Source organism: Schistocerca piceifrons, chromosome 2, assembly GCF_021461385.2.
Source record: "Schistocerca piceifrons isolate TAMUIC-IGC-003096 chromosome 2, iqSchPice1.1, whole genome shotgun sequence".
In the NCBI taxonomy this organism is placed as follows: Eukaryota; Metazoa; Arthropoda; class Insecta; order Orthoptera; family Acrididae; genus Schistocerca; species Schistocerca piceifrons.
The window spans coordinates 430,809,104-430,881,192 of NC_060139.1; the positions used below are offsets into that span (position 1 = coordinate 430,809,104).

Below are 72,089 nucleotides of genomic sequence, written 5' to 3' on the forward strand. Positions count from 1 at the left end.
GTGAGATAGGAGAGAGCATTTCCAAAGCTTTGTGAAAGGTAACTGTGTATATGTTTCACTCCATAATGTTTTAATATTAGGACCGTTATCGCGGGCATGAAATAACCTTGGAACTGTGGATTTATCTTGTTTCGAAAGCTGCCCCGAAAAATCTGTTCCTTGTGGCCATTTGTCATTGAAATAACACTAACAGCGCTGTCTTTTAGCCTCTTGCCTTTTACAATCACACTTAATACGGTATTATACGCTTACACATATTACTCTCTCACGACAATGCCGTTCTTAAACACTTCATTTTTAAACTAAACGCTTGCTGTGTGCGATTCACGTAACAGAGCCACGAAAATATACTTCGATCATCTGCGTGCAGCAATGGGTATACTTGGCGCGTTCATTTGTTCAACAGCGGTGTTCGTTTTAAAATCAGTGGGTCTTTATTCCAAGCACCGGTGAAAAATTACAAAGCCACTTTGACATGGGTTGTCGAGCAAATGAACGAGCCATCCTATATTAAAATGCAATGGAATTCGTTGTGACGAATCAACAATGCTCCCAGCTTGTAACACAATCTGATATAGAATTCTGAAACCAAAGAATAATCAAACTGAAAAGCTTAACTGACTCTGTTTTCATTATTTTCCATTATTTGACTACTGTAAAAAAATTTAAAAAATAAAATTAGTAAGGGGCCCGAAAACCAAACTTTTCACGTCCGGTCGGGACGTTCGATCGGACAGCATAGTTTTTATTTAAAAACTGGACTGTCCGGTCTAAAACCAGATAGTTGACAATCCTACCCATAACAAATTTTTGTTGTGCCCCGTCTAGAGCTTTTTGTCAAAGAAATTTGACGAATATTTTATCATAGTTCTTTGCCAAATTAATATGATAGTGTACAAACCGTAGATTTCTAAATTAAACAAATTTGTCTTTACTGTAAAATAAATGCTTCATCGCTCTGTGGCAATGCATTCGACTGTTCTTCGTGTTCGAAAGCAATTATTGTGACGTAATAAAGAACGTATTTTCATCTTAAGGTCAGTTTAATTATTGTAGTTGCGTTCAAGTGTCTATCCATAACGGACGATTAGCTACCAGTTCAAAATGGCTCTGAGCACTATGGGACTTAACAGCTATAGTCATCAGTCCCCTAGAACTTATAACTACTTAAACCTAACTAACCTAACGACATCACACAACACCCAGTCATCACAAGGCAGAGAAAATTCCTGACCCCGCCGGGAATAGCTACCAGTATCGCCAAATCAGCTGTCTTAGAGGTAAATCCAGCTTTTTAACATCATTTAGGTGGCAAATGAATGAATTACGTAGGGTCCGGAAGTATGTCTCATTTGGCTTCTTTTCCATCTTCGTTTTCTTGAATAAAGGAACATGAAAATATACGCTGATTAAATGAAAATTATTTGTAGTGAACTATGGTCCTGTAAACGCTGTTGGAGTGTAGCCGACATCAGCCAAATACTACAACTTAACAATAATGAAGACACTTGCTCTAAACAAAGTGTACGGTATCTTGGGTTATGCAGGAAGAAACAGAAGTAATCCACTTCGCAGTTGCTATAAATGTGTCAGCAACTGAACTGATTTCGGTAGTTTGGTAAGTGTAAGAAATAATGCAATGTTACAGTGCATATATTGTGAAGTTTGTCCTGTATGTACCTAACAGAAACATTATTTATATTTTTATTGCAAGGGAAAGAAAGTTATGGGAGAGGAACTGATATATAGATGTTTATGTAAATACATTTTTGCGTTAAAACATTATATATTTTAAAAATGGGCAGATATTTTGCATGCATATCGTATAAATCGAATGTCAAACTGTTGTACGTGCATTCGAAGTACAAGTGCATCAAGAAATCGTTTCCTAATGAGCTGCACATGGCACACCTCTAAGTTGTTATTCTTTTATGCTTTTCATAAGTTTTATACTTTTGAATATCAGTACATTTTTTCTCAGGCTACTAAAGCCTTTAAAATGAAATGTTGAACACACATTTAAGATATGATAGAATGTTCCGTGAATCACTAGCTCCTTAAGCTGTTTTATATTGCATTGTATACCTGAAATGAGTAAATCTGAGTAAATTCTTTTACAAGAACTTGATTCTGAAGTAAAGAAAAGAATTCTTTCAGTATAATATCTGCATTAATTACGTTTTTTGGCTTGTGTGTGTAAAATTTGATCGAATTATTATACATACATTTGGAGTTCTCTCTGATAATATCTGCCGTACTACATTTTCCTGCATATCCCCCCCCCCCCCCCCCACACACACAGTATAATTACTGCATAAATAAAGCTGCACAATAATGCATCTAGTTTTATTTCAGTTTTCTCCTGGCTTGCCTTGTAGGCACATTTGGCCTATTTCGCTTTTAAGAGTTGGCAGCACACGTAGCGACTATTTGAATGAAAAAAATAAGTGTAAAAAACTGTACTAGTGTGAAATAAAACGTCAGTATATATCCTGTAATCAGGCTAATGCGAAAAACTTTGCCTATTTTCATACCGAATATTTATTCTGTGAAAGGGAAGAAGGCGCTATCTCTCTGAAAACTGGCATTGGAGTCCAGTACTGGCAGTGGAAACAGCATGTGGAAGATATCAACCTCAAAGAATCTAAAATAAGCCCTATTTTATCAGTTAAGTGAGTCAGTAAATAATTATACAATTGGCTCAGAGCCAAAGGGCATTATATATTTCAGACTTGCAGATGTAAATATCAAATGAAAATCTGATTCTACAGTTCTAGCATTTGAGGCATTATTACATCAGGTAACAAAATATAAACAATACTTTCTAGAAACTGTACAGAGGCTGCCTCTTTCTTAATTGAGCATGACAACCTGTAAATTTGACAAAATAGTATGACCTGTAGAACAGGAATCATCAGGTCCGTCTCCTCATAGTGTGCAGTGTTGCATGTATGGCTTTATGGGGGTGTTGACTGGCACAAATCTCATTGTTAGTACTGTAAATGGCCTAAATTTGGGTAAGAGCTTTACGAAAATTTGTGTCAAACAGTTCTATCAAACTCTTTCAGTGTTTAACTCCTCTTAATTTTAGATTGGCATGGCCATGGGCATGTGCTTTTGAGTGTCTGTGTTGTGTGTGTGGATATGTTTACTTCTACTAGAGAAAGATCAAGAGCTCGGAAAGTAGTATAAAATACTGTTTTCTAATGTGGATTCCTATGCACCCCACATCCATCAGCTATAGGTGAGTGGTTGCCTTTCCTTTTATGAGTTTCTGTGCACCCCACATCCATCAGCAATAGGTGAGTGGTAGCCTTTCCTTTATTTCATGTATATCCCTTTTCATTACTGTAGCTGCAATGTTTAATTCTTGTAAGTGGGAAAGTAAAAAACGAGCAGTCATCAATCATGTTCCGTGATTTATTGTTCATCAATTTTATTATAAAATGAAAGCATGAGAAAATGTCACCATACAAGCTATAAAATATGGGTTCATGTTATGGAGACTTACAGTCCTGAAAGGAAGTTAATATCACATACTTATTAATACCACTGGTAAATTACATCAGCAGGTTTTTTAAATTTAAATCACATTTCGGCATTTTATCTCCTGTGAGACTATTGAGAAAGTAACAGAACATGTGATCATAATACAAACATTTACAATAGTGTATTATCAATAATATGGTATAAAATGTCAGAGTCACATATAAAATATAACCTTTTGTTAGTAGACACAAGTTTACAGTGGTACCAAGACAAGTCAATGCTTAGAGGAAACTTGACATCAAGTATTTGACACATTATAATTCTTAAAATGTGTGCAAATGTCATATGTCACACAGTAACAATGATTCAAAAATATTTATTCTTTAAAATGTATAGTGTGTTATTTTTGATACAATATAAAAATCTTTTCTCCTCTTCTGCTTCTGTTGTCTCTGAAGGCACTTGAATATTTTACGGTTACTATTTGTACTTATATTCTCTTCCATGGTCACAAACACTAAACACTGTTGTCAGCAGATGAAAATCTGGAGCCAACAAGGCACAAGCTACTCCAGACTCAGTACCTGTTAGACTGATGTAGGCTGTGGAGTGGGATCCAGTCAACAACTTCGTTTTCAGATCTTGTTCTACTAGGTATTTTCATCTGAACTGACTGAATGCTGCTACTACTCTGTAAAACCCCAGCGAAATTTTTTGAATACTGGACACTGTGTAGTACCTTTGTGAGATTTAATTATAAATTATAAATAAAAATAACTATAATAATAACAATTATTATTATTATTGTTATTGCTGTTTATTTGTAGAGTATGTCAAAGGTCATGATACAGGTTTCTGAGAGCTACTTAAAAGCCTCCTCAAATTACGTGGTAATACTGATTTTCTTCATTATCGTCAAGTAATTGTAGGGAGCTCTCCCAGTTATATTAAACCATAACTGCACACATAATTACAAGTTCTAGTGTCAAAACATAAGCATTATTCCAAAAACAGTGACTTGTACACAAAATATAAGTATTGCCTGGAGATATATCCTAAAAAAACATCCTGTAGAATGATCACAAGGAACTTATTTGATATACTTTCATTATTAAAGATCTGTTCCTCATGTCCTTGGTTGATTTTTCTATAGTCTGACTGTATCACACATTATGTAAATTGAATGTATAGGGGGGAGAAAGGAAAGGAAAAGGAAGGAATTCATTATTTATCCATGCTGCAGATTCTGTATGGTGTTCTGTTCTTTTTGACATGCTCGAAAGAACAGACACCACACATTCATATATGTCACACATGTTGCAATCTTTTGTCTGTGAAACTACTAGATATTTCATTTCTTGTAGCCACCACAGCTTACTCCACACTTGGCTGGAGCAGGCCACAGGTGGGCTGCCAGTTAAGAAAATCCAGTGGCAGGCACTGTCATACTGCTAGCTTAAGTCCTGCACGTCACAAGATGCCTTACGACAGTCCAGCTTGCTCTACATGTACACCACCTGGAACAGCTCATCTCATTGTAAGCGACAACAAGCAGAGCTTTTTGTCACAACAGTATTGTCTGAACAGCTATACTTAGGCCTCCAAGCCCTGCAGAAGATCATTTGCACTGGGGACATGTCCCTCACCATACAACATTAGACTTGTCATGCCCTGACATCAGGCTGGGCTTCTGACATGATGCATAGTGCTACGCTTTGCTTTCAGTTGTGCTTTGACTACAGTCTCAGCACTGATGCAGTCTCCATGCCAACCAGCTGCCTTCTCAGTCCACACCAGATGTTAGAGACAGTCATGGGCCTGCTAGCATCAGGTAGCATAATACTGCCACGTAACAGACTGGGCAGACTCCAGTGCAGTCATTCAGCACACACCAGCACATAGCACTCCACCGTCTCTGGGGATCCCAGGTTCAAACCAGGTCATGCTAAATCTGGCTTTCTCTGGAGTTTGCTGTGTTGACCCTGCCAACTCAGCAAGGCTGCCACCAGCACTACTGATGATACATTCTATCACTTCAGTTGCTCTTGACTAGGGGTACAACACCCTTCCTAGCTGCTAACACTTGTGGCTTAGTCTCTCCTTTTTCTGGTAAAGCTGGGGAGGATATATTGACATTTGTGGATAACATGTTAACAATCACTATGTTGCAACTTTTATATCTTAAATATGGATAAATTACATTTTGATTGGGGACACTAAGTGATTTTTTTTTTTTTTTTTTTGTCATCAGTCTACTGACTCGTTTGATGCGGCCTGCCACGAATTCCTTTCCTGTGCTAACCTCTTCATCTCAGAGTAGCACTTGCAACCCACGTCCTCAATTATTTGCTTGACGTATTCCAATCTCTGTCTTCCTCTACAGTTTTTGCCCTCTACAGCTCCCTCTAGTACCATGGAAGTCATTCCCTCATGTCTTAGCAGATGTCCTATCATCCTGTCCCTTCTCCTTATCAGTGTTTTCCACATATTCCTTTCCTCTCCGATTCTGCGTAGAACCTCCTCATTCCTTACCTTATCAGTCCACCTAATTTTCAACATTCGTCTATAGCACCACATCTCAAATGCTTCGATTCTCTTCTGTTCTGGTTTTCCCACAGTCCATGTTTCACTATCATACAATCCTGTACTCCAGACGTACATCCTCAGAAATTTCTTCCTCAAATTAAGGCCGGTTTTTGATATTAGTAGACTTCTCTTGGCCAGAAATGCCTTTTTTGCCATAGCGAGTCTGCTTTTGATGTCCTCCTTGCTCCGGTCGTCATTGGTTATTTTACTGCCTAGGTAGCAGAATTCCTTAACTTCATTGACTTCGTGACCATCACTCCTGATGTTAAGTTTCTCGCTGTTCTCATTTCTACTACTTCTCATTACCTTTGTCTTTCTCCGATTTACTCTCAATCCATACTGTGTACTCATTAGACTGTTCATTCCGTTCAGCAGATCATTTAATTCTTCTTCACTTTCACTCAGGATAGCAATGTCATCAGCGAATCGTATCATTGATATCTTTCACCTTGTATTTTTATTCCACTCCTGAACCTTTCTTTTATTTCCATCATTGCTTCCTCGATGTACAGATTGAAGAGTAGGGGTGAAAGGCTACAGCCTTGTCTTACACCCTTCTTAATACGAGCACTTCGTTCTTAATCGTCCACTCTTATTATTCCCTCTTGGTTGTTGTACATATTGTATATGACCCGTCTCTCCCTATAGCTTACCCCTACTTTTTTCAGAATCTCGAACAGCTTGCACCATTTTATATTGTCGAACGCTTTTACCAGGTCGACAAATCCTATGAAAGTGTCTTGGTTTTTCTTTAGCCTTGCTTCCATTATTAGCCGTAACGTCAGATTTGCCTCTCTCGTCCCTTTACTTTTCCTAAAGCCAAACTGATCGTCACCTAGCGCATTCTCAATTTTCTTTTCCATTCTTCTGTATATTATTCTTGTAAGCAGCTTCGATGCATGAGCTCTTAAGCTGATTATGCAATAATTCTCACACTTGTCAGCTCTTGCCGTCTTCGGAATTGTGTGGATGATGCTTTTTCGAAAGTCAGATGGTATGTCGCCAGACTCATATATTCTACACACCAACGTGAATAGTCGTTTTGTTGCCACTTCCCCCAATGATTTTAGAAATTCTGATGGAATGTTATCTATCCCTTCTGCCTTATTTGACCGTTAGTTCTCCAAAGCTCTTTTAAATTCCGATTCTAATACTGGATCCCCTATCTCTTCTAAATCGACTCCTGTTTCTTCTTCTATCACATCAGACAAATCTTCACCCTCATAAAGGCTTTCAATGTATTCTTTCCACCTATCTGCTCTCTCCTCTGCATTTAACAGTGGAATTCCCGTTGCACTCTTATTGTTACCACCGTTGCTTTTAATGTCACCAAAGGTTGTTTTGACTTTCCTGTATGCTGAGTCTGTCCTTCCGACAATCATATCTTTTTCCATGTCTTCACATTTCTCCTGCAGCCATTTCGTCTTAGCTTCCCTGCACTTCCTATTTATTTCATTTCTCAGCAACTTGTATTTCTGTATTCCTGATTTTCCCGGAACATGTTTGTACTTACTCCTTTCATCAAACAACTGAAGTATTTCTTCTGTTACCCATGGTTTCTTCGCAGCTACCTTCTTTGTACCTATGTTTTCCTTCCCAACTTCTGTGATGGCCCTTTTTAGAAATGTCCATTCCTCTTCAACTGTACTGCCTACTGCGCTATTCCTTATTGCTGTATTTATAGCATTAGAGAACTTCAAACGTATCTCGTCATTCCTTAGTACTTCCGTATCCCACTTCTTTGCGTATTGATTCTTCCTGACTAATGTCTTGAACTTCAGTCTACTCTTCATCAATACTATATTGTGATCTGAGTCTATATCTGCTCCTGGGTGCGCCTTACAATCCAGTATCTGATTTCGGAATCTCTGTCTGACCATGATGTAATCTAATTGAAATCTTCCCGTATCTCCCGGTCTTTTCCAAGTATACCTCCTCCTCTTGTGATTCTTGAACAGGGTATTAGCTATTACTAGCTGAAACTTGTTACAGAACTCAATTAGTCTTTCTCCTCTTTCATTCCTTGTCCCAAGTCCATATTCTCCTGTAACCTTTTCTTCTGCTCCTTCCCCTACAACTGCATTCCAGTTGCCCATGACTATTAGATTTTCGTCCCCCTTTACATACTGTATTACCCTTTCAATATCCTCATACCCTTTCTCTATCTGTTCATCTTCAGCTGGCGACGTCGGCATGTGTACCTGAACTATCGTTGTTGGTGTTGGTCTGCTGTCGATTCTGATTAGAACAACCCGGTAACTGTACTGTTCACAGTAACACACCCTCTGCCCTACCTTCCTATTCATAACGAATCCTACACCTGTTATACCATTTTCTGCTGCTGTTGATATTACCCGATACTCATCTGACCAGAAATCCTTGTCTTCCTTCCACTTCACTTCACTGACCCCTACTATATCTAGATTGAGCCTTTGCATTTCCCTTTTCAGATTTTCTAGTTTCCCTACCACGTTCAAGCTTCTGACATTCCACACCCCGACTCATAGAACGTTATCCTTTCGTTGATTATTCAATCTTTTTCTCATGGTAACCTCCCCCTTGGCAGTCCTCTCCGGGAGATCCGAATGGGGGACTATTCCGGAATCTTTTGCCAATGGAGAGATCATCATGACACTTCTTCAATTACAGGCCACATGTCCTGTGGATACACGTTACGTGTCTTTAATGCAGTGGTTTCCATTGCCTTCTGCATCCTCATGTCGTTGATCATTGCTGATTCTTCCACCTTTAGGGGCAATTTCCCACCCCTAGGACAAGAGAGTGCCCTGAACCTCTATCCGCTCCTCCGCCCTCTTTGACAAGGCCGTTGGCAGAATGAGGCTGACTTCTTATGCCGGAAGTCTTCGGCCACCAATGCTGATTATTTATCAAAATTTAGGCAGTGGCGGGGATCGAACCCGGGACCGAAGACATTTTGATTATGAATCAAAGACGCTACCCCTAGACCACGGGGCTTATACTAAGGGATATGTAATGTTTAATGAGGAGTTAATGGAATGCAATGACATGAGAGAGTCCTGAGTGCTGGGTTGTTACAATAGAAGAATGGCTGTAGGTATTATAGAGAAAAGGATTAAAACATTATTTGTCAACACATATGTGTTAACAGACAGCAATGATACAAACAGGAGCAATGACACAAACATGGTCCTTCTGCAAGAGGCAGAGCAGAGCACATTAAATGCATTTTTGTGGTGCCACCTTCTGATGTGTCAAGGAAAGTAAGGGCTGTGTTCCCTAAGAATTTTACTGAAGCCATGGGAATTGCAGCAGCATTGGAAGAAGCTGATGCAGTGATGCAAGTTCACGATAGAAGTAGAGTATATTCTGCAGCAGTCAAGTGTTACTATTGTGGGTGGTCAGGCCACATATGGTGAGAGTGCCTTTAGCCACAGTGTAAGAAATGTGGGCAAGTAGGGCATTGGGAATTGCAGGCAGAAAACTAATAAGAGGTGTGATTGAGGGTCAAAGGAGGGGAATAGTAATCCACCATTAAACAGCAGTGGGGGCTCCAGGCCTGCCTGCCTGGCACTCCCAGTAAGTACAAGGTGTCCATGTTAAACATATAATTATATAAAATATAGCAACTTGAGAAGTAATTGAGATATTTATTGATGGTATATTTCTACAAGTTTGGTAACTCAAAATGTTTTGTTACACATCTAATACTTTCAATATGCAGACTATTAGTGGTGTGATACACATCTAATCTGTATTCATTCTCTCCAAGCTCTCTGCAGCGTTGCAAGCATCACATTTGCAATAGCTGCACAACTGTGATGATGCAGATCTGGTAGTCATGAACTGGTACCTGGTATGCTTGATTCTTGATAAAGCCCCACAGAAAAAAATCAAGTGGCAAAATGTCTGGGCTTCTAGGGGCCCAATCCAGCAATCTGGGACCTCATGATCGAAGATATCCCTCACAGTGTCTGCTAAATGTCATGGTGCACCATCTTGTTGAAAGGTAACATCACGAGGAAGTTGTGGCATGGCATACAGCTTCAACATGTCTACGCTTTTGCGATAACTGTAGGCTCTGTGAAGAAGAATGGGCCTATGACGTAGTCCAGTCTTTCAACAATCCATGCCACACATTCACTTTCAGAGAAGGTGATTCACGCTCTTATCACCACGTGGGCATTCACTTCCCCATATGCGGCAGTTGTGCATGTTTACTGTGTCAGAAATATGGAATGTGGCCTTGTCCGAGAAACAGGCAAAACTGGGGAATGCATCGTTGTCACCCATTTTTTCCAGAATTGTCTACAGAAGTGCCTTCCATCATAGCCTGTCTTCTAACTTGATTTTGTGATGAAGCTACAGTTTGTGCACCCATTGTCTCAATCTTTTACGAACAACATTGTGTACTGTCCCCCCAAAGGGGGAGAAATGGTTGCAACATTGTCTTAGCTGGTGCACAAGTGTGCTACCTGCTACAGAAGTCGTTGGAAGACACTGACATACTGCTAAAGCAGCATTCGTATCCTGTCTTAAGACAGGCCAGCTTATCCCACATGCACTGTCTGAGTCAGCACTTTTCAGGCATACAAGACAACAAGCAGTGCTTTTTTGCACAACACTGATCATACAAATATATTTAGGCCTTCAAGTCCTGCCAAACATCACTTGCACTGGAGAAAAATAGGCTGTGCTTCAGCTCTGGAGCTGTGGTCCTGATTTCTACACCAGCCTCAGCACTGATGCATCTCCACCCCAACCGGCTGTCTCCGCTGTCAGTGCTGGCTGCTAGGCACAGTGTTTGGCCTGCTAACACCCATTAGCCTGAGGCTCTCAGGCACTGAACTTAGTCCAGCCCAGTGGGACCATTCACCACATACCAGTGCTGTGCAGTCCACTGTCTCCGGGGATCCTGGGTTCAACCTATGCACATAGAATCTCGCCTGCCATCTCCCAGACTGCTGGCACACTTCTCTGCTGCTGTCCAATTCTCTGTGTCAGGCTATGCTGATTCCACTATCTCAGCAAGGCTGTTCCAGACGGCTGCCACCAACATTTCCGAAATCGCATTTTACACCTCAGCTTTTCCTGACTACAGATGCCAGCTGACTTTGCTGTAAATAACAAGCTGCCTATAAAGGCTGTCACCCGAAGTCATTCTCTGGATTCCCATTGCCACAGGTCTGGCATTACCCATTCTCCGAGGTCGCCTATACTAAACATCCTGATGGTCAGGTGCTATCCTTGGGTGACTGTAGCAGTCACTAACCTGGCTGCTACATTATATAAACAAACAAACACACACACACACACACACACACACACACACACACACACACACACACACAGAGAGAGAGAGAGAGAGAGAGAGAGAGAGAGAGAGAGAGAGATGATTTCACTGGTTTACCACAGAAATCTGCCTGTCATTGTATTTTTAACTGTGGACTTAGAAATGAAAGTTAGGAAGTAAGGAAACTGTGGTAACCATTGAAATGATACCCCACAAAATATAAAATTTGTACCAAGCAGACACTTGTACTGTCAGGTATTTCCTCACCAGTCAAGAGACTTCAAGGTAGATTAATGATTTATAGTAAAATGACCTGTGACTCTTGGCTTGGCCGTCTCCAGTTTTATTGGAATTTGTACAGAATGTACCTAATGGAAGTGTGTAAAATGCAAGTGAAACATGATCATTTGTCAGCGCATTGTCTGTCTGCTGCCTGTCAGAAGACCAGTGATTCATGAACTTTAGTGCAAAGGTATTCACAATCAGCTTTCAAGGTTACAAAAAATACTGCATGTACCAAACTGTCCCCATTTGTGACACTACATATCTTAAAACTGACAAACCTGATTTTTTATTGTGTACACCACTGAAAACAAAACATTTAAATCTATCAGAAACTTCTGTTTCTATTTTGATGTCATCTCAGTTAAGGTGCAGAAATTAGGCTTAAATTTTGGTGTTTCATCAGTGAATTTAAATACTGTTTTTAGTTTAGTGAAGAATAAAATTTTTGTTCCCTCTTTCAAATTATGATTGGAAGATTAATGCATTGTGTGCTCCTTGTTGAATTACATTGAACTACACTGCCTGACAAAAAACTTGGGTGCCCAGAAGGGGAGGAGGAAACAAAATGAAGCTTAATGGGTTGAGAGGGTATGTGATGTATTTTGGTGATTGCAGTATTGAATCAAATTTAGAAAGAACTTGGCAGTATGAGTCCACTTATCAGTATTACAGTGCATCATTTTGTCTTGGATGCAAGCACTAATTCATTTGGGAGGGGTGTCATAAAACCACTGTATCCTGTCCTGAGACAAGCTGGATCATAACTGTTGTAATGGTTCCTCGATGTCATGGATACTGGGACAAGGATGAAGTTGACTTCTGAGCTGGTCCCACAGGTGTTTTATTAAGGACATATGTGGGAATTCCTCTGGCCACATGAGGACCTCAGCATCATGCTGATAGCTGTTAGAGATGTGTGAATGAGCATTGTCCTGTTGAAAAATGGCACCATGGTAGTTTTGCATGAGAGATAACTCATGACGATGGAAGATGTCCATGACATACCATTGTGCCATCTGAGTTCCCTCAGTTACTACCAACTGTGACCTGAAGTCACCCTGATGGCTTCCCACATCGTCATGCTAAAGCCTCTCTTAAAAATTGGAAGAATGGAACTTTTTCCAGGTTGCTGCCATACTCAGCATCATCTGGACAGATCTGTGATTAATTCATGCACAAAATACAATGCCATTCATCAGCAGTTCTGAGTCACAGCAACAGGCCAAACACAGCTGTTTGTTTTATGGTGTTAAGAACACTGTACTCATGGGACAGTAGTATTCTTCTCTGGTTACTGTTAGTCTCCAACCAATAGTGTGGGATCACACAGAATGTTGCAGAGAGATCATTACTTGTTCTCAGATGACAGATACAGATGGAAGGGATTACAATTTGCTTTGTGCACAATATGGTGATTCTCCTTTGTGGTCATCAGTTGTTGTCAACAGGAGCCTTAATGAGTATGTCTGCCCTCATGTTTTGATGCTGTCCTGCATGGGGTGATTGTCACATTTGAATCCTCTGCAGGTCTGGATATTGCAAAATCTACCAGCCAGGCAAATGGAGAGCCGCAATTTCAAACACTGCCAGGTATTGATAACATAGTACACAACATCTCTGTCCTTCAAAGTGTCCACACCCTTTATATACCCTGGTAACAACATTTAACATCAACAACACTAATGCTCTCAAGTGGCTGATGTAAATGTCACAGAGAACTAATCATTTACATACCCACCAATGGTGTATGCTTGTACGAAGTTACATTGAAATCTGAACATGTCTTCTGAGTGCTTTCACTATTTTTATCAGGCGAGTAAAAATATGTTCAGGATTCCAAGACAAGTTGCTGCCTAGCATGTAGGGAATAATCAGTTATAAGCTTGCAACTTTGAAATGTTAACAGTTATCTGTGCCATTTGACTGTTTACCACTGCACAGGAGTAAAAGCCCTAAAACCACTCTTTTAAAGAACAGTAGCTTCAAATCAATAAAATGGTTTATGTTGGGTAAAATAACCAGCTATGTTTTCATCATGAGGCACTGTTCATACACAAGTATTAATTTTTAGAAAGATCATACTGTATGCAGTTTGGCAAAAAGACTCAGAAATATGAATATGGCTGTGCTCAGCTCAGCTGATTTAGATGTGGCTCATCACCTAAAATGTATATCTGATAAAAAACCAGCACAAGAACTGTGCCCATAAACTAAAAAAAATTCCGTAACGAGAACATCCCAGATGTGAATTAGGTGAGGGTGATGTTATCAAGATTTCTAACAACCCCAATAAATCAGCCTTTGGTATAGCACCTAAAGATGCATGAGATTGGTGATGTAGTTATTAAGAAAATGGCAAAATGAAGCTTCTTGGCAGATTAAAACTGTGTTGCAGACCTAGACTCAAAATCGGAACCTTTGCCTTTCGCAGGAAAGTGCTCTACCATCTGAGCTACCCATGAACAACACACGACCCATCCTCACAGCTTTACTTCTGCCAGTACCTCATATCCTACCTTCTAAACTTCACAGAAGTTGTTGTGCAAAATATGCAGGACTGCTCTCCTGAAAGAAAGGATATTGCAGAGATATTGCTCAGCCACAGTCGGGGACAGGTCATGTGTTGTGCTTGGCTAGCTCTTTGGCAGAGCACTTGCCTGTAATAGGTAAAGGTTGTGAGTTTGAATCTCAATCTGGCACACAGTTTTAATGTGCCAGGAAGTTTCATATCAGCACACAGTCCACTGCAGAGTGAAAATTTAAATCTTGAAAATTACAACAGCTGGTGGACTTGATTGTAGAGAATTGGAGCAATCTAACACAATTAAACAGGGCCAGTTTTAAGGCTCAAGTGATCACTGCTTGGGGTATCAAGCTAAGAAGGGTACCAGAGGCACCACAACTGTAAGATACAGGACATAAAACAAGTAGTAGTGGCTGCTTGGGATGCCAAGCTGTGAGGGCACCTGTGGCAACTACATGCAGGATTTGTATACATTTGTATCACAGTTAGTAGCAAAAACTGACGTGAGTGAAAGATATGTGGGAAATGGGGAAGAAGGGGGCTGCCAAATGATAAGTCACTTGTGTGGAAAAATGTTCTCAGATCGACTGGCCTTGCAAACAGGCAATTTCTTAATTGTGTGTGTTGCAAGCAGCCAATCAAATAAATGAAGAAGAAGTAGAATACATCCAAGAAAAAAATTAATTTTGACCTTAATTCCTCAAGTGTTGTCAGTGAAATAGATTAAGTAGCCCTTGTGAAAATGGCTTTAGCACCAGTACCAACAGGCTACTGAGTTACAAACAGAACTAAAGATTGACAGAAGTTCATGCAGGTAAATTCTGCACAATTTTCATTAAATTTGTAGATGGTCTGCTTGGTAGAACCATCCATATTGGGTTACTTCACATAGAATGGCACCAATGAAAATATTACTTGTAAGAGAGCTATTTGACTGAGTCATCTGACAGTGGCATATGGCAGTGTCAGCAGCACCAACAAGTAACATCACACAGTCTGATCATTTTAAATGAAACTGCTTGTAAACTGAGAAGATCTTATAAATAGTATCTCATTCTGAATGAATGAATGTGTTCTTCCCAGTTTACTATTAGGTGACTACTAAGTACACACATGATATTGTGTTGCATATACTTTAACATCTGCTACTGCCATTAGAAAAGAGGATTCAGATGCCAAAAAATGTAAATTTGAAAGACAAATAGCAAAAAGTTCACAGTCTTATATACTAGGCACAAGAGTTATCATTTCCTAGTGCTTACTCAAATGTTAAAATGGTGGCCATTTGGAAATTCTTATGAAAAAATGTATTTATTTCATGCTGTAGGGGAGATGCATATTGAAAAAATGTACAGTCAATAAAAAGTAAAGAAAGAAACATCTGAAACTGAAAGAAAATATAAAGTACATTCTCTGGAGCAGTATTTAGTCCAAATGCTTAAACTATCAAAATGAAGTTTTACTACTTCAGGAAGAAGTGCTGAAAGATGAATATACTGCACTAAATAAATAGGGAGTGAAATATCATCACAGGCATATGAAAGTACATCTGAAGACAAAATATTAGATATGAGGAAAGCAGGCCAAAGAATCATTTTGGTTCTAAATAACAAAGGGTTTTCCATTCTTATTCGCTTGATCAAAAGTCTAGACAGTAGATACAATCAACTTCTGACAAACAATTAAATCTGTGCATCTAAGTTGCAGTGTTGGTATGGTTACATACAAAAGTTTTAATTTGTTGAAACTGGAGGCTCTGATTGAGATACAGCAAATGTGATTGCAAAAGGAATAAATGAAGACTCTGTGCTGTTTACTCACAACAACATATTTTACTTCTGAAAGAACATCATAACAAAAAAGTCTCATGATCAAAACCTGTCAAATGTGGAAGACAGGAAACAGTGACAACAGTAAAGTAATAGTGTTATTAGTACTACAATTATGGAATAATGAAGCTCATTAGTCCCTAAAGTGAAAAGGAAAGAACTTCATTGAATCAAGTCCCTTATTGTCAGAAATATCAGAAACAAAAGCAATTGGCCATGACCATTAATTTATATCAAATTGATAATCTTAATAGGCAGGTCAAATGATTTCCGTAAAAATATCACAAAGTGGCTACAGAGAATTAAAAAATGTGTCAGAGTTGGCTCACTGGGCACTGTCTTCAGGTAAACTGATTAGGATGGTCCCATAGTCAACTTTGTATAAAAAAAAAAAAAAGAAAGTACATCTTCCTCTAAGAAGCTCACCCTTGGCTAATCCTGTGTCCAAGCTCAGTAATGGTTGATTGTTGATGTTTGAGGAATATATGTTGCATGTTTGAGGAATATATATTGCAAGAAGAATTATCAATATATTATTCCACCTACACGCATCTCATAAAATAACCACGTCAGTAAAATAAGAGAAACTTGAACTCATATGAAAGCTGACTGACAGTTGATCTTGTGTAGGCTACATCATTCACAAGTGGAAAACGCAAGGGGAGAAATAAAAACAGTACACAAAGTACTATATGCTGCATACCATTATGTTCACACACAAGTACAGCCACGTTACAATTTGTGTGAAGATATGTAAAACACGAAGGTTTACAAATTTAAGCACAGGAGCATATAAAAACTAAATAACTAATAGACTGGAAGTTTTAATTAATTTAATTATGAAAACTAAATACTGTTCAATGAAAAGTGGGGTTCTAAAAGTGAGTAGGAAAATGAGTAGGGAAAGTCAAACCAAGTTTTTGATTCCAACCTGTGTTTACAAGAAGAGGAAAAAACGAGTTGTTATCATAACATGTGAAAGGGAGCAGTAAATTCCAGTCAACAGTAATGATGCTTTATCACTACTGCAAAACATCTAAGGCGAAAAAATTAATTTACAGTATGCTTGCTGTGCAGGTAACTGTACATCTGTTGAACAGTAACCAGTCTCATTTTACCATAACCCCATACATACTGCATTAACACTGACTTTGTAATTGCAGCAGAGATAGTATACTAATAATAGCGATAAGCTGATGTCATGGCACCTACAACACTAACATTTTCTATTTTTAAATCTACTTACAGTACTAGAACTTAGGCTCCTGGTAGTAACTACTGAGCAACCAGTTGTCTCCTTGTACTTCGAAAATAAACATTTTTTCCTTATTTTTCAATAACTGTTACATTTTATTCTTATTTCATTTGTGTTTGCAGTGGAATTAGAAACTATAAAACAAGTTCACAGTTAATACTCACTCTTTCAGAAGGCTGGTAGTGAAAACATTGATCTGATGATAATGGGGATCCTTTATCTGAACCATCAATGTTGATATGGTTGGGAACCAGGAAAGTAGCATACGGGCTAATATCCTCTCTGCAGCCAAATGAAACTCGAGATGGAGTTGAAAGAAAAGCCGCTTCTTGTGCACTTTGGCACATTACAGCTGCAGCTTTCATGTTGTTCCCTCTCACTGTAGACGTTGAATCACATCCTCCAACATTGTCCATATCTGCCACAAGTCCAATTTCTGATGGCTTTCCTTTAAAAATAAAGGCAGTCAGGTTGTTTCTTATAGGCTATAGATCTACATGTAAAATATATTTTAAAATTTAGCATGAGTTTCTTTTGTCATTAGTATGTGTCATGTATATTGAGTAATGACAAGAAACATGATGGACAAAACATGTGCAATTGGGAATAATTAGTATCTTATCAAACTATTGTTGAAGAAGAAAGTAAAGACACTTGAAATTTTGTGAAGACTAGATGCGCAACAGGAATTATCAGGAGGTTGAGTGTAAACAAACTGTTTGGTTGTGGATGAAATTTGATTGTTTTCATCTGCAAATTGAAAAGCTAGCTAATTTTCTCTACTTACACGTAGTTTAGCTTCATGATATTATGTTCTTGGTTAATACAGGTAAAGAAAAACTTGTATCATTATAAGAATGCATGGTGTCTGTTCTTTCGGACATGTCCAAAAGAGCAAGATACCATGCATTCCTGTAATTGATTCACCTCAATGGGCAATGAAGCCACCACCCTCTGTGCGGATACACAATTACGTCCAATATCCTGTGGAAGTCTCAGTATAGCGAGCATGGGGAGACATGGACAGGCACTGCGGATAGGTGGCTCTACGCGCAAATGTGGGTCGCCCAAGAGCCATGCCGAGATAGTCCACACAATAAACACCGTGTTAGGGTGGTGCAGTGGTTAACACAACTGCCTATGTAAGCAGGAGATCACGGGTTAGGATGCTGGTCCAGCACACATTTTTGCTCATCTCCATTGATTCCACATAAAGTCCCAATGCAGCTGACATCAGTACTCCCTTTCCTTTCCCTTCCCATCTTCAATTTACATAAAGAAAAAAATAATTATTTAGCATATACTTTTATTCAATTTATTTATTTAATCATATGGCTAGGTCCCCCCATCGGGCAGACTGTTCGCCGGATGCCAGTTTGGTGACCTGCAGTCAATGAGGATGATAGGATGATGTTGAGAACAGCACAACACCCAGTCCATGGGCGATGAAAATTCCCTGACCCAGCAGTAAAAAGTAGTTTAAAATTATATGTGGTTAACATAACCACAGTATAAGACACAAATATAACTCCCATGTAGACTTTGCTTGTGTGTACAAGATTCATGGACATTCTGTTGCCAAGAAGAAGAAGAAGAAGAGAGAGAGAGAGAAGCATACAGAAAAGGAGGAGGTAATTAAATGAAACATAACATGTTGTGAAAGTAAGTAAAGTTATTTCGGTTGTCACACAGTCAAGTCAAATTAACAAAGAACTAGAAAATGTGAGTCCACATGTCAGTATGATGTCACACCCTCTTTGATGTGAGTGTATGCACAAATTCTGTTTGTAAGATTGTCAAAAGTTATTGAATCCTCTCTTGAAGCATGATGGCCTATACACGTGATAACTGGCTCTTGACATCATGAAGTTGACATCCAAGCTGGTTCCTCAAATGTTCTATTGGGAACAAGTATGGTGATCTTGCTGGGCACAGGGATATCGTAACATCATGCAGACAGTTCACATAGGCAAATGTGCCCGTGTGGATGAGCATTGTCCTGTTGAAAATGGCACCATGCTACTGTTGTGTGAGAGGTGGTAACACATGGGATGCAGGATGTCTGTGATGTACCATTATGCTATAAGAGTTCCCTCAATCACTACCAGCCCCATCCTGGAATTATAGGCAATAGCTCCTCACACCATGACGTCATGAGTGACACTGTTATGCCTCTCCAAAACAATGGAACCTCTCCCCAGGTTGTCACCATAATCACTGACAGTGATCATCCATGGTAGTGAAGGGTTGTGATTCATTGCTGAACACAGTGTGACATCACTTATCAGCAGTCCATGCTTCCCAGTCAAGGTACCACTCCAAACACAATCATCTGTGTCGTTGCGTTAAAGTAAACCTGTGGGATGGTAATTCTTAAGTCCATCTGCTGATGGAGAGGGATGGTACAGTATGTTGTAGGGAGTTCTTTACTTGTTGTTGGATGGCAGGTGCAAATGTCAAAGGGTTACAATGTGCTTGATACAGAATGTAACGATCCTTCCTTGTGATGGCCTCACAAGGCTGACAAGAACCTTGATGAGCAGTATTCGTATATAGTGCAACATCGAGCCATTGTCACATCCAAATGTCTCTCAAATCAGGATATTGCATGATTAGTCTAACTGGACAAATGGAGACCCAAAATGAGGCCTTTCAAACTCTGTTTGATTTCTGATAACACTGTGTCCATGAGTACATGGCATCTTCATGCCCTTCTCAGTGATCACTCATAAACTAAACTCTGCACCGTCATGATGTCACACACCATAACACCCTTACGTCACGGGTCAAAGCTGACGGGTGGGATCGGGCACCTTCGTTGACCCTGAAAATTATTTCGAGCAGTTTGTTCATGAGCCCACATGCATAGAAAATGGTTGTGAAAACACACTTGACCTCTAAGCAACAAATAATCCTGAGTTAATAACAAGCATCAAAACGGATACAGGGATTTGTGAACAAAGGGTCATCATAGCGAGACTGAATATTGTAACCCCCGAATCCTCCAAAAATAAACTAAAAATATACCTATTCAAAAAAGCAAATAAAAATTCACTTGACGCCTTCCTGAGAGACAATGTCCACTCCTTCCAAAGTAATGGTATAAGTATTTACCAGATGTCACTTGAATTCAGAGAAATAGTATCGGCAGCAATTGAGAGATTTGTACCAAATAAATCAACAAACGATGGAGCTGATCCTCCTTGGTCCACAAAATGGGTCGGAACACTGTTGCAGGAACAATGAAACAAACATACCAAATTTAAACAGATGCAAAATCCCCAAGATTGGCCGTCTTTTACAGAAGCTTGAAATTTAGTGTGGACCTCAATGCGAGGTGCTTATAACAGTTTCCACAATGAAACTTTGTCTCAAAACTTGGCAGAAAGTCCAAAGAGATTCTGGTCGTGTGTGAAGTATGTTAGTGGCAAGAAACAATCAATGCCTTCTCTGTGTGGTAGCAGTGGAGATACTATCGAAGACAGTGGTACCAAAGCAGAGTTACTAAACACAGCCTTCCAAAATGCCTTCACAAAGGAAGACAAAGTAAATATTCCAGAATTCAAATCAAAAATGGCGGCCAACATGAGTAACATAGAAGTAAATATCCTCGGAGTAATGAAACAACTTAAATCACTTAATAAAAGCAAGTCTTCTGGTCCAGATTGTATACCAATTAGGTTCCTTTCAGAGCATGCTAATGCATTGGCACCATACTTGACAACCATATACAACCGTTCGCTCAACAAAAGATCCATACCCAATAACTGGAAAGTTGCACAGGTCACACCAATATTCAAGAAAGGTAGTAGGAGTAATCCACTTAATTACAGGCCCATATCATTAACGTCGATATGCATCAGGATTCTGAAACGCACATTGTGTTCGAGCATTATGAATTACCCTGAAGAAAATGGTTTATTGACATACAGTCAACATCGGTTTAGGGAACATTGTTCTTGTGAAACACATTTAGCTCTTTATTTACATGAAGTGTTGAGTGATATTAACAAGCGATTTCAGATCAATTCTGTATTTCTGGATTTCCAGAAGGCTTTTGACACTGTACCACACAAGTGGCTTATTGTGAAATTGTGTGCTTATGGAATATCGTTTCAGTTATGTGACTGGATTTGTGACATCCTGCCAGAGAGTCACAGTTCGTAATAATTGACTGAAAGCCATCGAGTAAAACAGAAGTGATTACTGGTGTTCTCCAAGGTAGTTTTATAGGCTCTTTGCTGCTTCTTATCTATATAAACGATTTGTGAGACAATCTGAGCAACCATCTTAGGTTGTTTGCAGCTGACACTGTCGTTTATTGACTAATAGAGTCATCAGAAGATCAAAACAAATTGCAAAGCGATTTAGAAAAGATATCTGAGTGGTGCGAAAATTGGCAGTTCACCCTAAATAACGAAAAGTGTGAGGTCATCCACATGAGTGCTAAAAGGAATCTGTTAAACTTTAGTTACACAATAAATCAGTCAAATATAAAGGCCGTAAATTGAACTAAATACCTAGGAATTACAATTATGAACAACTTAAATTGGAAGGAACACAGAAAGTGTTGTGGGGAAGGCTAACCCAAAGACTGCATTTTATTGGCAGGACACTTAGAAAATGTAACCTATCTACCTAAGGAGACTACCTACTCTACGCCTGTCTATCCTCTTTTATACTGCTGCTGTGTGATGTGGGATCCTTACCAGATAGGACTGACGGAGTATATCGAAAAAGTTCAAAGAAGGGCAGCACGTTTTGTATTATCGCGAAATATGGGAGAGAGTGTCACTGAAATGATACAGGATTTGGGCTGGATATCATTAAAAGAAAGGCGTTTTTCATTGGCGACAGAATCTTCTCATGAAATTCCAATCACCAACTTTCTCCTCCGAATGCGAAAATATTTTGTTGAAACCAACCTACATAGAGAGAAACGATCACCATGATAAATTAAGGGAAATCAGAACTCGTACGGAAAGATATAGGTGTTCGTTCTTTCCACATGCTATACGAGATTGGAATAATAGAGAATTGTGAAGGTGGTTCGATGAACCCCCTGCCAGGCACTTAAATGTAATTTGCAGATTATCCATCTAGATGTAGATGTAGAACTGTCAGTGGTTTGTATATGTATGAAGGAAATCACACTGACCACTGCCCATGTCTTCTGGGTGCTTCTCTGGGAATGTTTCAGGGAGTGTGTTACTTGTTCTTGGATGGAAGGTGCAGATTTTGAGGGGTTGCAGTGTGTTTGTGCAGAATGTAGTGATCTTTCTTTGTGAAGCCCACATGTGGTTGACCAGAAACTTGACGAGTATGCCTGCCTTCACATTCCCAGACAGTTCAACATTGGGCCATTGTCACATCCAAATGTCTCTCAAATTTGGGTATTGCATGGTTAGTCCAACTGGCCAAATAGAGATCCACAATGAGACCTCTTTCAAACTCTGGTTTGTGTTAACACTGTCTCCGTTAGTACACGGCATCTCTGTGTCCTTCACAGTCATCACTCATTATCTGACACCGTACAAGGCCCATTGTGTACTCTGTCAGGCCCTAACAACGCTAAACATGAACAACACTAATGTACTCTGGTGTCCCATTTTCATTTCACAGAGAATTGCTACTCTAAATCGTTTACACACCTACCAATGATGTGTCACATCAGTAATTATCAGACATGAGATGCAAGCATTCAATAAAATTTTGCTGTGTATATGATCATTTTGTTCATAGACAAATATTCTGACCAGTGTAAGTGGTCTATAGGTTAAAAGCAGTTGCAAGTGTGCCCCATAGGGCCTAGAATTAAACATAATTGCTGATGGCAGGCTGACTCATCTACAGCAGCCAATAGGAATTAAAATAAGCACTATCAATAAAGGATGTAAGTCTCCACCTCCTCATTCTTGCTATAGACTCAGAAATAGAATTCACAGACATTCTTAACAAACAAACATTTGGAGCACGATGAAATTACACTCTATAAGACCTGAAAGTGGCACTGTTTTGATAGTAAACACACCATGCTAAAGAAAATGCCTTGCAACAGTGGCCAAAATGTTAGTCTGTCTGTATGACAGTATCATGAGCATATATCCACAAAAGCATTACTGGGAATAAAATGGCCACAAAACCCAACACTTGTGCAAGAAAGCCAATTGATCACCAAAGATGGACATGATGTGTTGTGTGGCATTTTGTGTTGATACCTTCATTCATGTGAAATTTGTGCAAGATTGTAATGCAGCAATGAAAGATTTATGATTTTTACACAATTTCCAAACTGATACATCTTTTAAGACTGCATATTTATGCAGAACATCATATTACAGAACACTTGTGTTATTCCTGACCAGACACTAGAAACAGCATCATTACTGTAGTTTGGCTCTCCATTTTCCACATAAAGAAAACAAAATCAAGTCTCTCCGAGCAACACAGAGTCAACAATACTACTACCATACGGTAGCATTTTAAGTAGCCCTCATCCAATGCTTCCTATTTGTTAACAATTTTTTAAATTTAGCTTTTCTTCCAGCATTGTAAGTAGCACCTTGTGGCTGAAATGGCAATTAGAATATGTACTGAGTGGGCAGTTAAAACAGGTCTTAAATTTTCAACTAAAAATGTATTATGTCATTGAGCACCCATGCTCTATTTTCCATTTTTGGTATTTTAAACATTAAACAATCAGTGAAGTTTCTGTGACTTACTTTTGATGAAACGGTTAGTTGGCTGCCATGCCTGAAAGATTTGTAAGCAAGGTGCATCAGAGCTCAAAATATTTTAAAATGTGTTAGCCCCGGAGCTTGGAGAGCAGACCAAATTTATCAAATCTCTTTATGATCCCAAGTTGACTATGGAGTTATTGAAAATAGTGAATGCTGTTCACCATGATGATACTAGGCTGGTCACTGAAGCATGCAGGACTTGCCCCATTCCCAAACTTTGTTCTGAGGGTGGTGAGGCACCACTCAACATCAGGCGGCAACTCCTCGTTGTGACACAAACTTACAAAAAGTACTCTTAGCCCCTTTTCACCTACAAACCATTCCATTGCTGGCTTTCCATGCAAACAGCTCTGTAACATCTGCTTGTGAGCAGTGATATCTTTCAGAATATATGCAAACTGTTTTCATTTAGAATTGGATGTAGCACATAATATATTATCAAAAAGTTGGACTAAAATTCCGTCTTTTCTTCTGAAAATGCACAGCACTCTTCTAGAATTATTACCTATATTAAAGAAAGAACCCAACCCACATCTAATTTTATGTGTATATTTTTATAATCTATATGAATAAAAATCAGTTGCTGCATGTATAAATATCATCACTTTAGAACGGCTTGACCAATTTGGCTTATTCTTTTTGTATTGTGTTCTGATTGTCAGCAGAAGGCATTTATGAAAAAAATGTTAGGAAAATCCATTAGGAAAGTCGGAAATTTAGACGGTATTTTTGTGTGAAAATCTCAGTGAAAGAAATGTGATGGTTTGTTTGACAGAACTGTCACACTTTTTTATAACAAAAAATATGACTTTCAGGTTAACAGTTATGCAGTTGCATGTTTTCATAACAACAAATTATGCACTGAAAATAGATATTTTATGAAAATGAATATGACAGAAACCAATATTTCAGTGTGTTATCGGTGTTGATCATATATTCAGTGTTTTGCAAAGATTGAACTGATGTCAATTCATTGTAATTTGCCGAGTTGCAAACATTTGATTGATTTCTGTTCATGGTTTATTTCTTTGGGGGAAAAAATGCCACCAATGAGGCATTGAAATATCTCTCAGCATATACACAACATAGACAACAGAATGAGTGTTGAGACAATAAAAGGAAACCGCATCATATTGCTGTTAAAACCGATTGTGCAATCAGTTTAAACATAAAACAGGAAAGTTGTATTTATGACTTATCAGCTTATGATAAGAATACTACCAGAGAATCTGAATCATCTGAACATAGTAATTTTACCCATTTTCAGATTAGAACCATGCAAACTGTTGTCACTGAAGCTACTGTTCTCACATATCCAATACCTATGAAGGTCTCTTCCATACCCCATGTACCAATGGTCCCAACCAATTTACCTATTCATTTTAACCAACTTAAATTCCTATTAAGGTTTCCTTTGCAACATAAATAATCAAAGCTCTGTATCAGAGAGGGGGTGGGGGAGGTGTGGTGGACAGAGAGGGGGGAGGAAATGAACATAGAGAGCGGGAGGAAGGAGATGAATTGAAAGGGGGGACAGGTATAATGACAGAGAGAAGCAGGCCTAGGTGATGCACAGAGAAAGGGAGGAGGAGATGGACAAAGAGAGATGGAGGTTAGGATGGATATTGCAAGGCGCAAAAAATTTTTGTTTAGATTTTTTTGTTTCCCATTATGTAATAGAGCCGGCTCAACTTAGTCTCGGCAAAAAAATGGATGTTTAAACTTTGTAATAGATATGTTGTAATGTGTATTCCTTTGATGTTACAGTATCTAAAGACCAAGAGAAAAAGCTAACAAAACCCAGCTCGCAGTCAGAGATGCTCCACCACCAGAGCAAGTGGGTAGCAGAGCGAGTAATCAATGTTACGACTACTGCAGCTGGCCACCAGAAACGTTACCAAAGGCCATAAAGAATGATTTTAACATGTACAAGGGATAATTACTGTTCTCAGATTGTTTGAAAAGTGGTCCCTAGTTCAATACTGATTGTCAGTCTAAAGTGCACGGTACATTGCAACATCCAGTTCCCAAACATATGAGCAATTGTGAGACATTGCCGGGTTCACTAGTGTTTTAAATAAGCACCACAATTTTACGGTAGCATATACAGATAGCTTGAAACAATAAGATCTCCTTCATTGTTGAGCAGCATTCCCCTACCGTATCTTCAGGTTTCAACTTCTAAACAACCATTACAGCATTTAGTACTAAGCTGTATGTAACCCTGAAGGCACTGCAGCAGATAAGAGGTCATCAGCAAAAGAAGTTTCTTATCTGCTCTGACTGCCTTAACGTGCTACAAGTGCTGCAGCTAATGCACCTAGAAAATAAAATATTCCAAAATATGCATCGTTTCCTCCTTCCACTACAATGGAAGGAGAAAGTGTATCATTCTTATGGATACTAGAGTATTTAATAGTTCATGGAAATAAGCTCACAGATACAGAAATGAAAGGGGTCTGCAGGGAACTCAGTGTGACACAAAATGCTGTTCACTTGCAGGCTGTTATCTCACCATTGCGTCAGAAATCCATGCTGCTGTGGGAGTAGGAGGCAGCTGCCGATGATGTGCAATAAGCCATACTCGTGGAAACCAACTATGTGACTGTGGTGTACATCCCACAAGTTCACTCACCAGGATTGAATTCATCCTGTCTATCCTGGACACTTTGCATTAATGTGTCGCTTCATCTTGCAGTAGGTGGACAACCATACTCCGTTCCCACTCAGTCTATCATACTTCTGGCATATGAATCACCATATGCAACATTTTAATTGTGTGTGTTTTATATTTTGACCAGTGGGCAGCAGTAAAGTTAGAGGGGGACGTGTCCTCTGTTCGATGAGATGAGTGTAGCAAAACTTTTGAAATGCTGTTAATTGTCTGGACTCTAGCTTAAGTTTGTCGGTCAGACCGTTTAGTGTGTTGTAGACCGGATGGCTCATCTTCTTTCTGTATCAAATTCTATACATACATAAAAAAAAGTTTTGTATCACTTCAGTTCCGAGAGTTCTGGAACCTGTACAGAAAATTGGAATAGAGATCAACATAAACATCATTTCCATCCTTTTTATTTCTCATGAAAAACACACATTGCGTATTGTACCACCACACAGTGAGAATATCAGAGGTGCTGGTCCAGATTGCTGTACATACTGGTACCTGTAATATGCAGTAGCACATCCTCTTGGATTGATGCATACCTGTATTCATTGTGGCATACTATACTGAAGTTCAGCAAGGCACTGTTGGTCCAGATTGTCCTACTCCTCAATGGCTATTCAACATAGATCCCTCAGAGTTGTTGGTGGGTCACGTCGTCCATAAACAGCCCTTTTCAATCTATCCCAGGCATGTTCGATAAGGCTCATGTCTGAAGAACATGCTGGTCACTCTAGTTGAGTGATGTCATTATTCTGAAGGAAGTCATCCACAAGATGTGCACAATGGGGCCACGAATTGTCATCCATGAAGATGAATGCCTCGCCAATATGCTGCCGATATGGTTGCACTATTGGTTGGAGGATGGCATTCATTATCATACAGTCATTACGGCGCCTTCCATGACCATCAGCGGCATATGTTGGCCCCACATAATGCCACCCCAAAACAGCAAGGAACCTCCACCTTACTGGACTTGCTGGACAGTGTGTCTAAGGCATTCTACCTGATTGGGTTGTCTCCAAACATGTCTCCAATGATTGTCTGGTTGAAAGCATATGTGACACTCATTGGTGAAGAGAATGTGATGCCAATCCTTAGTGGTTCATTTGGCATGTTTTTGGGTCCATTTGCACTGTGCTGCATGGTGTCGTGGTTGCAAAGATGGACCTAGCCATGGATTTCAGGACTGCAGTTGCACATATACAGCCTATTGTGTACAGTTTGAGTCGTAACATGACGTCTTGTGGCTGCACAAAAAGCATTATTCAACATGGTGGCATTGCTATCAGGGTTTCTCCGAGCCATAATAGGTAGCGGACATCAATTGCAGTAGTAGCCCTTGGGCGGCCTGAGCGAGGCATGTCATCGACCGTTCCTGTTTCTCTGTATTTTCTCCATGTCTGAACAACATCGCTTTGGTTCACTCCGAGATGCCTGGACACTTCCCTTCCTGGCACAGAGTAACAATGTGGGTATGATCAAACCACAGTATTGACCATCTAAGCATGGTTGAGCTACAGACAACATAAGCCGTGTACCTTCTTCCTGGTGGCTGGTGGAATGACTGGAACTGATCGGCTGTCGGATCCCCTCCATCTAATAGGTGCTGCTCATGTATGGTTGTTTACATCTTTGGGTGAGTTTGGTGACATCTCTGAACGGTCAAAGGGACTGTGTCTGTGATACAATATCCACAGTCAACGTCGATCTTCAGGAGTTCTGGGAACCGGGGTGATGTAGAACTTTGTTTGATGCATGTATTATTGCTATTGATATGTCAAACTTATCATTCATTATTTAACTCTGTATGAAAGAATTGTAAATTATGTGCCTACTGATAATAAAACCATGTTATTATCATGATCACAATTTTAGCAACTTATAATAACATATTTACGAGTTTGCAGTTAGCAAAAACAAAGTTGTCAAATTGAAAAGAATTCTACTGTGACTTCTGTATTGCTGTTATTTTCATATTAAATTAATGAGTAGATTTTCTAAAAAGACAATGTGTAATGTCATGAGTAAGTATTAAAATAGGAAACAGTTCAGTAGATGATAATCTTCAACGTGGTTCTTCAGGGTTGCCGCAGGTTCTGGAAATCAAGAAATATCAGGGAATACCAAACTTGTCAGGGAAATCAGAGAAATACCAGAGAAATTAGAAAAAAAGGCTGGAAATATCTCGTTTTTGCCTCAGTAGATGAAATGGTTTGTTTACTGAGATGTCATGCATCGTTGAGTACATGTGCCACTTCCCTACTCTCTCATTCTTACTGCTTCTCCCCTTCCTACCATTCCCCTGAGCTTACAGTCAGTGCTGCCACCACTTTTTGCCACTACCCTAGCTGCTGCGAATGAGAGGCAGTGAGGTGTGAGGAGCGGTTTGTTTGGATCTGATTCTCAGAGATTGTTGATGCTGCAGCCAGAGATGGCTTTTGTGTGTGCATGAGTTGTGTCTGAGTGACTGCATGAATGTGTGAGTGTTCTTGTTTTCTGACAAAAGCTATGGCCGAAAATTTAGTTGTGAGAGTGTGATTGTATTTTCTACGTGCCTGTCTGTGGTTCAGTGACCATTTTTATGGTGAGTTGCTATCTCTCCTCATTCATAGTGATTCTCAGAGTATTTTTGCAAGTTATCTGTTGCATGGATTGATCACCACAGTCTCATTTCATCAACATGGTGTCTGTGACATGTGAATAGCTGGTCACATGAATGGACTTCCACAATGGGCCAAAAACGCAGGCCATTTGTGCAAGTATCTCTAAAGGATCGGGCCTGTGATCCGAAGCCCCTCGATACCCACTAATGTGCAAGCCCTGCCCATCGGATCTAGTCTCACCGATCTGCCTGCAGGCCGGGTCTGTCCGTGTGTGGTACAATGCAGCAGATTTTCCTGGTTTATCCAAGGACCTAGGACTGCAGCGCTCATCAGCAGGATGATGGATTTCAGAAATTGTGACTGTCTCACCACAAATACGTTGCAAAGTTTGGCGTTTTATAGACCTTTTATTTATTGTAGTACATTTTGGCATTTCAAAAGTAGTTCAAATATGAGAAAGTATAGACAATAGGAAGAAGAAACTTGTGCCAGCCGCTGGTGGTTTGTACACTATGTACTCAAATATTTCTTGAAGGAAAAATCACATAATACCTGTGGTATAATGGATGTAAGGCAGGGTAATAACTGACAGTAGTGAACATAACTTAGAAACAACATTTTATTGGCAGTCACCTATATTGTTGGTTTACACAACTCTTCCCTGCCTTATACACTTCTTTCGAGAGACCTATTTTTTCCTGAGGTTATTTCTGAAGTCAGTTAAGGTGTTTTTTTAAATCTGTCTTGTGACTCCAAAGAAACGCGTACTTTTGTCATCAAATGTGTTTCGCTTTATTGGGTGGAGAGGGGATGGGGGGGGGGGGGGGACACCCACATTGGTGGTCTTAAAGAAACATGTACACCATTTGGCTTGCTCTCTCCATCTAAAAACAGTTCATTATGAAAGATGTTGATGCTAGTACTTTGGATTTTTGCTCACATTAAGAAACTCCATCTACTTGCAAGTTGTATTTAGAGATTTCCTCATTTGGCACTATTGTTTCTTGTACCATAGCTGTGGAGACGGCTTGTCAACTTAATTCTTCCTCAACCTTGAGATCTAAAAATTCGTAAGGGAAAAATGCTAAAACTTGTCTGGAAACCAGGGCAATTTCACTTGGGGATACTTGTGGCAACCCTGTTCTTAAAATAGTTGGATATTAAGTAATGTAACTGTGGCATTGAAGCCTCCATAAATGGTAGTAATTAATATGATTAAGAATGAGATTTTCACTCTGCAGCGGAGTGTGCGCTGATATGAAACTTCTTGGCAGATTAAAACTGTGTGCCGGACCGAGACTCGAACTCGGGACCTTTGCCTTTGGGCAAGTGCTCTAACAACTGAGCTACCCAAGCACAACTCACGCCCCGTCCTCACAGCTTTACTTCTGCCAGTACCTCATCTCCTACCTTCCAAACTTTACAGAAGCTCTCCTGCGAACCTTGCAGAGCTAGCACTCCTGAAAGGAAGGATACTGTGGAGACATGGCTTAGCCACAGCCTGAAGGATGTTTCCAGAATGAGATTTTCACTCTGCAGCAGAGTGTGCGTTCATATGAAATTTCCTGGTAGATTAAAACTGTGTGCCGGATGGAGACTCGAACTCGGGACGTTTGCCTTTCGCGGGCAAGTGCTCTAACAACTGAGCTACCCAAGCACAATTCACGCACCGTCGTCACAGCTTTACTTCTGCCAGTACCTCACCTTCTACCATCCAAACTTCTGTAAAGTTTGGAAGGTGGGAGATGAGGTACTGGCAGAAGTAAAGCTGTGAGGACAGGGCGTGAGTCATGCTTGGGTAGCTCAGTTGTTAGAGCACTTGCCCGCGAAATTCAAAGGTCCCGAGTTCGAGTCTCGGTCCGGCAGACAGTTTTAATCTGCCAGGAAGTTTCAATATGATTAAGCACTTTAGTGGCAATTTGCATTTTAAAAAGTAATTATTAAAAAATTAATAGGGTATTTTACAAATTTATTCACAGAAATTCAAATTACATTAAAATTTGTGTCAAACATTTTCCTTTTTGTTGTAGAACATACTGTTATGCTTAATTTGTCATGAATATGTAATTTTTCATTGTAACATTACTAGTGAACCAAAATCACACTGTGTTTCTCATAACAAATTTCTATGTTTTTATATAAGGGGAGTGCAAGGCCAGCAGGTTGTGATGTGTCTTCCATGTCTTTGATTAGAATTGATGATTGTGAAAAATTATGAATCTATTTTCTGTATCTAGAAAGAATAAACTGGAAAATATATAGAAATATTGTCAGGGTGTCGTTTTATGATAGAAAACCATGGGCCTGCTACTTCCATGTGGGTGCTAAATATAAAGGTTATTTTTGTTCTAAAGACATCTCGATAACTAATAGTATGTGTTGATATGTCTTGATTGATTAATAATTTTGAAAAAAAAAAAAAAAAATGACATAACTCATTGAGGAAACAATCACGTATTAATGTTAGGATGCCCACACACACTTAGAAACTTCAGAATAATATTTTATTTTTATTCTAGCACAGGTTTCTGTAGTCATGTGAACCACATTCATCTCATCAGTTTTTAGTAAGAGCAAAAGACCGTGCTTCCACATGCCCAAACAATCATAATCGTCATCATTAGGTCAGTGACATCTATCTGTTGCAAAGTCCAAGAATATATTATGAGTTTAATCTCAGTGACATGTACTGAATAAAACTTGTGTTTTTAAAGATTCCTGAAACAATAATCTTGAGAAACCCAGCTTACTTTGAATCTTCATGAAAGATTAAAACCTTTTTCCAGACTGTGGCATAAACTTGAATTTTAGTCTCAATTGTACAATTTTAATTTGTCAGAAATGGATATTACAACAGCACGATTTTCATTTCAGTAATCGCCTCATTCCTGTATGTTCACAGATTTTTACAGCTGCAGCCAGTCTACATAACATTCTTCTGAATTGGTGAACCCTTCATACTGCAATACAATGAACCAAATGTTTGACCACTGCTGCAAGTGGCCTTCATTATGGCATGTAACACAACCAAATCCACGCAATTTTAACCTAATGCCTTTATTTTATTTGTAAATCCCTTATGTTTCCTAAGTCTTGCCTTTCTCCCTTCCTTCTCTAAATGCTATTTTCCTTTCATCGAATATCCTAGACCACTGCACAGGCTTTCAGATTCTTGCAGTGAAATACTCAAATCAGTTCAAATACAAACAATGCAAAAGCATTGGTTAAATGTGAGTGGCATAGCACGCTTGGGTTTAGCAATAGCTGCAGAATTCAGTGTTCTGAATTAAAGTGACAGGTAGGCCAAGCTGTTGGGTGTTGTAAGATCATACCAAAGGTCACAAATGGTAATAATTAGGCTAGCAAATATTGTTATTATAATCCCTCTGTTGTTATATAGGCCTTCTTGACCGTATTCAGAATGGACAGTAAGTTCTGGGGCCACGAAACATGAAATCATCTAGCGTATTATTACTGTTACGACTGGTGTGTGTAAGTTATGCACTGTCTCTATTATTTTCAAGAGAACTGCTAAGTTTTTGTGATCCAGGTCTATAATATTCATGAATACTAATTAAATTAAGCTCTACACTATGTTTAGATTGCTCAGTAGTATTCAAGCTGCACTTAGGCAAGAGGGCATGGAGGGGGGGGGGGGGGGGAGGTTGAGGTGGAGATCAACAAGCACCTTCATGTCCTATCTCGCTGAAGGAGCAGATAACCTGCTGAGAACAAACGAATGGATGCACATGACGATACAGTAGGTTCCTGTACCATTTGCTGGTGAAGGATGATGAGAGACCTCTATAGGGCCATGGTTAACACAGTATAAATGTCCCCCACATGAGAATATCACAACCATCTGCCTAAAAAGATACTTCACGGTGAGCAGAATGCATTTCCTTGTTTGATTAGTGACATATTTGTGTCCTTGCATTGTAATGTAATATGAATGAGTAGACTTTCTACTTTACTTCAGGCAGCCAATTGTTGTGTTCCTGCTCTCATCCTAATCTCTGTGTCCTAGGGGGAAGGGGGAGAGGGTTGAAGATGACTTCTTTAGCCTGCAGTGCTAAAGTAGGTATGGATAATATGGCTAATCACTAGTTGCTGCTCGCAAGGTTTGAACTGACAAGTGGCACATTTCTCTGGTGTTAAAATTCATGAAACCGAATACATCTCAAATGATCAACCTATTGTTGCCCCTCATCAAAGCAGCCACTGTTCGTTGCTTACATGATTTTAGAATTGGAGTGTCCCATCTGCCAAGAAACTGTGATCTGGCCATGATATCATCCATACTGGCCATCCACTGCTTGACCTACATACCAATGGCCACATCATGGTCATGACAGTCACATGTTTTAGCAAACTGTTCAATTCACCAATACAAGAAGAGCATTCTTGGACACTTCTGTATCTTTAATTCAATAGGTCATAAACATTTACAGCAAAAATTAAACTGAAGATAAATACTCTTTTTTACAAGGGATGAAATGTCTATCTTACCTCCATACTTGTTGGCTAAATACGTTTCATGCTTCTTCTTCATGTACAAGAAAAATCCCAGACTGGAAACTCCTACAATAATTAGGCTGGCAACTGTTGTTATTATAATCCCTATGTTGCTATATAGGCCTTCTTGGCCATATTCAGAATGGACAATAAGCTCTGGGGCCACGAAACCTGTAATTAGTGGAGCACGTAATTAGTGTTATGACTGTCATGTGTAAGTCATGCACTTTGAATATGTTCATAACTAGACAGTTCAACTGTTTTCCCACAGACTAAATTCTACTTGTGAAGTGTGCTTGGATTTTTGTCTTAAATGCTTATAATTTTAAGTTGAAATATTTTTCATGCACATAATGACTTCAGCACGTAAACCATATTTTCGTTGGTAGATATAATTGGTAATTATAGCAATTTACATCTGTAAAACTACACTTGTGGTATTATTCTTTACAATACCTTACCTCCTGAATGTGTAAGGGTCACGAAATCATATGTGGAAACAGTAGAGCCAGCACTGTTGTGTGCTGTCATACGAAGAGTATACCAAGTCTCAGGGTTTAGATCAAGTACAAAATATTCTCTTTGTTCAGCTTTTAGGTTATTTGATACAAGTATCCAGTCAGTTCCATGTTTCAACCTGTACTCCACAACAAAAGATGTTATGGGACAGCCACCATCCCTCCATGAAGTAATATTCAAAGCAATTGATGTTGAATTCACATGTATAAGATCAAAGTTACTGGGAGCAACTGGTGCTGTAAAAGAAATGAATCAGTTTCCATTAATACCACAAATTTATACAGAGGAATCACTTCTTTTTATGTGTGTTGTTGACAACCAAGCAATAAAAGTAGCAGTAACATTTTTTACACTGTATTGCCCATGTAGTGTTCACTGCATAGTAGATGAAATAAAACGTTTGATTCTTTAACAAGTTCCAAATGTTTTCACGGAATAAAACTACATGCAATAGAGGCACTCAAATAAGAACATCTCATACTCAGAATGAAATACTTGGGTACTGTAAAACTCTTCTGATATTTCAAGTTCTGCACTGATTTTCCTGCTAATCTGTTTTATTACACACCACTGTCTTGAAAGGAAATGACATGTTGTTATGTAACAAAAGGCGACTTTTGTGTGTGAGCATTACTATTGTACATTTCTTCAGTGTTTACGCAAAGTCACTGTGGGTCATTTACTGCTCACATATTTGGCTAAAGATGGGTTACATTAAGCTAGCAAAGATTTTCAGTACTTTGCCGATACACCATCATGACCAGAAAATTACTATTTTCTCTGTTTTAATGATTTTATTATTTGTTTACTTGTTGTATCCTTCAAGTGTTCTTAGTGTATGTACTGCTACCTAGAGGGTCTGCCTTTGTAAATCTAGTAAAGTCTGTACATGATTGATTATTTGTAGTCACTGTACTATCTGCCATCATGAAGAATACCTGCCGAGGTGCATAACAACTCTTTTCTTTGGCTATTCATGATGCTTTAAGACAAAAATGTTCAATGTTAATGTAGGCTTCTACAGCCATTGTCACAGTCAGTACTTTTTTTGGGGGGTTTGTGACTGGATTGTTAATATGTAAAATTGCCAACGTTTTGGCCACTGGTGCAAGTGACCTTCTTCAGGGTGTTTTTGTTCACTGCTGAAACTTTGTTTCTTATATACCTGCAGACGTGGATGTTATCTAATTCTGGTAGGCTGGTAAAGATGAAGGGCAGGAATGTTAGAAGATCTTTATTGGTGTTTTTCTTATTTATTTTCATTGGTGGAAACCAGACATTTTGATTGGTGTTTGCACTACTGCTTGTGGTTGGTGGAAATTGGTGAATGGAAAACCAGACAGCAGTTATGACATCGTGTTGTTTTCCTGCTTTCTGGCACTGGCTGAGGCACCGGTACTCTATGTATCTGTCGCCACAGCAGTCTCCCACATGCCTGTGTGTATTGCTTCATGTGAGCTGTCATCCTGTAACGCTGTTATTGCTGGCAGCCAAGACATCGGAAGTCAGTACCCGTCTCCTCTGTTCATGTTGGCAAGTCGCTTGGCTGTGTCTATTGCCTCTCTAATCTTCTTCCTGAAAGGAAGAGGCTGTTTTGCCAGTACGTGAGCTTCACCAAAATCAATCTGGTTGCTGCACTCATCCTGGTGTTCTACCACTGCCGATTTGGTGTGTTGTCTTAGTCAGATATATCTTTCGTGTTCAGATATCCGTGTGTTGATGGGTCGCCCCCGTATCACCTACATACACAAATCCATATTCGCACCTGATTTCGTAAACTCCAGGAGCATGAAGTTTGTCAACTGCATGTTTCATTGTGTGAAGAGCATCTTTTATTCTATTGCAGCTTCAGTAAATTGGCTTGATGCCTGCTCAGTTGAGAATTTCGCCCACCTGATCAGTGACACCTTGAACATATGGTAATAAAGCAATGTTTCGTGCTTCCTTCTGCTCTCCTCTATTGCCTTCATTCTTTGTTGCCATAGTTTTTTCTATTAGTTTCATCCCATAACCATTGGCACCAAAAATGGACTTGAGGTTTTGTAGTTCACACTTTAGATGTTCCTTATCGCTGATCACGTGAGCCCTCATGGTTAAAGGGTGCAGTGTGGATTTCTTCCTCTTAGCGTGATGATTTGAAATAGGTGGTCGTTAAACATCGGCGGGCTAGATCATAGATATCGGGTGTCATGCATTGCTCTAAGAAGTTTGTGGTGTCATGTATGGGTGCATTCCTGAATAAAGACTTCACATCGAAGCTAACCGTCAGTTCTGTGGCCAAGATACACTTTACATTTAAAAGTTCTACAAAATTGGTGAAGTCCTTTGTGGAGCTTTGGAACCAGTTCCTTTGCTAGACTGTACGTTGGTGAATTAATGGTGCCCATAATCAGTCATAAAGAAATGGTCTCTTTATGGACCTTCACACCATGTATCCTTGGTGCCTGTGGAATAAGTCTGCCTGTGGGATAAGTCTTCTGGCCATGTCAAAATTCATTCTAGCTTGCTTTAGCAGTGCTTGCATTGATTTAATTATCTTGGCTGTTGGATCTCCCTTAAGCTTCTTATAATTGGTTCATTCAGGAGATCCTCCATTCTTTTGTTATAATCTTCAGTGTCCAACACATTGGTCACATTTCCCTTGTCTGCTCATATTATTACTAAATGAGAGCTGTGCTTCAGTTGTGCAATAGCATGATGTTCCTCCTTTCTGGTATTTTGTTTTGGGAGGCTTTGCGTGAGTCAAAACCCATACCATTTCTTGTCTAATCTTCTCTGCCTCAGCTTGTGGTAGATGATGAATCGAAGCCTCAACAGATTCAATGATATCTTCTTTTGGAACTCGTTTTGGTGCAACTACGAAATTCATCCCTTTAGCCAAAATTGGTATGGCTGCCTCGCTAAAGATGTGGCTGTAGAGGTTAACCACCATTTGTCATGTGTCCAGCATCAGTCCTTCCTCGGTGGTTTTCTGCTGAAGTTTGTTGAACTTCCTCATCTGATGGATGGCAGTGCTATCACTTAACCTTGTGGCCTGTTAAAAGATTAACATGTCAACTTTCTCCCTGTCATCCATGTCTAGCTTTCCAGCAAGGAAAAGGTGCAGTTGGCAAACTTTCCTGTTGTTTGTGTTGAGACTTACTTGAATGTGGCGGATCCTTTCCCATAACAAAATCTTGCTGGCTTGTTCACAGATATTCTTCATCTTGTTCAATTTTGTATGGGATGTCAGCCTTAAGAATTTTGGCACTACACTGGTGTCCATGCATCTCTTCAAGAAGGCAACATCATTCAGCAGTTTACCTCTTCTTAACCAGAGTGTTTCCAACTGCCTGATGTTTCCATAGACTACCTGCCCATATAGTTTGGTTAAATATAAACACAGGCTTCCGCGGCCATTGTCACAGTCAATAAAATTTTTCTGGGCTTGTGATCGCATTGTCAATATGTTGAAGAAACATCGCTCTGCTACCATATGTTCAAGGTGTCATTGAATGGATGTGCAAAATTCTCTGCCAAGCAGGCATCATGCCAATTTTCCGAAGCAGCAACAGAATGAAAAATGTTCTTCACACAGCGAAAGATGCAGTTGACAAACAGCATTATGGGATGACAGCTCATGTGAAGCAATACACACAGGCATGCAGAAGACCACAGCAGCTGCAGGTGCATAGAGTACTGCCGCACCTCAGTCAGTGCTAGAAAACAGGAAAACAATGCCACATTACAACTGCTGCCTGGTTTTCCATTCGCCAATTTCTACCAGTCACTAGCAGTAGTTCAAACACCAGTCAATACATGGGTTTCCACCAATGAAAAGTAATAATAAAAACATCAATAAAGAACTTCTAACATCCCTCCCCTTCATCCTTATCGGCCTATCAGATTCAGATAACAGCCACATCTACAGGTATATAAGAAACAAAGCTTTATCATTCAGCAGTGAACAAAAACACCCTGAAGAAGGTCACTTGCAACAGTGACTGAATTGTTGATAGTTTTACATTTTGACAATGTGGTCACAAACCAAGAAAACTTTTACTGACTATAAAAATGTTAATTGAATATCAGTGTCTGTGGTCTCAGTCTGATATTACCTGTCCAGCTGCTCCACAGTTTAATTTAGAAAAATGGTTATCATTTTATCACCTTTGTTTTTGGCACACATTGTTTTGGTTTAATATTAAGATTCTTTTATACCCATTTTTGTTCTAATTTATATTCACCAGTCTTGATGAGAAACTAGACAGGATGCTTCACACTCATTAGCAAGCTGTCTAGCTCAAGCAGACATTTTAATATTATTTCATTATGTAACTAACTGAAGAACAATAACTTTGAAACAAGTATTTAAGTGTAGTTTTAGTATGACCTTTTGTCTCTGTTGGGAGTGCTGCTACAGAGCATAAACCAAAGCTTACAAATTCTTGATTCTTATGAAAATCAAAATTAAAGTCCCCACTTAAAATGACTTTACAATTATTTTAGAAAAGTCTTGTTAAAAAATCCCCATGGTGCATAATAGAGCTTGAAAAATTTGCTGTCTATGACTTGTAGACTGTTAAGAGTACCAACTTGTATGTTTACTAGTGTGAGATACTTCGTTTGTTAAGATCTAGGATCTGGGACATGGAGTTCCATTTTGGACACATCAAACTTCCCTGCTTTTGGAGATGAAGTCAGATTCAAAAGAAGACCAACAGGTTGAAACCACATGATGCTTTAAGTAATTATGTGGACACATTTTAAGAAATGTGTGTTTGCCTGAAGTGGGTATCTATTCTTCTTGAAAAACACTCATATTCAATAGAGTAGTTTGAGAAGATAACATACCAGCTCCTTGAGTGTGTAGAGACACAATTGGTGTCGGAGAACTTTTCCCTAGTTGATTGAATGCCTGAAGATAGAGCTGGTGTCTTGTTCCACACTGTAGACCTCTGACAGTATAGCTTGTTTCATGTGCTGGTATATTGATCTGCTCCCATTCTCCAAATTCTCTCTTGAAGTGAAGATAATAACCTGAAAACTATCACTGCTATAAAAGCTAAAATCATTTCTTCAGTCTTAGAATTAAAGAAACTTTATTGTCACATTTTTCCTTCTTTTACATTAAATGGCCTTTTCCTTTACAAACAAAGCAAATATGAAATGGTAAATAAAGTTAACTATACCAAATTCAGAATTTTCTACATAATACAAAATTCCCAACTTTGACATATAACAAAAAAAAAAGCCTTAAAAATTTCATGTGTAGGTGATAATACCATACACAAACAAACAGAAAACTCCATATCAAACATGTGAAAATACACTCCCCCCCAACTCTCTCTTTCTCTCTCTCTCTCTCTCTCTCTCTCTCTCTCTCTCTCTCTCTCTTTGCTTTAGAGAGAGTCTGTATGACAGTTCAAGAATTTTCGTAATCCCATTGTTCTGTTTACCATATCTATTTGGTAAATTTTTGGTGCAACAGTTCACTGAGTGAGGTTATTATTTACTTAACATTTTAAGTACAATATTTCTAACTTCCTTCTCTTTAAAAGTGATAGGTAGCAGAACAAAGATACGCATTTCTACATAAAACTAAAGTACACAAAACAAGAGGACAACCACTAAGCTATAGAGCATTTGCGTGGAACACAGTAACAACAGGAAAAAGCATTTTTGAGCACTAGCTATTTTTCAGGCACGGGGTTGTGCTTTTGGGTGCCTGTGGGGATGTGTATGTGAATGTGTGTACTATTGCTGGAAAAAGAGCTAGTGCATGAAAGATAGTGTGAATGATCGTAACCGGTTAAGTGTTACGGCACTCCATGTACCTGTCTGCTATAGGTGATTGGTTGTGTTATTGTTATAAAACTGAAGTGTGCTTTATGGTTAGCTGCTTTTATATGTAGGAACAAGAGGGACGCCTATTATTATTTAAAATTTTAAACAGTTCGAAATAAATAGACCTTAACAAATGGTTAAATGCATCCGTATTCATCTCTTGGTCGCCCTCTACGATTTTTAGCCTTCACGTTTCCCACCAATACTAAATTGGTGATGACTTGATGCCTCAGAACATGTCCTACCAACCGATCCCTTCTTCTAGTCAAGTTGTGACACAAATTCCTCCTCTCCCCAATTCCATTCAGAACCTCCTCATTAGTTATGTGATCTACCCGTCTGATCTTCAGCATTCTTCTGTAGCACCACATTTAGAAAGCTACTATTCTCTTCTTGTCTAAACTAGTTATCGTTCATGTTTTCAGAAAAGACTTCCTTACAATTAAATTGTACCCAATGTTAACAAATTTCTCTCTTTCAGCAACATTTTCCTTGCCATAGCCAATCTACATTTTAAATCCTCTCTATTTCAACCATCATCAGTTATTTTGATCCCCAAATAGCAAAACTCATTTACTACTTTGAGTGGCAAACTGCAAAGTTTTTATTTCTTCTCTGTGAATTTTAATTCCTACTCCAAATTTTTCTTTTGTTTCCTTAACTGCTTGCTCAGTATACAGATTGAATAACATTGGGGAGAGGCTACAACCCTGTCTTACTCCCTTCCCAACCACTGCTTCCCTTTCATGGCCCTCGATTCTTATAATTGCCATCTGGTTTCTGTACAAATTGTTAATAGCCTTTTGTTGCCTGTAGTTTACACCGACCACTCTTAGAATTTGAAAGAGAGTATTCCAATCAACATTGTCAAAAGCTTTTCCTAAGTCTACAAATGCTAGAAACATGGGTTTACCTTTCCTTAACCTATCTTCTAAGATAAGTCATAGGGTCAATATTGCCTCATGTGTTCCAACATTTCTATGGAATCCAAACTGATCTTCCCTGAGGTCAGCTTCTACCAGTTTTTCCATTCGTTTGTAAAGAATTCGTGTCAGTATTTTGCAACCATGACTTATTAAACTTATAGTTCAGTAATTTTCACACCTGTCAACACCTGCTTTCTTTGAGATTGGAATTATTATATTCTTCTTGAAGTGTGAAGGTATTAATTCATCTTGCTCACCAAATGGAAGAGTTTTGTTATGGCTGGCTCTCCCAAAGCTATCAGTAGTTCTAATGAAATGTTGTCTACTCCCGGGGCCTTGTTTCAACTTAGGTCTTTAAGTGCTCTGTCAAATTCTTCTCGCAGTATCACATCTCCCATTTTGTCTTTGTCTATGACCTCTTCCATTTCCATAATATTGCCCTCAAGTACATCACCCTTGTATAGACCCTCTATATACTCCTTCCACCTTTGTGCTTTACCTTCTTTGCTTAGGGCTAGTTTTCCATCCAAGCTCTTGATATTCATACAGGTGATTCTCTTTTCTCCAAAGGTCTCTTTAATTTTCCTGTAGGCTGTATTTATCTTATACCTAGTGATATATGTTTTTACATCCTTACATTTGTCTCTAGCCATCCCAGCTGAGCCATTATGCACTTCTTGTTGATCTCATTTTTTAGACGTTTGCATTCCTTTTCACCTTCTTCATTTACTGCATTTTTATAGTTTTTTCTTTCATCAATTAAATTCAACATCTCTGCCATTACCCAAGGATTTTTACTAGCCCTCGTCTTTTTACCTACTTCATCCTCTGCTGCCATCTCTATTTCATCTCTCAAAGCTACCCATTCTTCTTCTACTGTATTTCTTTCCCCTGTTCTTGTCAACAGTTCCCTAGTACTCTCTTTGAAACTCTCCACAACCTCTGGTTCTTTCAGTTTATCCAGGTCCCATCTCCTTAAATTCCCATATTTTTGCAATTTGTTCTGTTTTAATCTACAGTTCATAACCAATAAATTGTGGTTGGAGTCCAAATCTGCCCCTGGAAATGTCCCAACCCATATATGCTAGAAAATCAACAGAAAATAATTCTGCAATATGACAGTGAGCTGATAGTTCTATATGTCATTTTCAAGAAGTTAGAAAGAACCCGTGGAACATGTGCTGGTGCAGATGGATTTGTGGTTTAGTTTTCAACTGCCCTCTTCCTTGATGTAAGAGGTGACCAGAGGGAAAATACAATAAAGATAATATGGAATGTGGTTCACATTCCAGAATTTTGCCATGCCAACTTATACGTCTGATTAGACAACAGTCACATCTACATCTACATCTACATCTACATTTATACTCCGCAAGCCACCCAACAGTGTGTGGCGGAGGGCACTTTACGTGCCACTGTCATTACCTTCCTTTCCTGTTCCAGTCATGTATGGTTCACGGGAAGACCGACTGCCGGAAAGCCTCCGTGCGTGCTCGAATCTCTCTAATTTTACATTTGTGATCTCCTCAGGAGGTATAAGCAGGGGGAAGCAATATATTCGATACCTCATCCAGAAACGCACACGCTCGAAACCTGAAAAGCAGGCTACACTACGATGCAGAGCGCCTCTCTTGCGGAATCTGCCACTTGAGTTTGCTAAAAATCTTCGTAATGCTATCACGCTTACCAAAGAACCCTGTGACGAAACGCACCGCTCTTCTTTGGATCTTCTCTATCTCCCCTGTCACCCTGACCTGGTATGGATCTTACACTGATGAGCAATACTCAAGTATAGGTTGAATGAGTGTTTTGTAAGCCACTTCCTTTGTTGATGGACTACATTTTCTAAGGACTCTCCCAATGAATCTCAACCTGGCACCCACCTTACCAACAATTAATTTTATATGATCATTCCACTTCAAATCGTTCCATACGCATACTACCAGTGTTTGTTCTGCTATCCTATAATCATACAATAAAGGATCCTTCTTTCTATGTATTCGCAATACATTACATTTGTCTATGTTAAGGGTCAGTTGCCACTCCCTGCACCAAGTGCCTATCCATTGTAGATCTTCCTGCATTTCGCTGCAGTTTTCTAATTCTGCAACATCTCTGTATACTACAGCATCATCCACAAAAAGCCGCATGGAACTTCCGACACTATCTACTAGGTCATTTATGTATACTGTGAAAAGCAATGGTCCAATAACACTCCCTTGTGGCACGCCAGAGGTTACTTTAATGTCTGTAGACGTCTCTACATTGAGAACAACATGCTGTGTTCTGGTTGCTAAAAACTCTTCAATTGAGCCACACAGCTGGTCTGATATTCTGTAGGCTCTTACTTTGTTTATCAGGTGACAGTGCGGAACTGTATCGAACGCCTTCCGGAAGTCAAGAAAAATAGCATCTACCTGGGAGCCTGTATCTAATATTTTCTGGGTCTCATGAACAAATAAAGCGAGTTGGGTCTCACGTGATTGCTGTTTCCGGAACCCATGTTGATTCCTACAGAGTAGATTCTGGGTTTCCAGAAATGACATGATACGTGAGCAAAAAACCTTTTCTAAAATTCTGCAACAGATCAATGTCAGAGATATTGGCCTATAGTGTGCATGAGGTGTGTGTGTGTGTGTGTGTGTGTGTGTGTGTGTGTGTGTGTGTGTGTGTGTGTGTGTGTTTTCTCCTGTCTTCTCTAAAGAATGCCTTGCCCAAAAGCTCAGTGTGTAACAGTCTTTTCATTATGTCTGTCTGCAACTCAGCGTATCATCTTTACGGTGAGTATCAATCTATCCATTTCATAATTGTGTTGATATGCAACCTGGATTTTCCATTGTTTATTGTATATCTTCCATTATCTGGCTCTGCCAACCATGGCACCTTTTCTTATACTGTGTAACTGTAGCTGTACCACAACTGTGTAGTGTGTAACAATTAGGAAATGGGGTTTTTCTTATAGAAACATCTATATTATTTGTAACCAAGCAATTATAAAATGAGAAATAGCATGGTAATTATCAAATTGTTTCCAAGATTTACATCACACTAAATTTTAACACAGGCATTGTTTACTTTAGAAATAAAAGGGAATTGATGTAAGCAATTGAAAAATAAATAAAAAGAAAAAAAAACTTTTAGAAAAGTGAGAATGTTGTGAAAGGAGTAAATGGTATTCTGTAGAAAACTGCCACTTTTATGTAAAATTTCAGTTTTTCTGTGTTACTTTAAGATATAAACACCAATTTTGTCAGTCTTAATATGAGACACTTATGTCTAAAATAAATCCACAAGTAGCTAATGGAATACACAACAAAGATTTGCAGGTAGTAACAACATTTGCACTCTTTACCATACATTTATGTTAACCTTTCCATCAGTCATATAGTCTGGAGTCAAGATTGTTTATCATTTGTAGAAGAGAAGAAAATTCAGGAGTAAGAGCAATGAAGTAAGCTCAAAAATTCCTTTTTTTAAAATTAATTTGATTGTAGTGTTGAAAAGAAAAGTATATGTTTCAGATTGAATAGTGCCAGAAGAAGGTTGCACTAGTATTTTTCTCTGTAAGTGAACATGATAATGGTAAACATCCAGTTACAGTTCCCCTAATCATTTCTCCTTGTGGGAGATTTCAGTGGTCATAATGCACTTTGGGGTCTGATACCAACTGCGTCAAGGATCTATTTGACAGGCTCATACTGTGAGAGAAGCAATGCCTTTGAAATATTATGGTAGAACACATGTCAGTAGCACAGTGGGGGGTAGTTTCCATAATCAATATGACTTACACAAAAGTGAGTTTTTTCCTTCTCGATCTGAACATCAGATGGAGGCTCATTAGAACAGTCCACAAGCTATTCAGCTCATTGGTTGTTTTTGATCAATGAACATAGCAATCAAACCCAGTCAGGACACGTAACAAGTAAAATCTGCCATGTTGTTGATGCACATATTCCATACCAACATGTTAGATGAAGAGGCAACCTGTCTCATAGTGAAATGGTGAGTGTCACCCTGCAGTAAAGATCAAGAATATCACACTTTTTTGAACCCCAGTTGTCTGCAAAGGCCCTAATAGCATTTCAAATGAAAATTGCAGACATATAACAACAAAAAGGGTAAATAAAAGATAATGATAAATGTTTTGGTCTCAATTAATGGCTGTGCCGGGTGCACAAAGGCACAGAAACCATCAGTAATACTGTAGACAGCAATAGCATGTTTTAATTTGTTACTGTGCTGCAAAAGTATGTTTACAAACAACACTGGAGACATTACTTTGACAATGACACAGTGTTTATCACTTGAATTATCAGTGAGAATTGCATTATGGGATACTAATACTATGAGTGAGTGGGAATAAATTGTACTGATTAAAACTAACAATGGAAAATCCAGGATGGAATCATGATAATATGAAAAGGTAACTTCTACTCAGTATGTAGTGGAGATGCTCATTCACAGATAAGCACAACATAAAAGAGTGTCAAACAAAGCTTTTGGTCACCAGGTTGGTTGGTAGCTTTGTGTGAAGTTATTTTGTTGTGCCTACCTGCAACTCAGCTAGTTTACTGAATAAAACTACTGATCCCTACTAATTTTTTATGTAATTTTTTTCTCCTGGAAGACAGTCTACTAATTTGTAATGCATGTAACACACACTTTTCTGTATGGACACTGCATTGGCAAATAAAGATTTACTTCCAGAAGGCTAAACTATTTTTCTATAACTTAAGGAGTAAACGTAACATCTCCCTGAATAGTAGAGGCATGGAGTCATTCATGGGGACATAAACAAGTTTTTTGGATTTTAGAGGAAATGAGCGCATGCGCACGCACACACACACACACACACACACACACACACACACACACACACACACACACACACCAGAGAGAGAGAGAGAAATAGTTGACTGACTGTGTTGGGTAGAATGGGCTACAGAAGAAAGTAAGTGGAGAGTAAGCAGGGTCGGGATTGATTACGTCTCGAAAAGAGGCAGCAGATATACAGGATAAGAATGCGGATGAGAAGGGTACCAGAAGTATGGAAATAAATGCATCATGAGCGTCTGCACCAGTGAGGCAAGTTCCTGCAGTGCACAGTTATGTCAATAAGTGGACTGGGAAGGGGTGACAGAAAAGAGAATGGGAAAACTACAGGGAAGAGAATGTGGGTCCAGGATGAGAGAGATTAGGATCATACAGAAGGTGTGGAGGTGGGTGTGGGGCGTGGGGCTAGAATAGATGGGTGGGGTTGATTTGGGAGAGGAGACCAAACAGCGAGGTCTTCGGTCTCATCAGATTAGGGATCAATGGGGGAGGAAGTCGGCCGTGCCCTGTCAAAGGAACCATCCCGGCATTTGCCCGAAGCAATTTAGGGAAATCACGGAAAACCTCAGTCAGTATGGCCGGATGCGGGATTGAACCATCGTCCTCCTGAATGTGAGTCCAGTGTGCTAACCACTGCGCCACCTTGCCCTGGTATCGGAGGATGTTCAGGAAGTACAGTTCACATCCATGTAATTCTGAGAAGGGTTGTGAAGCTGCCAATGAAGTGAAGCATGTTGTGCTCAGGAGCATGGTCTGCCACTGGGTGGTCAACTATGCTCTTAGCCAGTTTGACAGTGGCTGTTCTTTCAGGAGGACACATGTCACTGATCATGCCCACATAGCATGCTGTGCAAAAATTGTAGCAGAGCTAGTATATGAAGTTACTACTTTAATGTGGCCCTGTCTCTTATAGGACAATATATGACTGATAAGACGGGAGTAGGATATGCTGAAGAGTGGATTTCCTAGACAGATCTTGTACCTGAATCTTTCTTAGGGATATCACTGAAGTGGCAAGATATTGGGAGTGGGTCTGGGGTACGGTTGCACTAAGGGTATTTTTTAGACTGGGTGGGGCTCAAAATAACACTTTGAAAAGTGTGGGAAGGATTGTTGATGGGATGTTCCTCATTTATGAGTGTGGCGATAAGAAATCTAAGTCCAACTGAAGGATATCGATCAGTTGCTCAGGTCAGGGATGGTACTGGGTAATGGGAGGGGAGTGCTCCTTTGCAGCTGGTTCTTGGGCATAGTCAGAGGATTAGGTGTGTGAGAGAATATCACAGTAGGAAATCTGTGAGCAGACTTAGGTTTGGAGAATAGTGCCTGCCTGTGTGAAGGCCTAAAGTTGATGAAATTGCATACTCCACCTACTATACTAACATTTCATTACAACTGATTTATTGATACAATATTAAAAATGTGTTTTAATGAGTGGAGAAAACTGACATCAAGTATGCAGCTTCCACATGAGAAAATAATACCTACAATTTAGCCCCTTTCTGATTATGCGGCTAATAGTTAATCCAGATAACTTCACTACCAATTTTATTTTAGTATGTTTTACTTTTTCTGTTAATATGTATAAAATGTAATAACTTATTATTTTAGTGTTTTGTTATTTGCATATCATGTCCTCCTTTATACAGGTGTCACACAGAATGCCTCAGGCAGTTGGTAACTACTCGTCAATACGTGCACATCTTATGATCAGTGTTTGGCTTTCATCACACCATTTTCAATTTGTGATAAGCACTAAACTAGCAATAAGCACCCAGCATTTTTCAGTTGATGATTAGGATTCAACTATCAGTAAGCACCAATGTGTAAAGCTCAACAGTTAGTACACTAGTAAACTTCCAGGTCAGGATGCTTAGTCACTTGTGAATTTGTGCAGCCATTGATAATCCATGCAATGTGCCAGTTTGTTTTAAGAATTTATATTAATACTTACAAGCAAGGTTATGGTCAAAACTGAGTTTAGTATCAATAAATCGGAGGAGAATGAAAATGTAAATTCTAGAATTGTGCACATTTATTCAACAACTGTTCACCACATCAAAAGTCATGGAAGAGGGATCAAAGAAGAAATTCCACAGGGACAATGAGATCTCAAATAGGTTGGCAATACTTCAACACATCTTGCTTTTCCAATACTTGACGGTCAACCCACCAACCCATACAAGGCCTGATGAAATCCCAGTCTTGCAGAATGTATCATAGATCTATTTACTTCACAATGTCAAAAAGGGGACTCACATTCTCCAACACATCACTTGTGTCTGACTCAGTTGCTCATGAATGTATGAACTGTAGCCATAAAGTTTTAACCATCATCTCAAACAAATAAAGTTGTGTAATTCATTTTTTATTTCTTTGCTGGTGCATTTCTGCAGTTCTGGTATTCACTGAAATATCTCCACCACAATAACTCACACACTTCTAAGGCAGTCAAAACTTAACGGTACAACTCATCTGTATTTTGGCAATGGGCTGTGCCATCTTGTTTTGGGTCCTCTAGCAGCATACTACTATGGTATTGTGGTACCAGCACTTGTGGGTTTGACTAAAGTAGCTATCTTCAGCAATACTATCAGTGTCTTTCTTCTTCCATCTTTGCAGAAATTCAAGAACCAAACATGCGGTCTCAGAGCATGAAGCCAGATCTTTCCCCATTCTGTTACAGTGATGGTACACTTGTGGTAGATATTGTTATTTCATACGTGTCTTAAGTAGCTAAAATTTTCTACATCTACATTTATACTCCACTAGCCACCAAGCAGTGTGTGGCAGAGGGCACTATTCGCACCGAAGTCGTATTTCGCCCCGCCCCCCCCCCCCCCCCCGTTCCTCTCCCAGATCACGTGAGGGGAAAAATGACTGTCTGAACACCTCAGTACGAGCTCTAATTTCCCTTATATTTGAATTATGTGATTTGAAAGTTGGTGGTAATAATGCTGTACATCCTTGACGAAGATCGGGTTTTGGAATTTAGTGAGCAGCCCCTTCCGTTTAGCGTGTTGTCTATCTGCAACTGTGTCCCACTTCAAACTTTCTATGAGATTTGTAACGCTCTCGCAATGGATAAATGTACCAGTCCCATACTTGCCACTCTTCTTTTGGACCTTCTCAGTCTCTTGACTCAGACCCAACTGGCAAGGATCCCATACAGATGAACAACACACTAAGACTGGACAAACTAAAGTTTTGTAAGCAATTTCCTTTTTTTGAAGGGCTGCATTGTTTCAGGATTCTACCAATAAATCACAATCTAGAGTTCATCTTACCCGTAACTTGTGTAATCTGATCATTCCATTTGAGATCATTCGAATGGTCACACCCGGATACTTGATGGATGTTACCACTTCCAAAGACTGGGCATTTGTTTTGTACTCGTACACTAATGGGGATTCTTGCTTTGTTATATGCAGTAGGTTACACTTAGTAATACTGAAAGATAACTGCCAGTTATTACACCACGCATTTATTTTCTGCAAATCCTCATTGATTTGATCACAACTTTCATGTGATACTACTTTCCTGCAGATTACTGCGTCATCGGCAAACAGTCTAATGCCACTGCCAGTACCATCAACCAGCTTGTTTATGTAAATTGTAAAAAGCAATGGACCTATTACGCTGCCCTGGGATACACCTAATGTTACACTTGATTTTGTTGAAGTCTCCCCTTTCAGGACGACATACTACTCTCTTTCTGTTACAAAACTTTCTATCCAACCACATATGTCATCGGATAGACAGTAAGCACGCACTTTTTGGAGCAAGTGACAGTGCGGCACTGAGTCAAACGCCTTTGGAAAGTCGAGGAACATGGCATCAACCTGGGAGCCAGTATCTAGAGCCTGTTGTACATCATGCACAAAGAGGGCCAGCTGTGTCTCGCATGACCACTGTTTCCTAACACCGAGCTGGTTTCTGCAGATGTGCTTCTCAGAGCCTAGAAAGATCATTATGTCTGAACACAAAATATGTTCCATGATTCTACAAAAAAATCTATGTCAGTGAAATTGGCTGGTAATTATGTGCATCCAATTTTCCACCCTTTTTATAGATTGCTATGACCTGGCCCTTCTTCTGGTTCCGTGGAACTTTCCGCTGTTCCACTGATAGATGATGGATGAGATGGATGATGGATAAGAATGGTGCTATATTTGCGGCATAGTCAACATAAAATCTTATGGGGTCTGGGCCAGATGCCTTCCTGGTATCTAAGAATCTTAACTGTTTTATAATCCCAGATACACTAAATGCTATGTCAGCCATCCTTGCATTTGTTAAGTAATTGAAACGGGGAATGGTGCTGCAGTCCTCTACCGTAAATGAGTTTTTTGAAAGCTAGGTTTCGAATTTTAGCCTTCTGTTTATCATTATCCGTTACATTTCCTATACTGTCAGCAAGAGAAGGTATAGATTTATTTGTAGCATTCATAGATTTTAAGTACGACCAAAATTTTTTGGGGTTATTTTTAGAATCTGCAGATAAAATATTGCTTTCAAATTCGTTAAAAGAATATCTCATTGACCTTTTGACTGCTTTTGATAATTTTACCGCATAGTGAGATGGTATTTAAATGTGTTTTTCTATTTGTTAAGGAATACTTTTCATTCATGGACCATATTCATTTTAAAAGCAAGGAATAAGTGTAGTAGTGCTTCTATTATTTCTGAATGCATTAAACTACACATGCTATGCAAATATCAAATTTTACCTTACCTTTGATGGAACTACCCATTGCTGTTGGTGGCTGCCACTCAACATAAACACTGGCTGTAGTAGATGATGAAGCTTGAAAATTTGTTGGTGCTGAAGGTACTGCGGTGACACAAACGATATCATTTAATAGAAAAATAAAAAGTATTGCTGTGAAGCACATTGTGCTTTGTTATAAATTTATAAAATTGTTGATAAAACAAAATATAGTTGCTGAACAATTCAAAGAAAACTTGAGTCTCATTTCAAATAGGTACCCCACTCATACAATTAAAGTCAGTGGTGACTTCAATCTACCCTTGATATCCTGGAAAAATTGTACATTTAAAGCCAGTGGCAGGCATAAAATGTCATCCAAAATTGTACTGAATGCTTTCTCAGAAAATTATTTTGAACAATTAGTACATGAGCCCACTTGAAGTGTAAATGGTTGCGAAAGCATACTTGACCTCTTAGCAACAAATAATCCTGGACAAATAGGGAGTATCATGACGAATACAGTGATTAGCAACTACAAGGCAGTTGCTGCTAGGCTAAATACCGTAACAACTACAACCATCAAAAAGAAATGCAAGTATATCTATTTTAAAAAGCTGATAAAAAATGCCCTTAACACCTTTTTAAGGGACAGTCTTCACTCCTTCTGATCTGATCATGTAAGTGTAGAAAAGTTGTGGAATGATTTCAAAGAGATAGTATCAACAGCAATTGATATATTAATATTAATAAGTGATGTTGCAGAAGCAGTGGAAAAAGCATGCCAAATTTAAAAGAACGCAAAACCCCCAAGACTGTCAAAGTTTTGCAGAAGTTCGAAATATAGCACGTACTTCAATGCGAGATGCTTTTATAGATTCCTACTATGAAATTCTGTCTTAAAATCTGGCAGAAAACCCAAAGAGGTTCTGGTCATACATAAAGCACACCAGTGGCATGATGCAATCAATGCCTTCACTGCGTGATAACAGCGGTGAAGTAACTGATGACAGTGCCACTAAAGCAGAGTTGTTAAACCCAGTTTTCCGAAACTCCTTCACCAAAGAAGACAAAGTAAATATTCCTGAATTCCAATCAAGAACAACTGCCAAGATGAGAAACATAGAAGCAGATATCCTCGGTGTCACAAAGCAGTTTAAATCACTTAATAAAGGCAAGGCCTCTGGTCCAGATTGTATACCAGTCAGTTTCTTTTCAGAGTATGCTGATAATATAGCTCCACATTTAGCAATTATATACAATCGCTTGCTCACAGAAAGATGTGTACCTAAAGACTGGAAAATTGCTCAAGTCATACCAATGCACAAAAAGGAAAGTACAAGTAATCTGCTGAATTACAGATCCATATCACTAATGTCGATTTTCAGTAGGGTGTTGGAACATGTACTGCATTCAAACATTATGAAGTACCTCGAAGAAAGCAATTTATTGACATATAGAAAGCACGGATTCAGAAAATATCATTCTTTTGAAACACAACTAGCTCTTTATGCTCATGAAGTAATGAGTGCTACCAACAGCGGATGACAAATTAATTCCAGATTTTTAGATTTCTAGAAGGATTTTGACACCGTTCCTCACAAGTGTCTTCTAACCAAACTGCGTGCCTTTGGAATATTGCCTCAGTCGTGTGACTGGATTCGTGATTTCCTGTCAGAAAGGTCACAGTTCGTAATAATAGATGAAAGTGATCGAGTAAAACAGAAGTAATATCTGGCATTCCTCAAGGAAGTGTTATAGGCCCTCTACTGTTCCTGATCTATATTAATGACATAGGAGACAACCTGAGTAAGCCGTATCAGATTGTTTGCAGATGATGCTGTCATTTACCATCTTGTAAAGTTGTCAGATGACCAAAACGAATTACAAAATGATTTAGATATCAATGATGCGAAAAATGGCAATTGACCCTGAATAAAGAAAAGTGTGAAGTTATTCACACGAGTACTAAAGGAAATACGCTAAATTTCGATTACACAATAAGTCACACAAATCTGACGGTTGTAAATTCAACTAAATACAAATAACCTAAATTGGAACAATCACATAGATAATGTTGTGGGTAGAGCAAACCAAAGACTGCGATTCATTGCCAGAACACTAAGAAGGCATAACAGGTCTACTAAAGAGACGGCTTACACCACGCTTGTCTGTTCTATTGTGGAGTATTGCTGTGTGGTGTGGAATCCGCATCAGGTGGGACTGACAGATGACATCAATAAAGTACAAAGAAGGGCAGCTCATTCTGAATTTTCACGAAATGGGGGAGATAGTGCCACATGCATGATACTTGAACTGGAGTGGTAATCATTAAAACAAAGACGGTTCTTCTCATGAAATTTCAATCACCAGTTTTCTCCTCCAATTGCAAAAACATTCTGTTGGCACCCACCTACATAGGGAGAAATGAACATCATGATAAATAAGAGAAATAAGGCTTGCACAGAAAAATTAAAGTGCTCGTTTTTCCCACACGCCATTCGAGAGTGGAACGGTAGAGACACATTGAACCCTCTGCCAGGCACTTTATTGTGAATAGCAGAGTAATCACATAGATGTAGATGAATGTAGCCTAATTCCTCTCTGGAGTTAATATAGTTGTCATAAAATAATAAAGTAGCAATATGGATTTAAAGAAGTTTTGAAATCTTTGTTCAGTTTCCTCTCTGTCATAAGTTACTGCGTTATCTGCCATCTTAAATAATGAAATACTGAATTTTAGTAAATTCTTATCTTTGTTATTCATTACTTGTCTATTTTGTCAGGTTCCTATTATCATCTGCTTGAAACTCTCACTTTCTCTTTAATAGATACTTTGTTCTTTTATTTTACCTGCTTTGTATCTGTACTATCTTCTGCTGTTAGGATAAGTAGTTTGTTAAATAATTTCCCTTTCATCTTTATCAGTATAACCTTAGTTTTCTTATATGCTAAATATGTTACTTAATTTAATCTGGTATTTTTAAATACACATTATTTGCATTTTATCCCACAATCTGGAAGGATTTTTGGATGCATGAACACACTATATAATTATAATAATTTACATTTCTGATGAACAGAATTGAAAAGAGAGTTTGTTTATTCACACCTTTGTAGCAGTCTCTTGCATTTGCTATTATAGCCACATGTCATTGTTGAACAAAATGTTTAAACAATTACATACAATTTCCGTAAAATGTATAATTTCAGTGAGGATCAAATCAAGGACCAGTGGCAAAAATGATAAAGACAAAAATTGTTGAGGGCCATAATATTACGGAAAAAAACAGTATCAAAAATAAAACAATGGGAAATCCTGGATGGAATGTAACAATATTATGGAAAGGAAAGTTGCTACTATAGCAGAGATGCTGAGTCGCAGATAGGCACAACAAAAAGACTGTCACAAATAAATCTTTCGGCCCTTAAGGCCTTCATCAGCAATAGACCACACACACACACACACACACACACACACACACACACACACACACACACACACACACATGACTGCAGTCTCAGGCAACTGAAACCACACTTCAAGCAGCGGTACCACTGCACAATGGGAGTGGCAACTGGGTGGGATAAGGAGTGGCTGGGGCAGGGAGGCGGAGTGATGGTGGGGGTCATAGACAGTGAAGTGCAACAGGTTAGATGGTGGGCAGGGGAGACGTGGGGTGGGCGAGGAATAGCAGGAAAGAAGAGAAGTAAAAAGAATGGTGTGATGGTGGAATGACGGCTGTTTGGTGCTGGAATGGGATCAGGAAAGGGGCTGGATGAGTGAGGACAGTAACTAACTTTGTTGGTCACTGTCCCTACCCATCCAGCCCCTTCCCTGTTCCCATTCCAGGACTACACAGCTGTTACTCACTGTCCTCACCCATCCAGCCCCTTCCCTGTTCCCATTCCAGCACCACACAACCATCATTCCACCATCACATCAAGTCTTTTTATTTCTCTCCTTTCTGTCTACCCCCCTACCCCCCCCCCCCCCTCCCACCGCCCCATCCTCACCTCTCCCCTGCCCTCCATCTAACCTACAGCACTTCACTGCCCACCACATCCACTATACCGTCCCTCCCTGTCCCCACTCCAGCCTCCTCCTTACCCCACCCAGTCGCCACTTCCATCATGCAGTGGTGCTGCTGCTTGCAGTGTGGTTCCAGTTGCCTGAGACTGCAGTCCTGTGAGTGAGTGAGCGTGTGTGTGTGTGTGTGTGTGTGTGTGTGTGTGTGTGTGTGTGTGTGTCTATATATATCTGTCTGTTGTCTATTTTTGATGACGGCCTTAATGGCCGAAAGCTTTATTTGTGAAAGTCTTTTTGTTGCTCCTATCTGCGACTCAGCATATCTGCTATATGATGAGCAGCAACTTTACTTTTCATAGTATCAAAAATAACTAATTTCCATTGCTTTAGAAACATTATTTGTAGGTAGGTGTGAAATTGCAAATGTAAAGATTCAGAGCTATCTGTAGTCAGTCAAAGGATTTTTTTCTGTTTGGTTATTGCTTCTTTTATCTGTGGCAATTATTATTCAATGTAAAAAGTGACAAGATATGTCACAGTTTCTCTATTAAATGCTCTACATGTCAGTGCAAAGGTCACAGTAAAGCAGTGATATACCACCTCCAATAAGACCATGCTTAGTAAGGCATTAAGCACCTTCAGGTTGTTTACGGTTTTAGTTCAGAAATATAATATTATTGTGAGTATGTAAATGCTTTTACTTACCTCCTCTTATCCTGCTCTCTTCAGGGTAAATTCAGAAAGAAAAGTAAAAACTGTATTAACTGTCTCTGCAAATACATATTTAGACTAACAATACATGTAATTATTATTAAGATGACATATTTTACACTGTGGTAAGTGAACACTGTGATTAATGTCATTGTATTTAAAAAAAAAAAAAAGTGTAATTACTTGTGCACTTTCTATGAAAAAATATGAAGTCCAAAACCAGGAAACAGTTTTAAATTTTCATTGAAGAGCTAATATAGTTCTCACTTAATGGAAAGATCTTTCTTGTAAGTAATTTTTTTTAGCATATAAAAATACTTTTTTGCAAAATTCGTGATACACCAACTAATTGTTACAGTATTTGGACATGAAAGCAATATGAGTAATATCATACATACAAATGAAACACTGAAACAAGAAATGAGTCATTGAGTCTCACATCATCTGCTGGGAAACATGATGAGTACTGTGTCAAGGGGAGGCAAATAGAAAAGGGTAAGGGCTTATTAATCATCAGCAGTTGAAACATACAGTTAATAGTGGTACCCATTAAGGAAATGGCAGAAAGGGAAGGGAATCGACGCTATGTGCTCTCATTGTGTGTGCCTGGAGGCCTCATTCAACATTTGAAGAGACAGTTCCAGTGACCATTGAGGAAAATGGAAATGCCGTGTGGCTAGGGCCTCCCGTCTGGTAGACCGTTCACCTGGTGCAAGTCTTCCGGGTGGATGCCATTCCGGTGACTTGCGTGTCGATGGGGATGAAATGATGATGATAACCACAACACAACACCCAGTCCCTGAGCGGAGAAAATCTCCGACCCAACCGGGAATCGAACCTGTGCCACTAGGTATGACATTCCGTCACGCTGACCAATCGGCTCCCAGGGACAGACGACCATTGAGGGAACATTGTGTAATCACATGCAGATTGTGTCGTATATTGAGGCAAATAATGCCTTGGATTCCAAGGTCATACTTGGATCATTCCAGTGACTGGCAGAGAATGCCAGCCTTATTCATGGAGTTTCAATGAGGCTCACAATTGGTAGCATAGTCCCTAGACCAGGTTCTAGCCTCCTCGTTCTGAATTGAATGAAATGCCTGAAACTGAGACTGAGAAAATCCCAAGGCAAGCTGGTACATGACTTCCTCAACTTGTGCCATATTTTTGAGAACTGTAGGGTCCCCATAAATGGATCAGAAGTGCGCTACACATCAGAAGTTGCTGCCCAGTTGACTGTGTATGGTGCAAACAAGATCTTCTTGGAACAGGCAACTCTTCATTCAGTCTAGATAATTATGGCTGTAGGAGACCTGGAAGTACAGTGTAAAATCCTAGTGGTTAACTGTCAAAGCATTTCCAATAAAGTGCCATAGTTTGAAACACTCCTGTAAAACAGTGAAGCTCACAAAATACTAGGTACAGAAAACTGGTTAAAATCCATAGTTGGCAGCAGTGAGATTTTTGTGGAACATATAAGCATATATCGAAAGGATAGGCTAATGGGGAATGGAGGTGGTGCATTTGTTGCAACAGACAGGAATGTCGAATCTGCTGAGACAGAAATTGAGGCTGCATGCAAGATGGTTTCAGCAAGTTTCATTATCAGAGGTGCTCATAAAATTATAATTAGAGCCTTCTATCGACAACCGGACTAACCTTCTGATGTAACCAAAAACTTTAGAGAGAACCTCTTTTCATCATCATCATCATCATCATTTAAGACTGATTATGCCTTTCAGCGTTCAGTCTGGAGCATAGCCCCCCTTATAAAATTCCTCCATGATCCCCTATTCAGTGGTAACATTGGTGCCTCTTCTGATGTTAAACCTATTACTTCAAAATCATTCTTAACCGAATCCAGGTACCTTCTCCTTGGTCTGCCCCGACTCCTCCTACCCTCTACTGCTGAACCCATGAGTCTCTTGGGTAACCTTGCTTCTCCCATGCGTGTAACATGACCCCACCATCTAAGCCTGTTCGCCCTGACTGCTACATCTATAGAGTTCATTCCCAGTTTTTCTTTGATTTCCTCATTGTGGACACCCTCCTGCCATTGTTCCCATCTACTAGTACCTGCAATCATCCTAGCTACTTTCATATCCGTAACCTCAACCTTATTGATAAGGTAACCTGAATCCACCCAGCTTTCGCTCCCATACAACAAAGTTGGTCGAAAGATTGAACGGTGCACAGATAACTTAGTCTTGGTACTGACTTCCTTCTTGCAGAAGAGAGTAGATCGTAGCTGAGCGCTCACTGCATTAGCCTTGCTACACCTCGCTTCCAGTTCTTTCACTATGTTGCCATCCTGTGAGAATATGCATCCTAAGTACTTGAAACCGTCCACCTGTTCTAACTTCGTTCCTCCTATTTGGCACTCAATCCGTTTATATTTCTTTCCCACTGACATTACTTTCGTTTTGGAGATGCTAATCTTCATACCATAGTCCTTACATTTCTGATCTAGCTCTGAAATATTACTCTGCAAACTTTCAATCGAATCTGCCATCACAACTAAGTCATCCGCATATGCAAGACTGCTTATTTTGTGTTCACATATCTTAATCTCACCCAGCCAGTCTATTGTTTTCAACATATGATCCATGAATAATACGAACAACAGTGGAGACAGGTTGCAGCCTTGTCTTACCCCTGAAACTACTCTGAACCATGAACTCAGTTTACCGTCAACTCTAACTGCTGCCTGACTATCCATGTAAAGACCTTCAATTGCTTGCAAAAGTTTGCCTCCTATTCCATAATCTCGTAGAACAGACAATAACTTCCTCCTAGGAACCTGGTCATATGCCTTTTCTAGATCTATAAAGCGTAGATACAATTCCCTGTTCCACTCATAACACTTCTCCATTATTTGTCGTAAGCTAAAGATCTGGTCCTGACAAATTTTAAGAGGCCTAAACCCACACTGATTTTCATCCAATTGCTCCTCAACTAATACTCGCACTTTCCTTTCAACAATACCTGAGAAGATTTTACCCACAACGCTGATTAAAGAGATACCTCTGTAGTTGTTACAATCTTTTCTGTTTCCATGTTTAAAGATTGGTGTGATTACTGCTCTTGTCCAGTCTGATGGAACCTGTCCCGACTCCCAGGCCATTTAAATTATCCTGTGTAGCCATTTAAGACCTGACATTCCACTGTACTTGATGAGTTCCGACTTAATTTCATCCACCCCAGCTGCTTTATTGCACTGCAATCTATTGACCATTTTCTCCACTTCCTCAAACGTGATCCTATTTCCATCATCATTCCTATCCCATTTTACCTCGAAATCTGAAACATTACTGATCGTATTTTCACCTACATTGAGCAACTCTTCAAAATATTCCCTCCATCTGCCCAAGGCATCCACAGGATTCACCAGCAGTTTTCCTGACCTGTCCAAAATACTTGTCATTTCCTTCTTACCTCCCTTTCGAAGACTGCTAATTACACTCCAGAATGGTTTTCCAGCAGCTTGACCCAATGTCTCCAACCTGTTTCCAAAGTCTTCCCAAGATTTCTTCTTGGATGCTGCAATTATCTGTTTGGCTTTGTTTCTTTCTTCAACATAACTTTCTCTGTCTACCTGAGTTCTAGTATGTAGCCATTTTTTATATGCCTTCTTTTTCTTTTACAGGCTGCCTTGACTGTGTCATTCCACCAAGCTGTTTGCTTCCTCCTACTTTTACACACTACTGTTCCAAGACATTCTTTAGCCACTTCTAGTACTGTATCCCTGTACCTTGTCCATTCCTTTTCCAATGACTGTAATTGACTACATTCAACTAACTGGTACCTTTCTGAGATCGCTGTTATGTACTTGTGCCTGATTTCCTTATCCTGAAGTTTCTCCACTCTTATCCTCCTACATATGGACCTGACCTCCTGCACTTTCGGCCTCGCAATCCCAATTTCACTGCAGATTAAATAATGATCAGTGTCATCAAAGAATCCCCTGAATACACGTTTGTCCCTCACAGCCTTCCTGAATTCCTGATCTGTTATTATATAGTCAATGACAGATCTGGTTCCCCTGCTTTCCCACGTATACCGGTGAATGTTCTTATGTTTAAAAAAGGAGTTTGTGATTACTAAGCCCATACTGGCACAGAAATCCAAGCGTTGCTGCCCGTTCCTGTTGGCCTCCATATCCTCTCCAAATTTACCCATAACCTTTTCATACCCTTCTGTTCGATTTCCAATCCTGGCGTTAAAATCACCCATGAGCAGAACACTGTCCTTGTCCTTTACTCTAACAACTACATCATAAAACTACCCATCTTATCTTGATCAGTCCCTTCACAATGCGAATATACTGACACAATCCTAATTTTCTTGTTAGACACTGTCAAATCTATCCACATCAGTCGTTCGTTTACATACCTTATTGCAACTACGCTGGGTTCCATTTCTTTCCTGATGTAAAGCCCTACACCCCATTGTGCTATTCCTGCTTTGACTCCTGACAAGTAGACCTTGTATTCTCCCACTTCTTCTTCTTTCTCACCCCTTACCCGAATGTCACTAACAGCTAAAACTTCCAGCCCCATCTTACTTGCAGCCTCTGCCAGATCTACCTTCTTCCAAGAGTAGCCCCCATTGATATTAATAGCTCCCCATCTCATTACCATTTGTTTGCCAAGTCGTATCTTAGGAGTCCCTGGTTTGTTAGTTAGAGGTGGGACTCCGTCACCTCGATAGGTCTGAGGCATTTTGCTCTGATTGTTGCCAGCATCATATCTTTTCAGTAACATGTAAATTCCACAGTCATACTGTAATCATCGGAGGAGACTTTAATCATCTTACAGTCAATTGGAATACTTACAGTTTTGTTAGTGGTGGATGGTACAAGATTCAGATTCAGATTCTTTATTAGTCATTCAGCATTGTTACATGCAATAGACTTCGTCAGTTCACTTAACCTATTAATTTTACAAAAAAAAAAAAAAAAAATTTACACGTTTAAGTTGATATTAGGCATTTCTAAAAATTCTTCTAATGAATAGAATGGATTGGTTAACAAGAAGTTATGAACATTGTCTTTAAATAATTTGTCAGGCTTGATTGACCCATTTTTAGACAATTTGTTATATATTTTAATTGCCATATACTTATGACTATTGTTAGTTTTAGCTAATCTATTTTGTGGCAACAGCAGAGAAGTACACGCTCTTGTATAGTAGCCACGTCTTTCATTTGTTACACTTAAATTAGGTAGTTCAGCAAGTATGTAGTTAACACTGTCAAGAATATATAAATTAATTACTGTTAAAATTCTATATTTAGTGAACAATGGTTTACAATGTGTTCTATTATCTACCTTAGCCATTACTCTGATTGCTTTCTTCTGGATCACCATAATTTCGTTTATTTTTCTGCTGTTTCCCCAGAGTATTAACCCGTACCTTAAAACAGATTGAAAAAAGGCAAAGTACGCTGTCCTTACGTACTCAAATGTCACACAGCACATCAGTCTCTTCAACAAATATATAACTCTTGACAACCTAACCACTATGTGATCAACATGAGAGTTCCATGTTAGACTGTTGTCAAGTACAATACCTTAAAACTTTGCCTTTTGTTTTTCTATTTTTGTAGTCTTTGATAGACTGAACCACATATTCTGGGTCTTTTCCTCATTTAATAGCAGACCATTGGCATTAAACCATGATGTTGCATTTTCTTTTGCCAATTTCATATCACTTACAAGGTTATCAAGTACATGGTTTACAGATAGAAAAGTTGTGTCATCTGCATACATATATGTCTTTACATCTATATTTCCTGGTAAGTCATTTATGTGTACAAGGAAAAGAAGTGGTCCCAATTTAGATCCCTGTGGCACTCCATGTTGAACCTCGAGTATGTTTGACAGATGACTTCCTGAACTCACCACCTGGTTCCTTTTATTGAGGTATGATTTGATGAGTTTTAAACTTTTATCACATATTCCATAGTACTCAAGTTTAGAGAGCAGAAGTGAGTGGTCAACACAGTCAAAAGCTTTGCTCAGATCACATAAGGTTACCTGTGCGTGCGCATGGTCCTCAAATGCTGCTAGAATGTCTCTGACTAAGAGCTCTATGGCATGTATAGCTGACCTTCCTTTTCTGTAACCAAACTGTGATGCACTTAACATACCATTTAGTTCTAGGTACTCATACATCTGTTTATATATTATGCCTTCAAAGACTTTTCCTAGTACTGGAATTAGTGAAATTGGTCTGTAGTTTGCAGGATCTGATTTGACACCCTTCTTAAAGACTGGAGTTACCTTGGATAGTTTGAGAGCATCAGGAAAACACCCTTCTATGAGACACAGGTTTATAGAATATGTTAATGGTGCTGCAATGTAATGTATGATTTCTTTCAATAGATTGTTTGACATATTAAAAATATCTGTACTGTATGAATTTTTCATTTCTTTGACTATTTTAAGAACTTCATGTTGGCATACCTCTCTGAAGTGTTTCAATGATGATCCGGCCCTATTATGATTTAGGTTTGCTCTCTTCAGATAATCTATACATGTTACATTGGGTTTACTGATCAGCTTTTTGATATCATCAGCACAGCTTACAAAATATTTATTGAATGTATCTGCTGGTATTGGGACTGTCTTGTCAAAGTTTCTGACTTCGCCTTTAACAGTATTAATTACTGACCAGGCTGTTTTGCATTGGTTTTTACTATTTTTTATGAAATTTGTGTTGTATCTTAGTTTCGCTAATTGCAACTCTCTCTTATACAGTTTCTTAGTGATTTTTTCGAGTTCCTTAATTTCATTAGAATTGTTTACTTTGGCAAGGCGCTTCAACAGCAGTAGCTTATTTTTTAGATTCTCCAGTTCTTTGGTGTACCAAAATTTACCTTTTCTTGTTTTATGGTATTTCTTTTGAACAAGATGGGCTTTTAAAATACCTTAAGTAATTGTGGAATGTTTCATAAACTGTTTGGGCATTGGAATCACAGTTTTGAAATAATTTGTCCCAGTTTGTTATGCTCAACTGGTGTGTTAGTTTTATGAGATTGTGTTTTGTTAATATTAAGGTATTAGATTTTGTTAACTTTTGTCCAGCCTTGCTCTCATCTCCTTTTATAAAATGTCTTAACTTTACTGTTAACATGGAGTGGTCTGAGAAAACAAACTCCTTTACCTTGGTGGAGTACATATCACGAGCACAGTTGACAAAAGCATTATCCAAGCACGCTTGTAGTCTTGTTGGCTCTGAATTTACATGATGGAAGTTGTGCTGCCTTAGCATATTCAGTAACTTATTTACACTGGGTTTGTTACATGTTACATCAAAGCTTGAATTAAAGTCTCCCCCAATTACAGTTACATACTGTTTCCATTTCGTTGTGTAGCAGAGTACACTGTCTAAATTATCTAAAAAAGTTTTATCATCTGAGTCAGGGGAATGGTAGATACATACTATGATAAGTTTCATTATATCACATATGATCCCGGTAATTTCAAAGTGTTTCTCTACACATACCCAACTAAGATCTAGTTCTCTACACTCTATTTCATTTGAAACATAGATAACAGTACCACCATTACGGTACTGAGATCTGCAAAAACTGTTTCCATATTTATAACCTCCTGGTACATAGTATTGTATTTGTTCTGGTTTAAGCCAATGTTCTGATATACATAAGAAAGAATACTTATTCTGTGGCAATGACTCATCCAGAATTTCAACTTTATTTTCAAGACCCTGAATGTTTAAAAATAGGATGTTGTTGTGACTTATCTGTGAGTTAGCAGGCTGGTTTTTCACATTTTTATTTTCTTCTTGGCTTGAAACCATAAAAAATTATCACTGAATGACACAGATGTATTTTTCCTTTGGCTCCTCCTTAAGCATTGCTGTGTTGCTGTTCCAGTCGTTGTTGGTTCTGTTACTGCTGTTGCTTCTGCTGATAATGATGGTGCTGCTGCTGTTTCACTTATTTCTGGTGTTTGTTGTTCCATAACTGCTGTGCCTTTCTGTGAATTATTAACATTTGGAGTGTTCACTTGCATTAATAAAATTTCACATTTGTCCTGGAGAGGTGTAGCTTCACTGACAGCAGATTTCACATTGGATTCTACTGGATACACACACTTCCTGTCCATGAGAGGTATGACTTTTCTATCATCACACTGCACATTTGAGATTTTATTTACAAGTTCTAAAATTTTGGTTACTATTACGTTTTTTCCCAGTACATTTAGATGGGAACCATGTGTTGTGTGAAATCTTTTCCCTAAATTGCTGATGTTCACAAATGTTACATTTTGAAACCGCTTGCAAATATTTTGCATCTTTTTATTTGCAGTTTCAATTTCTTTATTTACACAGGACCATTCTATCAAGTCGTAACGGTGTGGCACTGAAAAAACAATAACATTTGTTCCTCTCAGCTCATACAGTTTTCTTTTTAGCGAGATTAAGAGATCGTTTTTTTTGTTCCTAGCTATATCATTTGATCCCGCCAGGAAGATGGAAAAGTCCTTTTTGCTCAATGAGGAAATTTTTTCTTGACTCATTGACGTAGCAGCACTGAATTTTGCTCCTGGTTTTATTGTACAGTTAAAACTAAAATTCTGATTACTTGTACGCCGAAATTCAGCGGCTGTATTTCGTCCTTGGCTGTCGGCATACAGTTCAATTTTACCGGTACTTGCTGTCCCGAGATTGCCTGTTTTCTGCCTATCTTTGCAGTAAGCGAAGTCTTGTTTGGCACTATTTATTGTGTCTTTTTTGCTAACACATGTCGATATTGTCTCAGTAGAGCAGCTTAGCGGTGGAAGATTTTTCGTGAGCACTTTCGCATATGATCTTTTACTTAACTGCTGCTGAAATATTCCATGTTTTACCTTATTCACAAAGTCGTTTGGTTTTCCACATGGTACACTCGCACTGTTAACTTCACTTTCACAATCCGTAGTCGAAAGAGCTTGAAAGTAATTTTCGTTCACTATATTTATGTTTCTTTCGCCGTTTTCTGTATCTTGTATTATCTGTTTGCGTCTTTTGTACTTCACTTCCGTCCAATTCTCCGACATATTCGTACTTTCATGGCGCGAGTTTTTCATGTTCCGTTCACTTTTTTCTTCTTTAAGTTTCTTGATATCCATCTTCAAGGAACTGATAATAAATTGTAAACTAGACACCCGTTCGCTGAGCTTTGTAATTTCATCCTTACAACTGTCACAATTTTTCTTTTTCACGGCAAAATTCACACTTTTTCTCGGACACGCACAACGAATTTTTACACTAGCCGCCATCTTCTAAGAAAATCAGCTCTTGGCATTAAAAGATCTGAATGAAATTAACAAATGAATTGAAGACATTCTGTGAAACATTAGTAAATGCTTTCTCTGAAAAGTACCTAGAACAGATGCTTTGGAATTCCACTCATGATGAAAATATTTTAGATCTGATGGCAGGAAACATACCTGATCTCTTTGAAGATGTCCACATACAAACTGGTATCAGTAACCACGAGGGAGTTGTAGCAATCATGACTACCAAAGTACAAAGGGCAACTAAAACAAGTAGAAAGATTTAAGATATATGTTCAGTAAATTAGATAAAGAAGTAGTGGTCTCATTCCTCATGAGGAACTTGAAACTTTTAGCTTGGGACAGGAGCATGAAGAGGAAGTACAGCCCAAGTTTAAAAAAATAATTATAATGCATTGTAATATATGTTCCCAATACAGCAGCTCATGGTGAGAGGAACCTTCCATGGTATACAATCACTGTAAAGGAACTGCTAAAGAAACAGAGCCTACTGCATGATATATGTAAAACAAAGCAAAGGCATATAGATGGAGAGATGTTGAATGAAACACTTTTAACTGTCAAGAGAGCAATATGTGAAATTGTCAGTGGTTACTGTATCAGAATATTGTCAAATGATTTTTCACTAAATCCAAAGAAATTCTTCTCATATGTAAAGGCTGTTTCTGGCACCATTGATAGTGTTCTGTTGCTCAGCAAAAGTGGAAATGCTTAACTCCACTTTCAAATGTCCCTTTACAAATGAAAATCTAGGAGTATTACCCCAGTTTCATCCTCATACTACACAAAAGATGAGTAAAATGGATACTAGTGCCAATGGCACTGAGAAACAGCTGAAATCGTTAAAACTAAATGAACCACCAGTGCTTGATGGCATCTCTATTAGATTCTATACTAAAACTATGGTTGAGTTAGCCCATCATTTAGCTATTATCTACCATAGATTCCTGACACAAAAACCATGCCTAATTCATCCAATATCCTTGATGTGTATTTGTTGTAGAATCTTAGAACATAATCTGAGCTCACATGTAATGTGATATCTTGAATAGAATGCCCTCATCCGTGCCAAATAACAGGGATTCCAAAAATGTTTATAATGCAAAACCTACCTTGCACTTTTCTCACATGATATCGTGAAAGCCGTGGATAAATGCAAACAGGTGGATGCAAATGTCTGAAAGGCATTTGACTAAGCTTATCATCAAAAGTATGATCATAAATGATACTAAGTTAAATCTGTAACTGGATTCAGGATTTTTTGGTAGGTAGGACACAACAAGTTATCTTAGATAGAGAGTCATCAACAGATGTAAAGTAATTTCGTGTATGCCACAGGGAAGCTTGTTCGAGCCTAGCTGTTCATGTAGTATATTAAGTACCTTGCGGACAATATTAATAGTAACCCCAGACTTTTAACAGATGATGCAGTTATCTATAATTAAGTTCTGTCTGAGAGAAGCTTCACAAACATTCACTCTGATCTTGATAAGATTTCAAGATGTGCAAAGATTGGCAACTTGATTTAAATGTTCAGAAATATAAGGCTGTGTACTTCACAAAATGAAAACATGTAGTATCCTATGACTTTAATATCAGTGAGTTACAGCTGAATTGGTCGACTCGTACAAACACATTGCTTCAACAATTAACTAGGATATGAGATGGAATGTTCATGTAATCTCAATTGTAGGTAAAGCAGGTGGCACACTGCTGTTCATTGGAAGAATACTAGAGAAATGCAATCAACCTACAAAGGAGACTACATATAAAACACTGCATGCTACACATCCTAGCATAATACTCAAGTTTGGGGCCCATGCCAATATGGACTAACAGGGGATGTTGAACAGGTACAAAGAAGGGCTGCAAGGATGGTCATAGTTTCATTCAACCCTTGGGAGAGTGTTAAGAAGATTCTTGAAGAGAGATGCAAACTATCCCATGAAAACTTACTTAGAAAGGTTCTAGAACCAACCTTAAGTGATTAATCTTGGAACATATTACAACACACTACATAACACTTAGAGTAGGATCACAAAGATGAGATTAGATCAATCATAGCATGCACAGAGGCAGGTAAGCAATCATTCTTCCTGTGATTCATATGTTCTTCATATAAAAATTTTAAAACATTATCGTCACCCAAGCTAGATGTATTGCTTTAAATGCTGTATTCATCTCTCAGTCTTGTTCATAATGCATTATGAGAATATTGCATTATGCCATGTTGACTGTCCATATTGTTAACTTACCTTGCACAGAGACAATGTATTGGATTTCTTCTTTCCCAAAAATATTTTCGGCTGAACATGAATAATTCCCAGCATCCGTAATTTGTACTGAGGCTATATGAAGTGTGCCTTCAGAATTTACTTGCAAATGGTTGTCCTCATGGATTCTCTTGGCGCTGTCAAAATATGAGACCTCTGCATTATTACATGACTGTATATCTAATTTTAATTCACCTTAATGCTGAAGATATGATTTGATGTAAAACTGTTGAAGATTTATTACTTTTTCTTCCACTGAATGTGTGGATTTGGTTGTCCAACTGTTAAGCATGGCAACTTGAGCTCTTCTTTCCAGACAGTTATGACATGTCCACCAAATGAGGCAATACGAGCAGGGACATGGTTAACTGCTGACTGCACAACATGCCTCGATGAACTTCCTTCACCAACAATAGTACTGGCAGTCACCCAGAACTCATATCTGTGATGTGCAACCAAGTGGCTAATACTATAATAGGTCTGTTCTGAGGGCAAATCATATTGGTCTCTTTCCTGTACAACAAACAGAAAGGAAAAAAAGATGAAGTAATTTTATATGACATATAGTAACTAAAAGATGACTGTCATTCCCATATAACAGAAATATTTATGTAAGGTCAGAAGGCAGTACAGTTTGTAGAGCTAAATGTATGTAATTATTTACTTCACTGAAGTAAGGAGGAGAAACATAATTTCAAAGAGAAACTTGCCTGAACATAAAGAAGAAATAAGTGTTGGTAAGGCATTCATTACAAATGTTAACTGAGACCAGTTTGTTTAATAATGTTCCTAATTTAGCGGATAACAGATATGCAATACAGACCAGGCTAACACCATCCAGTGACTTCACATACACCTTGTATTTTCTGATTCTTCCATTTGGATATCTGGGAGGCTTCCAGGAAAGAAGAATTGTTCTGGAATCCATTATTAGTGCCTTTATATCTTCTGGTTCACTTGGAACTGGAATAAATTACACTGTAAGTCTATATATCATAAAACAAACATTTTTGTGTGACTGGTTATGAAAAGAAATGCAAATTAATTTAATTCACAAAATTTTTTAAAATATTATACACACATCAAAAAAAGTTTTGCATCACGCCGGTTCCCAGAACTCCTGAAGGTAGGTGTTGACTGTGGATACTGTATCACAGACACAGTCCCTTTGACTGTTCAGAGATGTCATTAAAACCATCCAAAGATGTAAACAACCATGCATGAGCAGCGCCTATTAGACAGAGGGGTCTAACAGCCAATCAGTTCCAGTCATTCCACCAGGAAGGACGTACACAGCTCGTGTTCTCTGTAGTTCAACCATGCCTAAATGGTCAATAATGTGATTTGATCACGTTACTTTGTGCCAGGAAGGGCTCTCAACAAGGCATCTTGGAGTCTATCAAAGTGATGTTGTTCAGACATGGAGGAGATTCAGAGAGACAGGAACTGTCGATGACATGCCTCGCACAGGCCACCCAAGGGCTGCTACTGCAGTGGACGACCGCCACCTACGGATTATGGCTTGGAAGAACCCTGATAGCTACGCCACTGTATTGAATAATGCTTTTCGTGCAGCCACAGGACATTGTGTTATGATTCAAACTGTGTGCAATAGGCTGCATGATGCGGAACTTCACTCCCAACGTCCATGGCGAGGTCCATCTTTGCAAGCATGACACCATGTAGCGTGGTACAGATGGGCCCAGCAACATGCCGAATGGACCACTCAGGATTGCCATCACGTTATCTTCGCTAATGCATGTCGCGTGTGCCTTCAACCAGACAATCGTAAGAGACATGTTTGTTGGAGGCAACCCGTACAGGCTGATAGCCTTAGACACACTGTCCATCGAGTGCAGCAAGGCGGAGATTCCCTGCTGTTTTGCGGTGGCATTATGTGTGGCCGACGTACGCCACTGGTGGTCATGGAAGGTGCCGTAACGGTTGTATGATACATGAATGCCATCCTCCGACCCATAGTGCAACCAAATCGGGAGTATATTGGCAAGGCATTTGTCTTCATGGATGACAGTTCTCACCCCCGTTGTGCCCATCTTGTGAATGACTTCCTTCAGGATAACGACATCGCTCAACTAGAGTGGCCGGCATGTTCTCCAGACATGAACCCTATTGATCATGCCTGGCATAGACTGAAAAGGGCTGTTTACAGACAACGTGACCCATCAATCACTATGAGGGATCTACATCAAATCGCTGTTGAGGAGTGGGATAATCTGGACCAACAGTGCCTTGATGAACTTGTGTATAGTATGCCACAACAAATGCAAGCATGCGTCAATGCTAAAGGATGCGCTACTGGGTATTAGAGGTACCGGTGTGTACAGTATTCTGGACCACCACCTCTGAAGGTCTAGCTGTATGGTGGTATAAAATGCAATGTGTGGTTTTCATGTGCAATAAAAACCGCAGAAGTAATGTTTATGTTGATCCCTGTTTCAATTTTCTGTACAGGTTCCGGCACTCTGAGAACTGAGGTGATGCAAAACTTTTTTTGATGTGTGTATTTGAAAAGTGTCAGCACTTTCCAGTTTTGCTTTATTTTGTTCTACAACATAAAAAGACCATAAAATTTTAATCAGCAGAACATAATGATAAAATAAATAGCTGTGCATATCACTAGGAAGACACCATAATTCAGCTCTCTCTCTCTCTCTCTCTCTCTCTCTCTCTCTCTCTCTCTCTCTCTCTCTCTCTCTCTCTGTGTGTGTGTGTGTGTGTGTGTGTGGGGGGGGGGGGGGGGGGGGGGGCGGCACACATGCGCATGCATAGTGCTTGGAAATAACCTATAATATAAAATGTAAAAAGTTAATCCAGTAACAAACTTGTGAACAGCACCATAAGTTTTTTGTCAATAAGGTAGAAAGCTGTATTTAGGACTCCATTGGTGGAATGTCACGGTTGCAAAATACTATCACGAATTGTTTACAGACGAATGGAAAAACTGATAGAAGCCGACCTCGGGGAGGATCAGTTTCAATTCTGTGGAAATGTTGGAACACATGAAGCAATACTGACCCTATTACTTATCTTAGAAGATAGATTGTGGAAAGGTAAACCCATGTTTCTAGCACTTGTAGACTTACAGAAGGTTTTTGACAATGTTGACTGGAATACTCTCAAATTCTGTAGGTGGCGGGGGTTAAATACAGGGAACAGTAGGATATTTACAGTTTGTACAGAAACCAGATGGCAGTTATAAGAGTCAAGGGCCATGAAAGGGAAGCAGTGGTTGGGAAGGGAGTGAGACAGGGTTGTAGCCTACCCCCAATGTTATTCAATCGGTATATTCAGCAAGCAGTAAAGGAAACAATAGAAAAATTTGGAGAAGGAATTAAACTCCATGGAGAAGAAATAAAAACTTTGCAGTTTGCCGATGAAATTGTAATTCTGTCAGAGACAGCAAAAGATCTGGAAGAGCAGTTGTCTTTAAAGGAGGATAGGAGGTGAACATCAACAAAAGCAAAACTAGGATAATGGAATGTAGTATAATTAAACCAGGTGATACTGAGGGAGTTAGATTAGGAAATGAGACATAGTAGTAAATGAGTTTTGATATTTGGGGAGCAAAATAACTGATGATGGTCAAAGTAGAGAGGATATAAAATGTAGATTAGCAATGGAATGGTAAGCGTTTCTGAAGAAGAGAAATTTGTTAACATTGAGTATGGATTTAAATGTCAGGAAGTCATTTCAGAAAGTATTTGTATGGAGTGTAGCTATGTGTGGAAGTAAAACATGGATGATAACTAGTTTAGACAAGAAGAGAATAGAAACTTTCGAAATGTGGTACTACAGAAGAATGCTGAAGATTAGATGGGTAGTTCGTGTAACTAATGAGGAGGTACTGAATAGAATTGGGGAGAAGAGGAATTTGTGGCACAACTTGTGATGAAGCAAGCTGGGATCATTTTACTTCCTCTCTTGTTTTGCCACCTGACTCCTTAAATCCATTTTATTTTTTACTTTTGACTAATTATCATTAACATACATCAGTAAAATCTGCATATTCATAAAAGAGAAAGGTTAGCCCTCAGTTTTAAAGAATATAGCACTAGATCTAATTTCGTGCTTAGTTTTGTGATGTAATTAATTTCATGGTTTATTTTGACTATTCCTAGTTAATATCTTTCATTAAAGAGTGATAACATTAATTGTTCCATGACTTAAATTCTGTTGTTGACTTATAAACACGTATGAATACTGTACTAATTTGAAAACATTTGGAAGACAAAACAATGGCATTCTTTAAGTATTTATTTGGCCCTATTTGAAAACATATTAGCAATGCCAGTCCTTAATCCCAAATTAATTACCAGTTTTGTCAAAAGAATTGTTTGTATAAGTATATCTGTTAATTTCATTATTTAAACAAATAATTTGGCCTAACCCTCATGGTAGAAGAAACTGTTAAAAAGAACTAATTTTTCAATGTATTGAGTTAATTTAATGACTGATGTTTTGATTGTAATTTCTGTAAATTAAACATCAAACAATGTATAGTTTCAGTACCTATTATTATGACGATATATAAAGGCCCAATTTTTGGTCTCAAGACAGTCAGTCCGTAGCTGATATTCAGATGAGGAACCTGTATTGGTTAGATCAACAATGCATCAACTTAACTGTGAAATAATGTAACACAAATTGGCCATGTGTTAAAAAAATGACAGTGTCTGTTCAATACGTACTGTATTATTCTTCAAGAACTGTGAACTGTGTGGTTTGGATTTTACTGTTCATAGATATTCGACAGTAAACTGTTGTTGTTTGCCTGCTTATAAAAATTTGCCAATAGTTAATTGTCCATATAACTGTGTAATATTGGGGGGGGGGGGGGGGGGTTGTGAACAGTTAAAGTAAGAACTATGAAATGCAACTGTGCAACTGCTGGCTACATCATTTACAGTAATCAGTGTTGAACTTCCATCCCCCATTTTTCAACTAGTATAACGACACAGAACAACACCGAAGACTATCAGTGAGATAATAAATCAGGTGAAGGTCACAAACTTCACTAGAATAAGGGATCAGTTGGTAGGACGTGTTCTGAGGCATCAAGGGATCACCAATTTAGTACTGGAGGGCAGTGTGGAGGGTAAAAACCATAGTGGGAGACCAAGAAATGAGTGCACTAAGCAGATTCAGATGGTTCAAATGGCTCTGAGCACTATG

General features: G+C 38.9%; 2 protein-coding genes across 2 annotated transcripts in view; both read right to left on the reverse strand.

Moving 5' to 3' along the window:
- Positions 1 to 3,932: 3,932 nt before the first annotated feature.
- Positions 3,933 to 50,695, reverse strand: LOC124777881 (Down syndrome cell adhesion molecule-like protein Dscam2). Its single transcript, XM_047253421.1, has 6 exons — positions 50,603 to 50,695; positions 39,116 to 39,301; positions 34,225 to 34,518; positions 33,758 to 33,934; positions 17,405 to 17,688; positions 3,933 to 4,180 (listed from the first exon to the last, which is right to left on the reverse strand). Exons 1-6 carry the CDS (start codon positions 50,619 to 50,621, stop codon positions 4,067 to 4,069), a joined length of 1,074 nt encoding a protein of 357 aa, XP_047109377.1. The 5' UTR covers positions 50,622 to 50,695; the 3' UTR covers positions 3,933 to 4,066.
- Positions 50,696 to 67,590: 16,895 nt separating this feature from the next.
- The window catches only part of LOC124775447 (Down syndrome cell adhesion molecule-like protein Dscam2), a 157,502-nt gene continuing 153,003 nt past the window's right edge, over positions 67,591 to 72,089 (reverse strand). The window contains exons 14-15 of the mRNA XM_047250280.1: positions 67,751 to 67,859; positions 67,591 to 67,606 (exon numbers count right to left, since the gene is read on the reverse strand). Coding sequence (XP_047106236.1) covers positions 67,591 to 67,606; positions 67,751 to 67,859 — 125 coding nt within the window. The remainder of the gene's footprint in view (positions 67,607 to 67,750; positions 67,860 to 72,089) is intronic.

Excerpts from the sequence above, each read along its gene's own strand:
- LOC124777881 (XM_047253421.1), bottom strand. Across the intron at positions 33,935-34,224 it reads GACCCTTACACATTCAGGAG|GTTTCGTGGCCCCAGAGCTT; the intron begins GTAAGGTATTGT and ends CACTAATTACAG. Across the intron at positions 4,181-17,404 it reads ACTACCAGCCTTCTGAAAGA|AGTAGTAGCAGCATTCAGTC; the intron begins GTGAGTATTAAC and ends GGGGTTTTACAG.